This window comes from Vigna umbellata, chromosome 8, assembly GCF_029865625.1.
Source record: "Vigna umbellata cultivar VRB3 chromosome 8, Vumbellata_1.0, whole genome shotgun sequence".
NCBI lineage: Eukaryota > Viridiplantae > Streptophyta > Magnoliopsida > Fabales > Fabaceae > Vigna > Vigna umbellata.
Genome location: NC_142172.1, coordinates 29,435,680 through 29,507,768, shown reverse-complemented (window position 1 = coordinate 29,507,768; position 72,089 = coordinate 29,435,680). Strand labels below are relative to the sequence as shown.

General features: G+C 32.0%; 4 protein-coding genes and 1 pseudogene across 5 annotated transcripts; 3 read left to right on the top strand and 2 right to left on the bottom strand.

Annotated features, from left to right (window-relative positions):
* Positions 1–3,537: 3,537 nt before the first annotated feature.
* Positions 3,538–11,768, top strand: LOC148194414 (uncharacterized). The gene is made up of 9 exons (XM_088097221.1): positions 3,538–3,672; positions 8,946–9,011; positions 9,261–9,368; positions 9,948–10,078; positions 10,243–10,309; positions 10,392–10,456; positions 10,529–10,622; positions 10,795–10,865; positions 10,977–11,768. The coding sequence occupies exons 1-9, from the start codon at positions 3,538–3,540 to the stop codon at positions 11,296–11,298; spliced, it is 1,059 nt and encodes a 352-aa protein (XP_087953347.1). The 3' UTR covers positions 11,299–11,768.
* Positions 11,769–15,055: 3,287 nt separating this feature from the next.
* Positions 15,056–16,365, top strand: LOC148194413 (putative membrane-associated kinase regulator 4). Its single transcript, XM_088097563.1, has one exon. The coding sequence runs from the start codon at positions 15,127–15,129 to the stop codon at positions 16,168–16,170; it is 1,044 nt and encodes a 347-aa protein (XP_087953689.1). The 5' UTR covers positions 15,056–15,126; the 3' UTR covers positions 16,171–16,365.
* Positions 16,366–41,867: 25,502 nt separating this feature from the next.
* LOC148194412 (thaumatin-like protein 1b) lies at positions 41,868–42,948 on the bottom strand. Its single transcript, XM_088095614.1, has 2 exons — positions 42,858–42,948; positions 41,868–42,693 (listed from the first exon to the last, which is right to left on the bottom strand). Exons 1-2 carry the CDS (start codon positions 42,910–42,912, stop codon positions 42,017–42,019), a joined length of 732 nt encoding a protein of 243 aa, XP_087951740.1. The 5' UTR covers positions 42,913–42,948; the 3' UTR covers positions 41,868–42,016.
* Positions 42,949–52,003: 9,055 nt separating this feature from the next.
* LOC148194411 (putative pectate lyase 4) lies at positions 52,004–55,370 on the top strand. 2 transcript variants are annotated; one of them, XM_088095813.1, is made up of 5 exons: positions 52,004–52,439; positions 52,531–52,882; positions 53,163–53,373; positions 53,487–53,555; positions 54,927–55,109. In XM_088095813.1, the coding sequence occupies exons 1-5, from the start codon at positions 52,196–52,198 to the stop codon at positions 54,972–54,974; spliced, it is 924 nt and encodes a 307-aa protein (XP_087951939.1). In that variant the 5' UTR covers positions 52,004–52,195; the 3' UTR covers positions 54,975–55,109. The 2 variants fall into 2 exon arrangements, with proteins under 2 accessions (XP_087951939.1, XP_087951938.1); XM_088095812.1 differs by having other exon boundaries at positions 52,016–52,439; positions 54,938–55,370.
* A 5,648-nt stretch (positions 55,371–61,018) lies between these two features.
* Positions 61,019–63,535, bottom strand: LOC124839835 (exocyst complex component EXO70H1 pseudogene; annotated as a pseudogene).
* Between the last annotated feature and the right edge of the window lie 8,554 nt (positions 63,536–72,089).

Sequence of the window (72,089 nt, the reverse complement as noted above, 5' to 3'; positions counted from 1 at the left end):
GAAAAGGTCTTGCACAGTGATTTTTTGTTGTCTTTCTTTAGTTAATTTCTCTTACTCCAGGATTATAATATTGTTTCTCCAAGCTTCACTGAAAAGAACATATAAAACATTTAAATTGTTATTGTATTGTGCAAAAAATTTCATTCTATTCATTATACAAGGGCCTTTGAAATCCAACAGTGGTTGTGTTAGGTTTCTTGGTGTCAGGAAACGGTGTCAGGAAACCTAGATTCTCTATTAGATTAAGAAACGGACACAAAACCCACATGAAAACAAAGCAAGAACGTGTTTTATTAAATTGGAAACACCGAAAATGTTCAACAACATCCAAGGGAAGGAATTCCCTTTACACAGGAACAAACCTATTCAAAGAAAAACTCAAAACAAGTCCCCGATCTATACCCAACCCTCAAATTACCCTTGGAAAAAAAAACTGGATCCTTGTAACTCATTAATAGCTCCTCTATGACTAGTATGTGAAATTTGTTCGGAATAGTAGTCTTTTTAAAGACCCTATAATCAATATAGAATCTCCAACTGCCATCTCTCTTCTTTACTAAGATCACTGAACTAGAATAAGGACTATTACTTGGCCTGATTATTCCTGTCCCCAACATTTCTGCCACCTGTTTCTCAATTTCAGTCTTCAATAGATGAGGATACCTATAGGGCCTCACGTTTATTGGGTCCACGCCAACTTTGATAGGAATTCGGTGATTCAAATGTTTGTTCGGTGGAAGCCCTTTTTGTTCATTGAAAATTCCCTCAAAATCTCCCAAAATCTCTTCCAACTCTACATTTGTTTCAATGTTACATGCTCCTCACTATGTTTCCTTCCCTCCAATTCAACACTCCCTAGACTTCATACCAACGTCACCAATTCAATCTATGTCTCTTTCAATAAGGCCTCAGGTGTAACGACCATTTTTATCAGTGAGGGACCCCCTTTTATTCTCACCACCCTCTCCTATTGGTTGAAACTCTATTCAAATTTCTCCAATTAATCCTGACTTCTCCTAGTGAAGCCAACCAAGCTAATCCTAGAACGAGGGCCACCCCTCCTAGTTCAAACAGATAAAACCTTTCTCTTACCTTCAATCCCTCCAGCTGTAAGGATATATCTCTATAACACCTACTGGTGGTCTTTTGGTGCCCATCTCCCAAGCAAACCTTGTAAGGAAGAGTTTCGTCTATTGTCAAACCCGACTAAGCCACGAACTTGTTTGAAATAAAATTGTAGTTGGCACCACTATCAATCAAAATCAACACCTTCCTCTCGTTCAACCACCCATGTAACTTCATGGTGGTGGTTTGGGTCAATCCTCTTGTAGAAAATAATGATAATTCCATCCGAATTTGTTCCTTCTGCTCCTCTTCCTCATGTTCACATTCCTCCTCATCATCACCCATGATTAACACCTTGATATTCTTGTCTGGGCATTTATGACTTGGGTTGTATGGTCCTCTACAATGAAAACACCTTCTCTCTTCCCTTCTTACGATGTATTCTAGATATGGTAAATTCCTCACCCCCTTGGTTCTGTTCTCCCTCGAAGTAGTACTTCCAACCTTAGATCCCACCGATATACCACCCCTTTTCTCCCGGGTTTGCTCCTAGTTCCTTTCAATGTTTCCACTTTGGAAACAACCCCTCCTCTGCCTTGATAATGACCTGAATAGAAACCACTTTTGCTCGTCGTTCTCTCCCTAGACTTAGCATCCCTTGAAACTTCTTCCACATCCTTGACTATCTCCATTGCTCTCAAAAGATCCTTAGGATTATGTGGCCTAATCTGACTTCTAATATTAATATGTAACCCTGCAAAAAAATAACCCAACAATTGTTCTTCCGTCAATTCCGTTGTTTGGCCAAGTATCATCTCAAACTCCTGGATGTACTCCTCTACTTCTCCTTTTTGCCTAATAGCTGCCAATTTTTCAAAAACCGAACATATATCCTTCCCTCCAAACCTCCTAATCAGAGCTTCCGTCAATTCCTCCCGAGAAGGATTCTTGGTTTTCTTTCTCCAGAATCTGAACAAATGACTGGCTCCTCCTTCCATACTAATGAAAGCCAACCTGATTCTCTCTTGAGATGAGACCTCCTAAACTTCAAAGAACTTTTCAGCCCTTGATATCCATCCTACTGGGTGCCCTCCTTCAAACTTCGGAAGTTACACTCTTTTCATCCAACCCCTCTAATTCTCCTTCCTCTCTTCCTCCCATTCTTCTTCGGTATCCTCCTTTCTTGCTAGTCTGTCTCCGTTTACATACCCTCAATTTCCTTCTAACCCTCTTTCCATGTTCTTGATTTTTCGCAACACATCCTCATCATATCATTGAGCCTTTGGAAGTTGGTTCTGGATTCCTCCCTCATCTCTTCAATCGCTCGTCCCTGTTCATTCAAAATTCTCTCCACTGTACTCATTCTACCGTCCATGCCTTTCCATCTTCTTGATCCGGCAGGTCAGACCAAATTGTTAGGTTTCTTGGTGTCAAGAAACCTAGATTCTCCATCAGATTAAGAAATGGACACAAAACCCACACGAAAGCAAAGCAAGAATGTGTTTTCAACAACATTGAGAGGAAGGAATTCCCTTTACACAGGAACAAACTTGTTCAAAGACAAACTCAAAACATGTCCATCCCAGACACGCTCCCCCCTTAAAAGACAAACATCCTAAGGCGTTATAACCGCCTAACCACAACTAATAACCCCTCCTAACAACCTTAACCTCTTCTCTCATTACTCCTAACTTCTATGTTTTATTTATGCCCTTTTCTTCTAACGTAAACCTTCAGGTTGTTGATAATATTAAATTTTGACCCTAGGAAACCTTCACCTACAATGTTAGGGATCTCAATCTTGTAATCATGGTTCAATGTAGCCACTTGGCATTTATCTAACACCTAAACCTGCGAGGTACCTTGTCAAAGACTGAACAAACTCACATGAGTCACACCCTACTCCTTTTACAGAATGATGTGATTATTTCTTAGTTCTGATTGGGTGCATTGGCATTGTACCTCCCTTTCCTCCACTTATAATGAGTTTTATCATCAACTTTGTAGTATGGCCGTATCAGAAGACATTAATGTTTTCTCCATTATGTATTGTATTGTTCATCATTAATACTCAACAGCTTCTGCAAGTAAGCAGAGTCTTTATATTTCCAATGAAGTGATGCTTAGTTTCCTGCATTTCCGTGTGACACGTTTTTTCTGTTGATGATGTATGATTGTATCATTTGCAGGTTGACAAATTGAAAGTTTTATCAGAGTCTCTTGCAAATTCTACCAAAAAAGCTGAGAATCGCATCACAGAAAACAGGTCCTGAAACAGTTATTATGAAAAGAAGTTTCTTTCTTTTTATGTTTTGTACTTGCACATACACTTGCATCTTTGCCGAGTATCATGTAATGGTACTGGCATACTTTCATCTCTTTTTCATAGATATGCCTCTTCTAACTGTATAACACGCTGATACTCATGCATGCTTTCAGCTGTTTGGCTAGTTGATAATTAATACCAAACAGATGACAAATGTTAGCCTTAACGGATTTCTTTTCTCTTATATTTTATTTCATATTTTGTTCTCAACCAGATCTCAAAAAGAAGAAGCACTTCATTTTCGTGCAGCTAAATCTGACGAGGTTAGCCTAGTTGAAAAGGTACATTCTCGTCAATAGCAAGCAATAGTTTTATCTTCATGTAGATATAGTATCTGTTTGGGTAAGCTTTTTCATAAGCACTTTTAGATGAGGAAAATAGAGTAAAAAATGAAATACATTCTCCATAAACGGACATTAGTTTATGCATTCCTTAAAATCAACTCCCTAATGAGAGAACTTCAACAATTGGCTTATGGATAAACTAATTTTAGCTTAGGAGAAGTTTACTTAAACAAACCTTTTGACACTGTCAGAATAGGATTGAATCTCTATTTGATCCTCTGAAATATTCCTGTTAATAAAATCAAGTTTTGCTTGAACCATTACCCACTCTTATTTTGCACACTAAGGATACAACTGTAATTGACCAAATTATTGAATTTAATAAAGAAGAACATGTGGAAATATGTCTTGATATTAAGAATGGAAACCTTGTCCCATACTTAAGAGGAGTCCAAATAAGGAAAGAAGAAATACCACACACGAAAGGAGCTTCATGTTTATACTTGAAAATATCCTGAAAAGACCATAATCCAATCCATCATCTCCATATTATGCCAACCAAAACCCTGGAAGGTGGCTGTTAGGAATAAAAGAGGGAAGTAACCTAATACCGAACGGTAAGGAAGGGCGAAGTGAGGCCGGACGATTCATGAGAGGAGAAGCTGAACGGTATGGACACGGGGAAGTATAGACCGAATGATATCCAGAAGGGAGGAGGGAAGTAGAGGCGGAGTGGTACGATTAAACTAATACCGAACGGTTAATAAAAGGGAGGATGGGCTCGAAGGCCGAACGATATATATACACTAGTACCGAACGATTATTAGTAGAAGCAGATTGGGTTATCAGAAAGGATAGGGCGCGGGAAGGCGACACTATAAATAGTCTTCTTTTATTTTTGTTCATGAGGTTATTTCTTTTGGGTAAAGACTAGGCATATTTGCCAGTGGAGGGAGATAGGCTTCCTTGGGGGGAGATTACACTTGTAATTTTCATACTCTACAGAATTAATAAAATACTTATACATACATTTATCTTGTGTTAATCGAGTGTTGAGGTGAGAAGAGAGTATAGATTAGGTTATTTGCATAAAGTAACCTAACAGTGGCCTAGCAGAAATACAACAAGATCATCTAGGTAATAGTGCTACCAAATAATTCTTGAATTCAATTTATGTTGGAATTTCATTTAGAGGCTATATGTGAGTGTCATAATAAATTCTGATAGGTGATGGTGTCATGCCCTCCTTTTAAGGTTTTATCAACAAAAGAAAAATGAAATTGTTTTTTTGGGAGGGAAGGGAAAGGTGGAGGTAATAGTTCTCACATCTTTGATTTCTTCTCTATGTATATTAGTTTTAACGGTGAAATATATGTAGACAACATAAGCTCATCTAATTGATGAAAACAATTAGGACAACTGACTAACAACACCCAATACCTATTAACAAACAACTTCACATTGATAGTTGTCACTGTCAAATAGAAAACAATAAAAGACAGTTATGATGGCTAAACTCTGAGAGTTATTGTTTATGGTAGATTTTATGAGTAGTTATTTTGTTGTTTTGTATGTTTTAAAAGTGCAAAAGTAAGGAGGTTATTGTGGTGCTATTAGCAATTAGTGTGTCATTGTTTTAATTAGTAGTTTGTTAGGCTTAGAGATGAAAAGTTAAACTTGAGTCTATTTATTGTAATGTTGTTTGCATGGATAATGTACAAGACGTAAATCAAAATTATTCAAATAGAGACTTGTTGTATACAAATTGTTATAAGAGCTTGAGAGTGTTTGGAAAAGAGTGAGATGGTCAATCTAGCAAAAAATATGTTCTTGCCTAAGTTAACAAAAACTGTCAACTATGATAATTGGAGTCTACAAATAAAGGCTCTTCTTGGCTCCCAAGATAATTGAGAGGTGGTGGAAAATGGTCATGAATAACCAACCAACACCATGAATTGGTTATGCCCAGTTGAACGTGTGTATAAGGGAGATGACCGAGTGAAGGAGATATGACTTCAAACACTCAGAGTTGAGTTGGAAAGTATGAAAATGAAGGAGACAAAAGGAGTATTTGAGTACATCACTCGGGTTGAAACTATGGTGAACCAACTCAGTAGAAATGGAGATTTGCTACCCACTAGCCGAGTTGTGAAAAAGATCTTGAGGTCGCTAATTGACGAATTTTAGAACATGGTGTACGCGATTAAGGATTCAAAGGACCTATTAGAGCTTTCAGATGAAGAGCTTGTCGGGTCTCTTGAGGCAGATGAGCATCGAAAGAAGAAGAAAGCGGAGTCACTTGATCAAGTACTCCAAATGAAGGCGTCAATTTCAAATGTGAAAGTTCAGAATACATGACGAAATCGAGGAGGTAAAAGAAATGGCTTTGGAGGTAGGGGTCCTGGTCAAGATGAAGAGAAAGAGCAATCTGAGGACGAGGTCCATGGAGAGAAATTTGATCGAGAATCTCAAATGTTGAGTGATTTATGTGTGGAAAATATGGTCATTATTCAAAGGAGTGCTACTTGGACAAATGTTACCGTTGTTGGAAGGTAAGACATTTTGCTAAAAATTGTCGATCTAAGAATGGAAGAGAATAGACAACCAACTTTCTCACAAAAGATGTTTAATAGGAAGAGGCGTTTTGATGATGACACATAGCTTCGAGGTTGATCGCAAGCTGTTGGGAATCCAAGTGTGAGTCCAAGTCCCACATTGGATAGAAATGAGAAAGTAGAGAACTATATAAAAATGAAAGACCCATTAACCCATTGCCTTAAGGTTTTGGGTAGAGAGTGGTGTCAATCCCTTATATGGTTAGGTTTAGATGTCATTGGTGTTTGTATCTCCACGGTGAACCCCCTCTTCGATAGACCCAACAGTGGTATCATAGCCGATGGTTCGTCTTGGTGACCGGCTCAGACGAGTATAATAGTCCCTATACTGAAAGTCTTCCGGGAAAAGGGTATTCAGGTAAGCGAGTTCCGTTAAGATGAACGGCGGTTGGAAAGGGCTACTCGTGGTTGTGGTTGGTTGGGAATGCTTCCGCTGGAGGGGGAGTGTACCTATGTGGAAGGGACTCACCCTTGAGGGGGAGATTGTTGGGAATCCAAGTGTGAGTCCAAGTCCCACATTGGATAGAAATGAGAAAGTAGAGCATTATATAAAGATGAAAGACCCATTAACCAATTGCCTTAAGGTTTTGGGTAGAGAGTGATGTCAATCCTTTATATGGTTGGGTTCATATGTCATTGGTGTTTAGGGATGACAATTTTACCCACGGACACGGGTATCCGCAGGTAAAATCCGCGACGAATAGTAACTATCCGCGGATATTTACTATCCGCGGGTAACAGGTAGCGGGTATTTTAATACCCGCTTCTAGACGGGTCGAGTACGGGTAGTATACTATCCGCCCCGCGGGTACCCGTTACCCGCGAAAAATTAAAAAAAAAATAATTTATATATTTTTTAATTAAATTAATTAAAAATAAAATAAATTTATATTTTAATTTATATTTAATTTAATTTATATTATATTATATATATATATATATTTTGTAATTTTATTTAAATTTTATTTTAAATATGTATTAAATGTTTCCTTTTTATTTTTTGCGGGTATCCGCGGGTTTTAAAATACCTGCGGGTATTTTTTAAACGGGTACCCGACGGGTAGCGGGTCGGGTAGCGGGTACAATTTTATCCGGCGGGTTGGGTTGCGGGTAGGCACTACCCGTGCCCGACCCGACCCGTTGTCATCCCTATTGGTGTTTGTATCTCCTCGGTGAACCCCCTCTTCAATAGACCCAACACAAGCAACTGAGCAACTCGACAAGACATCCAAGTAGCATGGATAGTTCGGTTGGGCAATTGGACAACCAAGGTAAGTTGGTTGGGTGCCTGGACAACTCGGATTAGTTAGTTGGGTGTCTGGGTAGCAGGGGATACTCGGTGTGGTATCTTGACACGAGTGAAAGCAATCAGATGTGAGGAGACAAACTTGTTATTCTAATGTTAGAGATTGCAAAAGGTGATTAGCAACAAAGAATTGAAAATGAAGTTAGAGGCAATGCAATTCTACAGGTAAGCTTAGAGAGAAGAAAGTAGATTTTGCATAAGTGGCGCATGGAACTCTTATAAGTTTCAAGATCGCATGAACAATTGCAAGCCGAGAAGGATCTTAGAGCTGCATCGGAAGTGCAAGATGAGAAGAAGCGACTTGTAATGGATGAGGAGACTGATGAGAAATGGGCATGGAAATTGTCTGATCTCTCAAAAGGAGCTCGACCCATTGACACGAACCCGATTAGTAACAAGTCGACTACCAATAAATCAAAGAACAAGTCAGGTACCAAGAAATTAAAAAACAAGTCAGCCACCGAGATAGCGAAGAACCCACTTAATTTTGAAAGAAGCAAGCACATTGGTGTGTGTTTTCACTTCATCGGAGAACAAGTAAAGGAAGGAAAGGAGGAGTTAGTGAACATGACAAGTCGGGATGAAGGATAAGAAAAACATTTAAGTTTACGGGAAGTTTTGTTAGGTAAACTTAATTGTGAGAGTTACTATTATGGTAAATTTTATCAGTAGTTATTTTGTTGTTTTCTATGTTTTAAAAGTGCATAGGGCAGGAGGTTATTGCATTGCTATTAGCAATTTTGTAAGGCTTGGAGAAGAAAAGCCAAACTTGAGTCTATATATTGTAATGTTGTTTGCATGGATAATATACAAGACGCGAATGAGAATTATTCACATAGAGTTATGTTGTCTACAAATTATAGCAAACTAACATAATACAAAATAAAGGAACTATTCACTTACACTCCCTCCTGCAAACTCAAGCTGGGTGCGAAACAGTAAGATGCTTAATTTCATTTAGTATGGTTTCCAAAAATTGAAAATCAGTAGGGGATAAAAGCTTCGTGAGAAGATGATCCCACACTTACGAACACATGAAATATGGCTTGGACTCATAATCGCATTTATGCTTGAATACTCTCAACAATAGACCCATTGGTTTGATTCAAATTTTATATTAAATTAAAATCAAATTAAGTCATTTCAGATTAGATTTTCATGATTGATTTGAGTGACTATTTAACCAAAAACCGAACTAAACCGATTGCTTAATATCTCTATTAACGAATTACATAGTTGTTGTTTGCATTAGACTTGCCCAGCACAAATTTATTTTTTTTGAAATAAATTTAATTCAGAATGTTCGAACTACAAATTAAGAAAGTCATATTTCAATGTCAATTTTTCAGGAATTATCCTTGGAGATTGAAGAACTCGAGAGGGAGAAAGACGAGCTTGAAGAAAAACTGAAAAAGGTCTATTTTTTCTTACTCACTTTGAGGACTTGACTTATGGTGCTCAAGAACATTTAATTGCATTCAAGATTACTTCCTTTTTATTTTGTTTTTATGCATACACATGATAAGCATATCAAGTTTACCGTGTATGTGCATACATGATTGTATTAAATAAGCAATCAATTTCCTCAGTCTTTGGTATGATCTTCATGGATATTTAGATGCCATCCTTTGTTAGCCTTACATAAGCTTCAAACATTAGTGCAGGTCAACAACTTGTTGACATTTGCACGTATACGCTTCCACAACGCAAAAGAAGAAAGGGAGCAATTTGATGAAGCAAGCAATGAAATTCTTCTACTTCTAAAATCAAAGGTACAAGTTTATTTCATGCCTAGGTACAAGTATTATTGAGACTGAATTGGGTATTTAATCCATTTGTTTACGATCAATTTATTAGCAATTCAAAACCACCGCAAAAACATTATGTTTTTATAATTGTGTGTAATTAATTTTGCATGGTAAGTTTATTATATTTCTGTTGTAGATAATGAATTGATGCTCTTGCTAAACCCCTTTCTTCTACTAGGTTTATTTTTCTGCAAACTCAATGTTGTTGAATCTGTAGCTAATTTTCAGCTCATTGAGTTTAAGGGGTTCATTAGTGTATAGGAGATTTGTTAAGTTATGGAGACAACAGTCTCTTAGCTATGTCAATAGGCTTCTATGTGAGAAGCAACTTGTACTTGCTGTAAAGTAAGTTTCTCATAATTGAAAACAGTTTCTTTTATGTCAATAGGGTTCATCTCGAATTTTGTTATTAAAAGACAAGAGACCAAATTGAATATAAAGAAAAATGATGAATGATTAAAAGTAAAATTTAGCCTAAAATTATTAATATGATGTAATGCACCTTGTTATTTTTATTATTGTCATGAAGTTTTCTGATATTAGGAAGAGGAGATGCTGCGAGCAATTACTTCATATACAGTGGAAGCGAATGTTGTTGATAAATGGATCAAGTTTCTAGAGAGCACATGGGTCTTCCAAACTTCACTCACAAAGAGAAAGGATGAGCAGGTCAAGTATGTCCTGTAGTTTAATCCCATACGAAAATAAATATTATCAGATAAATGTGGACATATTACAAATTTCAAAGTTATTATGCAAATGGCTTTAGGCATGTTGTTCCTCTCATGTTTTCATTTACTAATATTCATATTGTCTTTTTTTCTTTATTGCACATAAGTGCTGAACTGGAGAGATATGGTTATCATTTTGTGAATTTGGTGGTTCATCTTCTGCATTATTATAAGGTAACAAATCATCCTAGATTGATCAATATCTTCACATATTGCATTTTTCTAATCTTCTGATCACCGGCTTGCTATATGTCAGGAAAAATTGTATTCGTCTGTTACTGAAATAAGAATACTTGTGGAGAGTTTAAGATTCAAACCAGGGTATGGTGTCCTGCCTCTCTGAATTGTCTATTGTTTAAAAACCATGCATCCAACTATTGACTTTTATATCAGGTTAGCAATGTCATCAATGGCAAACATTGAAGGTTTGAAATTAGCAAAGCCAAGGAAAAAGCTTGAAGAAGAATACTTGGATATTGAATCCAAGGTATTTTTCTTTCAATGTTGATTTATATCATTATGTGAAATGAAAATCTATCAGGCCTCACTTAGAAGATAACTCTATTTGGGAGATGACATGATAAGGCTAAATTCAGTCAAACTGTTGTGCCAGATTTTGTAGCCTTATACAAATGCTTATTTCTTATTCTACTTGTTAGTTTTTGGCCATTCTGAATGTAGTGGACACAATGAACAAGCAGTTTCACATTCAAAAGGAAGGCATTTTCAGGTATTTTGTGTCTTCCTCTCTTTCTTCCCTGGCCTCTTTTCTTTTTCTTTTTTTATATTAACATACATACACAAGCTTTTCTTCCCATTTACATTTACAATTTTGATATAGAAAAGACAGCGACAAGGTGAAACAACTGTTTGATGATATTGAGAAAATAAAAGAGGAGTTTGAATCTATTGAGAGGCCAAAACTGGAACTTGAGATTCCAACCGAAAGGTCAGAAACACCATCAAGTCAAATAATCTCCAGAACTCCTTCTCCTCCCTCGGCTAAAAAACACAGGCAAGATGGAACGAGACACTCTTTCTCACTGCCTGGAAGATCACAAATAGAAATAGAACTTGATAAATTAAGTGAAGATGACTCATCAGAAGAGATAAGTGACTGGGAGTTTGATGCTCTTGACAATGATCGTCGCTCCAGGAGATGAATGAAAAAATATCAACCACTGATGTTGTAAAAAGAATGTAATTGAAAAGGCAACATTGTGCTGTGTCTTGGGAAGGCTGTGATTTTGGCTTACCGCTACTCAGATAACAGTAGTTCACTCAACAGATGTAAATGAAACAGCTTTGGTACACCAATAGTTGTATTTGTATCATATTCATCGTTTATGAAATGTACATAGATATATTCAACCATGTAACTTTCTTAGATAAACCTTGTTTGTGTAACATTTTTGTCTGAGAAAATTCGTTTTTATAACACAACTGACAAGAGTGACGAGCTGTTTTGTACATAGTCCTGGTCGGTTTTGAGGATTGTGGGTCATGTACAATACAAATACGGCTACAATTACCTTCATTTACTTGGTCCACTGGTTCATATAACTCGTTAAATTGTAATAAAACCTAAGAACTTTTTTTGGTGGATATAACTCGTTAAATAGGATTAAAATTCAACACCATTAGTAAGCTTGAATAACCTCTCCTCGGTTAATCCAATCAGTGAGTTAATTTAAATGTTCGGTAATATAACCAAATGGAATAAAATATATATATTAAAGTTTCTGTAATTCACTAAACATTGAACTACTGTACTTGTAATAGGCATGTCTTTTGTATTGGTTTTCATGGTGTTTAAAATTGATTTGACGGGTTTACGTGACCCTATTTCTTTTACTGATATGATTCTGTTTTGAGATAAATGATTGTTGATTCAAAGTGTAGGGGACATTTGTTGTGGTAGAATGGTACTAAAATTTCTTTCCTTTCCTTTTCCTCCTTCCAGCGGACATAAGTGGTAGTAGTACTATTGTTTACTTACCCTTCAAACGAATAACTTGCATGCATTTCTGGGTCATCATGAAAGCCAATTATGAAAAGTAAAATGACCTTTTAATTGATTTAAAGTAAAAGGAAAAAGATAAGGTTGATACCATTTGGGCTCACCTGGAAGTGTGGAAGAAAGGAAGAAAGGAGGAAGGAGCCTTTATCTCTGCAATGACACTCTCCACTCAATCCGGCTACTGCCATTCTTGCTATGTGTGTGGCCCATTATTTCTCTCACAATTACCCAATGACCTTTAAAATAAAAGGATCGTTCTGGAAAAGTGATCATGTGAACGTAGTTTCATAAGAAGCACGTGATGTGGCACTGACATTTTTCTAGTCCTTTAGTGATGACTAAAGAAAAGAGTCTGAAACCAGCAGCCTTTTCTTTTTCCTTCCCTTAAATTTGCTATAAACTGCACTTGCTATATTTACCTTCCTCGTGTTATGCTTTTACAAATGCCTTAACTCTCTTTATTAATTGATAAATTCTTACATGGGGTGAAACAATCTTCATCAGAAATATTGAATAAAAAAAAGATATTGATTCCTATAAGAAAGAGGATACCAGTGTTTTGGCTACGATATCATAAATGGATTTTAAGTCAAATTCAATTTCATAAAACCAATTTATAAGATGAAATTTACACTCACTTATATATTATCTCTAGTTGATACGGAACTTTGAACAAAACTTTCCATTAGTACATCACTAACAAACTAACAATCATATGATCTCTAAGAGCTTTTAACTTTTTATTGTTTTTGTGGGCCTTGTTTTGTGGAACAACTCATCATATCAGACTAGTAAAAAAAAGGTCTTGAAAACAGAATGAAAGCAACATTCTTTCTTTGAGACTTTTACTTAAACTCAACTTGGCTTGGGGAATCTGTTTGAGACAGAGAACTCGACAAAGGGAGACAGAAACAACAACTGCCCTCGAGCAATGTTAGTGGCTTTTTACCCTCTCAATCTCGAAACCAGCGCTAGTCCTTTTGGCCTTGGAGAGAGGGTTATGATTATGAACTTATGCTTCACCATTTCGTTAGTCCAATGCTATAGCCTATAGGATCCTACTTGTCTCTTCCCAATGTATTCATTTTTGTATTTCTTTGAGGTCAAACCTCAAAGTTTGAATCCCCAAATCCGTAATATAACACATGCCAAGAGCCAAAGGTGAAAAGATTAAAATATCTTACATCTTGACCTGGTCAAATGAGCACATCACTCACCATGAATGTGAATTATTGCCCATAAGCCAATTGAGAAAGAAAGATGGATGGGGCCTTCCATGGGATGAATAATGTAGAATTGGTCAGTTATAGATTAGCCACAAAAAGGTAAATGAGAAAAACAAATTCCCTTCACAATTTTTTTTTTCCTTATCGATTGTGCAAATTGCAGAAAACTTAACTTCTAGAATAAAGAAAAAATGATGTCTTGGGGAGTCCATTGGCTAATGAACGAAGAAATTGACAAACCATGTTCCACTTACCTTTCAAGTCAAACATTTAACTTAACCATTACAAAGTTCAATCATTTTTTTACTAGTAGTGTCCTACTTAACAGTTTTGCATTAATGCATTTCTCATACACGTATTGTGCCGGCCAAGTACCCTTAATCATGTATGAGAAGATAAGGATATGTATGCTAGACAGGGATGTAGATACTAGATTCATTTCATTGAGACCTCCCTATGTACCTGCTTCCTCATCAGATTCAATCTAGTATATAAATCATGCCATTCATACTTTCTTTGTCATGGAACCAGTTGGAAGGTTTAGTGTGTTACATTGAAACTTTCAATAAAAACAAGGTCAGTGTCAACATCTTCCTTTGAGTAGCAGATTCTCGTTTTGTACTTTGACGTATCAAACTCAAATGGAACAGGACAATTGAAGAATGAATGTGTTCATCTAACACATGGCATGGACCAATTATGTTAACCACTAATTACGGATGATTCATAGAGTCTGAATTTGGATGCTCCTGTGCACCTTAAGTAGAACTTTCCTTAGCTATATCCACTCTAAAAGTGCTCAATAAACCAAATCTATCATGGGAAAGGTAAGAATTAGATCATCGATTTGAACTTGTGCACAAAGAAGAAATGCCAGAAAAGGGAAAAGAAAAAGAATAACGAAAGCAACCAGGGTACTTTCAAGGATCATCATTGCTCTCTTTTATTACTACTTTGACAGATATTGATGCAGATTGCTGCATCTCTTTCTACTGTGCATTCGTAGTGCCTTGGGGTATATACACAATGGAAGAAAAAAGAGAAAAAAAAACGAGAGAACAGTTTATGCATTTATCAAAGACATCTCTAATAAAAAATGGTTAGGCATAGAAAATTATTTGGTTTCGTAGAATTAACTTAAAAGCCATATTTAGACTATTTTTTGGGATGATTTTGTAAACAAATTTACACTGGAAAAACACAATTATTAAACTTGAAGAAAAAACAATATAAAAATGAAATCCTTCACCCATGACTACACTCACTGACTAACAATATCTCAGCTTAACATAGGACCACAAATTTTGAATCCCCTTTGAACATTTTCGAATATTTTGGATCATTCACAGTTATGCATGTTCTGAGAGCCAATATTTTTTTATACACTTGGATTCAAAAAAAGGGAGGAATAATAAATTAGTAAGGAAAGATAAAATAATACCTTCTTTCATGCTTGAAAAGTAGCATGCATACATAAGTTAAAAGCACAGAGCTTTTGTATTAACGTAGATGTATTTATTTCAAACTGTAGAAGAGTAAAGTGAAGACAAAGGTGATAAGATTAAAATCTTATAAATATAATAAATAAATGAATAAAATATCTTTTGTATTTTGGCAACATCACCACTTTTTATAGCATACCCTGCTCTCTTTCCTTGCGGAAGCTCAATTTCCCATAGGCATCTATCTCCATACTCTGACAGACACCAATAGAGAAAACCATCGTCACAAGAGAGTCACATGAAATGGCAACAAAACAAGTTACTTTGGTTCATGTAGACGATGACTACATTGAAATGGAACTGTGTTCCTCCCCCAACTTCTTCTCATACTCCCTTAGTTCTCCAACATCCAATAGAGAGTTTGAATTCCAGATGAGTGAGAAAGAGTCATCAACTTCTCCAGCAGATGACCTCTTCTACAAAGGAAAACTCCTTCCTCTTCACCTTCCCCCTCGTTTGCAAATGGTTCAAAAGCTCGTAGAAAACTCCAATGCCAACTTTGAGTATGTGAAAACAGATTCCGCGTTGGAACGCAGAACTTTTCCCATAACCACTGAATCTAACATCTCACCTACAGAATCACGCCGAGTTAGCAGCGATGTGATCCCAACTGAATACCCACTTGGGTTGTTTTCTGACATGAACAACCTAATCGGTGATCTTCCCAAGAAGTCTTGGCCCAAGAAACTGAAACAGATGAAGCAGTTCTTGCTTGGCCAGAGACTGAAGGCCTCACGAGCTTATCTGAAAACTTTGTTCAGCAAATCTGGTTGCTCAGACAAGTTTTGTGCCAGTGCTGCAAGCAACATGGGAGCAGAGAAAACACCATTCAAGTGCAAAGAGTGTCAGAACAAGTACAGGAAGGTTGCTAGGAGAAGCCCATTTGAGAGTTTGTATGATAACAATCAGCACCAGGTAACTTGTGCTGTGATGAAGACCCTTAAAAGAGAGATGCTTGAAGTTGAAGATGATTTCTGTGACCACAGGAGGTCTTTCTCTGGGGTTTCTCATCGACATTGTGCCACCAAGGCTTCATCTTTGTCCACATCTTCATCCGGGTCCTCTTCTTCATCTTCATCTTTTTCTCTCAGCTCAGCTGGGTACTATGATTTGCAACTTTTCAAGAGGAGCATCAGTGCAAATTATGAGTTGGAAAGTTCAGTGGAGGGAGCAATTGCTCATTGCAAACAGTCTCAGCAACAGTGTAGTTCAAAGAATGGTTCAGATGATAGCAGGATTTGTTCTCAATTCGCTACAAAATTGCAGTTGGTGGGAGTTAAAGAATAGCTATAGTTACACCACAAGAGTGTTAACGTAAGTGAGTGTTGAGAAAACCTTGTAAGAGAAGAAATAGGCATTCTCGTTTGAAATGCTGCTGCATTTTGGTGGAGTTTACTGTTTGAATGAATAGACTGGGTTTTCCAGCATTAACTTGTTCAAAAATAAAATAAAATTCTACAATTCTCTCTCTGATTCTTGTACTTGTTGCATATATTTACCCAGATGTAGTAGAACTGAACACCTTAGCAGCTTCACTATTTTATTATTATTATTATTATTATTAGTTATCTCAGAGGAGTAATTCTTTTGGCCAAAGGCTACTTTCAATTTTTCGAAAGAACTATGCTTATGACCAACGAGCAAGAGAATTCACCATGACAAACTTTCTACAATAGGCATTTACGAGAGTCTTGTCAATTTTACAAAAGGAAATACTGATGAAACAGAATTTACTGGATCTCATTTTGGGTTCTCTTTAGGATAAAGTTTTTTTATAATGTTAAAAGTGATAAATTATACTACATCACTCAAGAACCTCTATAGACGTTGTTTAAGAATTTTACAGAGCTAAAATGAGATATTTTTTTAAAACCTAAAGCAATTAATACTAAAAAATATTTACAGAGCTCAAAAGAGATATTTTTTTCTTTTAAGTCTAAAATAAAGATTTTAGCCACTTAGATCTTGAAGCTACGTACTTCTTATCCATGAATCATCTACCTATCCTTGTCTTTGTTGTGACATGGATTTGGATGGTAGAAAAAGAGAGAAGAAAAATTATATATATAAATTGTAATAAGCAATATAATAAAAAGAGAAAGTAAGGGATTTGAAGAAAATAAGGTATAAATGAGATGGAGTTGGAATTATATATATATATATATATATATATATATATATATATATATATATATATATATATATATATATATATAGATTAAATACATTTTTGTCTTTGAAATTAGTTTCTCATTAAAATTTTAGATGTGTGAATTAATGTAATATTTTTTAGTCAAAATTAAATTAACATTAAGGGTAAAATGTGTTTAATAATATAAATGTTATCACAAAAGATGTTGAAAACATTAAATAAATCTATCAAAATTTGACTGAAAAATTAAATCTATACATTTTTAAGTTGAAAGACTAAATTAAATCAAAATGTTGAAACAAACTTATTCCAATTTTTACTAAAAATTAAAAATTAAAAATTAAAAACTTAAAAATATATTTATCTCTAAAATAAAAGTTGTCCAAACTTTTGGAGAACCTGGGTTCTATGGTCATATTTTTGTGTATTTGGGATTTCAACATGCAAAACGAAAACCTTGACTCATAAAACCCAATTATGTGCTGTTAATTGACCATATATTTTTTTGTTTTATAATGTAAAAAAGTAAGCCCTCTTGTTTTGAAACTGATCCCTTTTCCCAAAATAGATTCCCAATGACCGGTTAAGATTATGTGCCATTATTCTTTCAGTGTTCAACTGATAACAAACATATAGACCGTAGTAGTACTGTATAATTAAAAGTGATGAATGACATATTTTATTCTCCCACCCTTCCTTTCCATGATATTTTGTAGTCTTCTCTATGAAGATGAAAAAGTAAAAGGATGCGATGTCAATGAAAACCGACCTGGTTACTAACCAAAAAAATGTGGAAATCATGGCACCTTAATTTTCTCTATAAAGAAGAAAAAGCATAGGAAGTCAGTAAAATAATATAAAAATGAGATGTCAGTGAAAACTGACCTTGTAACTAACCAAAAAAGCAAAGATTACAATCAGAAACAGCCATTTGATGGGGAGATAAGCTTAAACACAAATGGAATATGCTTTATATTTAAAATGTGGAAATCATGCCTGAAAGTTGTTGTTTGGCCACTATATACTTTATCGAGAACAGTCATGATTAGTATTAGTGAATTCCCAGCAAAGCAGCACGGTTGACCGAAGATCAAAGCACAACTAGCTAGTGCAATTATGTATCCTTGTTGCAATTACCAAAGTACAGCAGTAACAGAAAATGATTATGATCACAGAATACATATATATGGCCAGTGTCAATTTTAAAAGGACCAAGAACAACAATATTAATAATAACAGTTATTCTGATGTTCATTCTGTAATGTAATGGTCCCACCCTAAGCCAGAGTGCGTGGTGCATATATGTATTCTTAAACCTCATCATCGTATGTACATATGGATAATCTGGCTACATGAAAATCTGTATTCTATAAGTGATATAAAAAACAAAACCTAGTGTACAGCTTTACAGACAGACATTAATCTTCGCTAGGCGTGCACTTCTTCCTTTCACTTGATTTTGACTAAACATTAAAATACGCGTACATAGTCCAGAGGTCGAATCACATGCCCGAAATTTTGAAGTTTCAAGTATACGTGGACGCTGTAGCGCACCAATTATACAAACACATAGAACAAGCACAAAGAACAACCACTTCTTTTCCCCACCACCAATTTGTCCTAATCAAACAATAAAGTAGCTCGTACTTTTCTCTCTTCTGTCCATATCTCTAACTTCTTCTCCTTTACCTCATCTAATTAATCCCTACTACTTTAAAACCTTATGTTAATTTACAACTTCTGAAGACGAAGTTCAATGAAAAGATATAAACACGAATGAGTCCAATTATTTAAAGGATTGATATCTGTTTAATATGGACTTAACGAATTACATTGATCAGAAGATGCATGATGAAATATTGAAATGCAGGCATGAAGATTTGATGAGAAGGGGAAGTTACTCCTACATGTGCATGAGGGATGGTTTGATCGTTTTTCGAAAGGCATTGTCAGTTATTTATGACAATCCAGCGAATGAAGACGGGGTGTTAGGGGCACATGCAAAGACACATTGATATGGAATGTTGCAGAAGAGTGAACATATCTAGACTACCCTATGAATAAGACTCGACCCTTAGGAATAGAGGTGATGGATGTTAATGTTGTAGGGGCCTGTGGTAGGAGCATGCTGATTTCCACCCTCTTCTTGGACTATTCTACACCCCTTTCTTAGTCCTTCTAAGTAATCTTAAGATATTTCGAGCCCTGTACAATTTTTCTCAAGGTAAAATGCATCTTAACTCTGTAAACATGCTCTCTCAAATTAGTTTTAGATCTTCCACTCTATCAAAACCATCCTACTTTCTTAGTCCTTGTTTTTCCTTAATTGGTGGAGTTTATGTTCAGTTAATAAAAAATAAAATCAGTCATGAAAAATCCATTCATTTTAAAGGAATATGAAACCAAAATTAAAATGGCTAGTTCTAGGTTGTTAACAAACTATTTTAAATAAAATTAATTAATTAACAATTAATTTTAGAAACCACAATAATTAATCGATATCAATTACCTAAGTTATATACTATTTTATAAATTAAAAATTTATTAATATCTAAAATAATCCCTGTTATGAATAAAATATTATAATTTATTTGTGAATTAAATTCTAAATTGATCTTTAACATGAATTATCAAAATTTTATCTACTAAAATAATGGTTTTTAAATTAGTGTCCAAATTCATCTCTAATTTAAAATTAGAAAATAATTTAAAATCAATAACATTAAATAACTAAAACTTTTATAATTAATATTAGAGACCAATTACTTTTGTAAAATTTTGAAATTATATTGAATCTTAGACCTGTTAGTCTATTATTCTATGGAAAAATTTATATGAACCCCATTAAAGCTTTCCACACTTAACTAACACCTAATAAAAGCTAATATATTTTTACTTTTGTATTTAGCAGTTTTCAAATTATTTTATATTTTAAAATAAAAATACAGTTTTACTAGCTAGTATTGTGTAGGTGTAGAGGAGAGTGTCCATCTACCATCACCCTTATTCTATTAAAAGGGTAAGTCTAGTCGTTTGTTTAAAAACATAGAAGAAAACAAGAACTTAAATATATGTTTTCACGCTTAACTTTGAGAGGAGTGTGAGTATGTCTAGCTTTCCTTTTTAGAGTAAATTACACTCGTATTCTAGAATTCTTTTCAAATTATTCAATTCTTCTAAAAAAACATTTTATTTATACTTTCTAATAAGAAATAATTATAATAGTTAAAATAGAAATATAATTGTAACTTAAGAAAATCTTAGAATGTCACAATATATATTCACTTTTTATTATATTATTACTATATGCTAAACATTCATTAGTTTATTTGATAGAAAATCTAGTTATTTTTAATAGAGTTCTTTTTTTAATTATGATGTAAGTCCTCACGGATTTGCTTTTGGTACCACTCCAAAAGACCTCTTACTAATGAATGTATCTTATGTGTATATAAACTCATGTGTATTTCATATTTTATCCAACGTGAAACTTTATTTGTATCCAACAATATACACTGTCCAGATTATAAAAAGTTCTCATTAAAAAATGTACATAATATTTTTTACAACAAAAAAACTCATATTATATTTTTTTAGAAACTTTTTTTTTATTTTTAGTCATCTAGAATGATATAGTATACTAAATATTATAGTAAAGCAATTTTTTGGAATATAAAATATGATTATACCAATAATCATATACAAACCCTAAACTCTATGATCATAGCAATAATCGTATATCAAACCCTAAGCTCTACATCACTTATTAAGAGGATACAAATCACTCCATCAAAGCGACTCATGTAAGACCAAACCTTATGTATGTATAAACCAAATGAGTATACGTGTATGTAAGCAATTCATCTAAGATTCCTCATGCATGAAGGATCACCCAAAAGCATATATGTCATGCATCATATGATGCATCTCCACATGAACCATTACGTATTCATAATAAGATCTCATATTTTGTACATCATATCATAAATGAAACATGTATAATAAAATGAATCATACATTGAAGCACCAACCACATATATAACGGCATCATGATTTATTGTCACATGAGCAAGCTCTTGTTACTTTAGCCACCTCATCAACATACACAAGGCATCATCCATTTCTCGTGAAGGACAACATGGTTGCTTGAGTGAAACGTAACTGTAGAGCAACATCCCTCCCAAGGTTCTCTTCGCTCCAACACTTAGTCATTTGAAAATGCTGGCCATAATGCTCAAGCAATAAATGCTTCGTATATATCTAACAAGTTCTAGAAGAAACTTCTATTCTTATATTGAGCACCTAAGACATAAGACATGTATAATGCACTAGCACACATTAAAGACATGTTTACACCATACTTTGGGTACAATATCTCAAAAAATTATAATAATTAAATCATGATATATTAATTATTTAATTTAAATGAGCTTTTTATTTAAAAGATTTTGATAATAGATATAATAATGTATTATTTGATTTAAAAGATTTATTTTTTAAGAAATAAGATTTGATGAATAATTATTCAATTAAGAAAATATTGGATATTTTTATATATTATAGATATTATAAAATATCTATAGATATACTATAATTAGATATTATGAATATTATTAAATATTGTTAGAAAGTATTAAATATTATTAGAAAGTATTAAATATTGTTAGAAAGTATTAAATATCTTTAAATATTATGAGATATTTTTATATATAGTTATATATGTTAAATATTAATAAATGAGAATAAAATATTGTATTTCTCTTAAAGATGTTAGACTTATAAATATATGGGGAAAGTGTTTACGAAAAGAATCTTATTAGAAACGCAAACAAGCCAAGGAAGAAGGAAGAATGTTTTGAAAGTTGAGTTTTGTAGGGGAAGAACGAATAAGTGAAGAGTAAGAGGTAGATAACATGTTTGTTCTCTTTCTTTCCTTTTTGCTTGTTGACTTTGTTTTTCTTTTTTTTTTATATATAAACGTGGATATGACGATATTGGATTTTCAGTGGTTGTTGTATGTCATGTGTTCATGTTTGTCAATGTATATGTGACTATGTGAGGAATGGTTTCGAAAACCTTTTTGCATTACAACTTCTAATGGTTTGTAAAGGAGAAATGTAAATTGTAATAAGTTTAGACACTGATTTTAAAGAGATGAGTAAATGAAAAATGTTTTATATAAAAATAAGTCAAATATTTTATATTAGTTTTCTCCACCTAAGCTACGTCGAGTTCTCCCTTAAGAACTCTTAAGGGGTTCCATTAATCTTTTACAAGATTACAACAAGTTTAACCTCTTCAGGTTTACGAAGAGTACTATTACCACTCCTGGTTCACCTAGTCAATCCTGACTAGTCCAAGTATTATAAACCACTCTTTGTTCACTTAGTCAACACAACTAGTCCAAATTTAACCACTTTGGTCTCAAACCTAGACAACACGTTTAGATAAGTGTTTTAATTCTCTTCATAATTTACAACATAAACAATGTTTAAGAGAAAAGGTACAGATGATAACTCTTAAAGAGAGGAGATAAACAATATGAAGGTTTGTATTTTTCTAGGATTTTTGTCTCAAAAGATATTCAACTTCAGACCATATATGAGCGCAACAACATTGAGTTCACTATTCTATTCTTTCTATAATATCCTTTTTATATTGCTATTCTTCTTCTCTTCTTTCAAGCTTTCTTATATATATATATATATATATATATATATATATATATATATATAACTTTTCTTGAAAGATGACCAACAAAGAAGTTGACTTTGAGAAAACATGTAGCCTTTTAGTAGGAAGTTAAACTTTAGTCTACTTTGTAGGGGTTAGATTTTTTTCTTATAGCCTTAGGAAAAACTGAGCTTATACGATGTGACAAAACATAAGGCTTCATGGGAAATATTCCTAGAATATTCTCACAAGTGCAAAATTGGCCTTTAACGTCACTCCGTAGACGTCGAACCACAAAATAACCAACGTAAATTATTGACCGGTGGCATTTTCGTAAATAAGTTGGACATATAGACGTCGGTTAGGGGGGAATATTAATTTTTAAATCGAATGGATGTCATATTAGTGAGGGCCCCGACGTCTAGTCGAGAATAGACGTCGGTGCCCTCTGTGCCCAACGTCTTGGTTCTTGTTAAATCAGAAATCGAACCCGCGGTTACGCACACTTCATCGTCTTCCTTCTCGCCTTTTCTCTTTGTGGCATTGCATTTCCTGGTGCGTTTTATCTCTTTGGAACCGTTTAAACTTACTTTTACTCTGATTAAATTAGTCTTTGATGGATTATCTTCCATTTGAACCGATTAAAATGAGTTTTCGTTGTGTTTTGGTGCAGTTTTTCTCGTGTCTTTGGGTAGCGTAGTATCACCTTCTCCCTTTGCTAGTTTCCTCGTAAGGAAAGCTTAGATATTTTGGATGTCTTATAACATTTCAACCCAAAACCGAACCTGGGTCCTTGCCTAGTTCTCATGTCACCGTATTTGTTTTCATTGGCGGTTGGAATGGAACTAAGCAAGGACCCAGATTCGGTTTTCAGTTGAAATGCCATAAGAGATCCAAAAGACGCAACCTTTTCTTATGATGAAACCAGCAAAGGAAGAAGGTGCTACTACGCTACCCAAAGACACGAGCTGCAGTAGACGTCGGTTAATGCCATGTCCGACGTCTATAAAGACGTCATACCTGTAGATTTCGACGTCCCATTAACGTCACCCATAAAAGACGTCAGATCGGGATTTGACGTTAAAAGCCCAAAATAACAGACGTTTAAAGTCTTTTCTGCACTAGTGTCTTCTTCTCTCACAACGTCTTTTTCTTGGGTGTAGAGATTTTGATCATATCTTTTAGCTTTAGTGATCTACACAAATATCAAAAAGCAAAGTATATAAGTATCGAAGTACTTTATCGTACATGTATTAAATGTTTTGAACGTTGATTAACGTTAAACTGTATTGCGTGTTCAAGACATTTTGTCATTTGTCGTTTGGTAAAACATTTAACATGTATAATCATGATATTATATGAACATACAATGCTTTATCAAAGGTACCAGTCCAAAAGGCCTCTTACCAATGGAGCCCAATCACCAGACATGAACCATGGGCTCTGATACCACTGTTGGGAAGGTTCAGTATACATATATATCTCCACACTGATATGATATTGTCCGTTTTGGGTCAAACCCTCACAGATTTATTTTTAGTACCACTCCAAAAAACCTTTTACCAACGGAGGTATCTTATGTGTATATAAATTCATGTCCATATCTTATTTTATCAGAAGTGGAACTTTGTTTGTACCAAAACAGTTTATGACTTTTATATCTTATAAGGTGCATGGGTAGTTTTGACTCCTTAACCCTGTCGTCCAATCGTTTTCAAAAAAAAATTCTTGGAGAGTAAAGTATTTGATTATTAAAGAATATCCCGTTATTCCATATTATTTGTTTACATAATAATTTTATATAGAGATTAAATATCAGAAGTGATAGATATATTTATATATGTGTGTGTTTTTTTGTGTTTAAAACTGAAGTGTCAATATTTTCGTCCAAGAAAAGAACAAAACGATAGGAGTCTATAGAATCTAGTGTAAGATATTTTGCATGAATCGCAACATAACCAACAAACCAATAAAAGTGTGTCATATCCAACCCATCACCAACAAAGAAACAAATAATAAAAAGTATATCTGACATGATATGACATTAAACTTTTTATAAAGTGCACAGTGAATTTCATTAAAAGGTATCAGTATCCCTGATAATGTACCACCCTATCATTTACTAGGTTATTCATACGTGTGTCCAAACTGATAAATACATTATAACTATGTATATCAAACAAAACAAAAACAACATCTTCAATATCTCACTTCCATTATTCTTTGATATCCTCATAAATTTTTAAATTGTGATAATGAGAGGTATTCGCGGTACGATTTGATTTAATTTTTTTAATGCATTTGAATCAAATTTAAGATTTATCTATAATTCAATTTAAAAATAAAAATATATATTTGAACCAAGCATAAAATTTGTATAACCAAATAACTTTTTATCATTTGGTTTGAATAAATTTGGAGCTTTTAATTCTTAATTTGTTTTTTTAAGATGTATAATAATTTGTCTTTTAGATGCATAGAAAAATATTAGTACGATACAAATACTCAAATAATTCAGATAATAACGCTTTACTTATTAATAGCAATATCATGCTATATAATAATTAATTGAGAAATCAAGTTGAGAGATTCAAACACTTTAATGATAAACATGGAGTAACACGTGTTTCTTTAGGACTCTTTTATTTATTTTGTTCACACTTAAATTAGAAATATATTGTGAATTTAAAATGATTTAAAAGGTATTTAGTTTGTGTCATAAAATAAAATTAAAATATTTATTTATTTCATCAAATAAATTTTCTACTCAATAAAATTTATTTTAAATAATAAAAAATATTTAAAAATAATAAATAATTAAAATTTATTTAAAATACATATGAAATAAAAGAAATTCTATTTCTAAAACAATCCTTACAATCATCGGTGTTGTATATTCATGACCTTTTGTAACTCTACTCACATATAACATAAGTCATACAATCATGATAAGAGAAAACCACAATCACGAATATGTAAATGTGAGCTAACTTAAAAGAAAACATAATAATTCAACTTAGAAGTATTTAGTAATAACATATCATAGCACGTCTCATTCAATCTTTTGTTAATTCATATAATATTACATAATCAAATAACAATTATTGTTGTATCATTTAGTAATAATGAATCCACGTGTAGACTCGACCCAAGAGATTCAATCATTAACCTAACTCTTACACGTAGTTTACCATCCAAAACCAGTTCACCTCTAGAGCTAAAACCATTTTTCTTCCTATTCCCCAAGAGTCTCCAAACAAAGCCTACTTCCCCAACTCCTCCTTGAGCCTTACGAGCGAAGTACACAGGTTCAACTTCCCACCACTCTTCTAGAGAGCTTCTCGATGAAGTTCACCTTCAGTAAAACTACGCCAATCCCACCATGCCCCACTACTCTCCTAGAGACCATAGCTAGAGTCCTCAACGTCTACTCCCAAAGCCCCATCACATCACATATGGAGTCATCACGTTCACAATAATACATAATATATTTCATATTATCAAACAACCACACAACTTAAACTCACATCATTATTACATGCAATATACAGTTAAGGCAATGCCCAATGCCCCTAACTTAGCACACAATTGTATTAACAACATTATCATACAAATATAAATAGAACAATAATGTAGGACATATAATTAATAAAAGTCATCCAATAATATTATATGTGTCCGCCGAAACTTTATTTATCATAAACCATTTACTCTCACACGACAATAATTTAACCATGCCATAATTAAAATATACAACTCCAATTACTTTTAAAATAAACCATTGAAAACTTGAAAAGATAAAAAACTATTCTAACTTATCTACTTAAAACATCAATGCATAAAAATAACTCTCACATGTCCAAACCAATTTCAACTTTATTCAAATAAATCACCTCATGATCGTTTCCTCGAGTCCTGTTAAGAACTAACCCCGCAAGGTTAGCTCTGATACCAACTAAAATTATTGGAAAATACTAAAGGGAGGGTGGGGAGGTGAATAGTATTGTGGAAAACTTTTTGCAAATAGACATTTAACAACCTTGAGAATGGTTAGATGGTTTACACATGTTGTAAGACACTTGATTTATAAAGAACTTTTTAAATCACATGTTCAGAGATAAAGAGTTTTTCAAGCATTTTAACAAAACTACTTGAGTATTTTAAGAAAGACAATTCTTAAGGAAAATGGCGTATGATGACAAGAGCGTTTATCAATGGTAAACTTTACAAGCATCCATAGTGTTTATAAGTAATAAACACACAATTGTTTTATACTGGTTCACTCAATTGAGTTACGTTCAGTTCTCCTTAGAGGGTTTCACTATAATCTCAAAAATATTACAACTGAGTATTAGCACCACTCATGGTTACATCTAATCACTCTTGGTAACACCTGTTACGCTGACTAGAACTGAGTATTAATACCACTCTTGGTTACACCCAGTCAATCTTGGTAACACCTATTACGCTGACTAGAACTAAGTATTAGCACCACTCCTTATTACACCTAGTCAATCCTGGTAAATTGAAGAGTAAGTGGTAACGTTACGTACCATTGATGAGAGTCTTGAGTTTGAGGAACTGGGAGCATATGACCTTACGAGTGACGGGGTTCTTCTCAAGCACCAGTTTGAGTGTAGGTTTGGGTTTATTAATAAAAAATAAGAAACTACTTTCTATACCAGTTATAATTGTAACTAGTATATAAAGTTTTATGTTTTATTAAAAAAATATCATCGTATCCACTTCTTATACCGATTATAATTAGAACCGATATAAAAGAATTTCTAATTTATTACAAAAATGTCACTATGTTCACTTCCTATACCAATTATAGCGAGAACTACTATAGAAAGTTTTATATTTATTACAAAAAATGTTATCAGGTTTACTTTTTATACTGGTTATAATTAGAATGGATAAAAAAAATTATCTTATTTATATTTATGTCATCACACTATTTTCTATACCTGTTATAATTATAACCTATATTTGTTATAAAAAAATATTGTTTATATTGTTAGTTGGATAAACTTTGGTTGAACAAGTCAAGTAAAGTGATATAGATGTGACATTATAAAACAGTTTAATTAACTTATAAAATTGAAATCCCTTGTAATTAAATCCTTACCATTTATAACTTTTTATCATTATAATCCATAAATGTTATAATTTATTTTAATTGTATTTTCTAATGGAACTAAGATATTAGTGGGAGGAAATTAACAAGATCGACATGAGATTTTGTTCGAGGGTACAGTTTTATAAATTTGATTGGTGATGTGGTGACTTTAAACACGAATACAATTTTTCGAGGTATTTATTTATTTTTATTGTGTTGAAGATTAACGTAGATATAATTTATGGTATTAGAAAGTTATTATAAGGTTTCCAATGATCAAGCAATTTTCGTTGTTGTAATACATAATGTAGTTATGAACCTTAGGTAATAGTAGGCGAATAAGAAGAATAAGAAAGATTTGAGTGGATGGTTTACGGAACAATTTGTTCGATCAGGATATATATTTTTGGGAAGACAAAATGGTTAAGAGCGACATATGAGAGAAATGGTATTGATATTGTACACCAATTCTTTTTGGAAAGAAGTCAGTTTAGGGGAGGTTGGTATAGGGACCAGTATAGGAGTTGAAATTAATCTGAAAAAAAAAAATAATGGTTTGAGTAGAAAAATATCCAGGTACCAAATTTATTGTGACTTGGCGGCTATCAAGTTGTTCTACATGTTGTCACGCTGTTTTATTACGTGTAACCATGATGTTTAGGACTTTGCCGAGTTTATTTTATGTTATCATATTACCTACTTGTTTGTTATGATGTTTGAATGTGTTTTTGGGCTGTTGTTATGTTATTTAGGTATGTTGTCATGTTTAATTTTTATTGTTGTCAAACTGTTTGATTATGTTACTGAGATACTTTGTTGATTGTTGGTTGATGTGTTTTGGTTCGGTATCTTAATCATAATTGGGAGACGAGTTTGATTGCTTTGTCTTATTTCCTTAACTTGTAAAACATTTTTTTTGTTCTTTTCGTTTGAGGCTTTGGTAAGTTGGGGAAGAAGGAGGTTCAAGTGCTTTTTCTTTTTGCCTGAGACTTTGGTAAGTCGGAGAAAAGGAATAGTCGTTTTGCTCATAAGCTTTTGTCATGAGTTGAGTATAATGCTCTATTGGTGAGTCTTTGGTATGAAAGTAGAGTTTTTACTCGTAAGGCTTTTTGGGAAGCAGAAGAAACGAGTTTTGGCTGTGATGCTTTGGTAAGCAAGCAGGATGACTTAGTCCGGGTTGTTTTCATAAGCAAGGCTGTTTTACTGAGCAGGTTGTGTGACAATAGGTTACAAGAGAGGAATATATTCTTTGGTATCACTTGGAGGTGATGTGGTTTCGTGTGATGTTGTTTAGTATCACTTGGTGGTGATGCTTGTTTTGTTTCAAGAATGTGATGTGGTTTCATGGATTTGAATGAATGATTTGAGTTGTGTGGGTGAGTACGGTTGTTGCTTATTATCTTGTATTATTTTTCTGTTAGCTCACCGTTATTTGTTGTGTTTGTGTGATGATTTTATAACTCGTGTCTTTATCCGGAAGTAGATGATGTTACAGATGATATTGGGGTTGTTTAAAGCAAGGAGATGTTTGAGGAAATCTTATGGAAAATTTTTGAAATATATTTGAGACAAAAATATAGTTTAATTATAAGATGTAATTGAATTATTTGTTATTTCCGCATTATTTAATTATTTTCACTATAATGAAATAAAGTTTTAATTTTCACTATTTTGTCCGAAGTCACTTTTTTTTAAATTAATTAATTACACGTTACATCCTAAAAGAGATCTTACACACCGCACAAATTTTGTTGTGTCACTGTCATAACCACATATCCTCCTCTTTCTCTTTATCATTCTTTTCTTTCTCTTCCTTTTCCTCTTCTTCTTCCTCTTTTCCTTCTTCTTTTCTTCTTTTAACTCAACAAAATTACCAATAAAATTTACTGACAAAACAAACTAATGAAAATTTTTGTTAGTAAAAAATTTTTAATTTACCAATGAATCTTTTCAACAAAGTTTATCGACAAAAATATATGTAAATGAAACCGAAAATAAATTTGAGTTTACCTATAGATTTATTTCCAACCCCAAGTTTTTTTTTTGACAAAAATGCAAACCATCTCTACCACAAATTCATAAAAAGAAAATCCAAACTTTTGATTTTATACTTCAATAGAAAACACATTTTCAATAACATATTAATACCAAGACAAAAAGACATGTTATCTTCCCTTACCACTGTCATTAACATGTAAAATTCTAACTTTAGAATGATAATTTAAAAAAATAAAAAACTTTCAAGACTTTCATCTCCAAGAACTTTTTGATTGTTAAACAACAAAAACAAAACTCAAAAGAAATGATAATCTAGTTAACTTGCCTTACCACAGAATACTTAATGTTTCAACTAATAACCTTCACTTTAAACTTTAACATTCTTCCCACACATTCTTCTTCAATAAATTACTCACGTTTTTCTTTAATTCTTCTTCAATAAATTACTCAACGTTTTTCTTTAACTCTATTATTGCAGTATTTGATTTGAGTGCCTCACCACTAACCTATATCCCATATTTATAGTGAAACCCTTTGTCCAAAAATGAGTTATCTTTTAATAGATTCAAAAAAAATAGTTTGAGATATACTCCTATATTGATGGATATAATTCAACTTATACACTTCTTATAACCATTTTATATCTCCAAGAAAATATGTTTAATATCTTCTAATTATTATATATTTTGCTTTTAAAAGTAAAATTTAAATATAATGATCAACCAATAAAATAACCATAAAAATTATTCTCACAAAATAAAAAAAAATTCATCAATAATTACTGACAATCAAAATATTTTAGTAAATATTTATCGATAACTATTTACAATCAAAATCTTTTAGTAAATATTTATCGATAATTACTGACAATCAAAATTTTTTAGTAAATATTTATCGATAACTACTAATTACATAAAAGTCATTACTAATTATTAATAGATTCTAGTTATCGATAAAATTCGTCAACAAATAACAATTACACAGACAAATTCATCGTTAATGTCAATTAAAATTATGGATACATTACATTTGTTAATGTCAATTGTTAATATAATTTTAAAATAATAATGAATGTTTTTTTAACACATTTTAGTCTCATTAAGTCATGCAAAAACTTAGTTTTTCCTATAATGTAATAAGAGCTCAACTAAGGTATCAATATAAAATATGTAACATTTATGAGTGAATGAGGTTGTGCAAACTGTTTGATGGAAAAATTTAGATGAAACTTAAAACGACTTAAAAAAATTCTAAAACGCAAGTAATGATTAACAATTGGTGAACCTAAATATAAGTACAAAGCTAAACTATAATGGTGCAAAACCCATGGTTTAACATGCTAAATTGAATGCAAGTGGCTACAAATGAGATGTGACTATATTTACAATGTATGAATGAGTGATAAGGAATGTTCTTTGAGTTGTAGAAGTAACTAAAACCAACGTAAAAATCCAAAATGCGAAAGTGTTCGTAGAAATGCCTGAATAAAAACACAAGAATGTAAAAGTGTTCAATAAAGTACTCCAATGAACTACAGACTATGATTATGCAATGCAAAGGTTACAAACAAACATTAAAGGTTAAAAATAACCTAGATATGCATTTGGAGCTCAGTTATAACAACGGGAACAAGAATTCACAAATGAGAACCAAAGAAAATGCATAAAAATATACTTGACAGTACAGGTGAAATTTGAACATATATAAAATTTGGCGCGAAAACTAATTAAAACATTAAATACTGAATTGAATAAAAAGAACAGTTGAACATAAAATCCTAAATTGTCTAACCTAAGATTAACGAACATAACGAGAAAAACTGAATTAACTACCTTAATTATGTTTTATGAAATTTTCTATTAGAATCACAATTTAAATCCTAGAATAAAATGTAAAACATTGAAATAAAGTATGCGCATGAATTAAAAATGTTTAAAATTTGAATTCGAAGCTTAAAAACAGAAAACATAGCTAGCTAAGTCAAACTAAGAAATTAAGTTAAGATCAGTTAATTCTTGTCCTGGCTCCAAGGCTCACTGTGTAGACACTTGGATAACGTGATTACTGTGCATTATCTGATTTTAGCAAGATGTCACACTAAAATCAATATTAATTTGCAAGAACAAGGCTCAATTACTGAAAACCTAAGATCATGAGCTTGGCTTAGTCGAGAGAATTAGAAACAAAGCATGTGAACAATGGAAACTTGTAAAACAGAAACAAGAACTGAATATGGAAGAAGTAATATTGAGAATTGTGGATAAGAACATTGAAATCATAAAATGAAATGCAGAAAAAAAAAATGGTTCTAAAAGCTTAAGTAAAGCAGATTTCACAAACTTGGGTTAATTTAATTGATTCTTGCTATTTTTAATCAAGAGACACTTGATAGAAGGTAGATAGTTGTGTATCTTTTGAAATTCAGCATGGTTCCACACTTAATTCAGTACTAAAGTGTAATAGCACGTTTCATTCAATCAAACCAAACCAGCAAAACTTGATTTAGATGAGAAAAGTGGAAAACAAGTAAAATGATCGGTGGAATTGAATTTAAACATGAACAAGAATGGAAGTAGAAGTAAACAAATCAAATGTGAATTACTAAATGGAAGATTTACAAGTGTGAATTGAAGAATCCAATGCAACCAAGCTTACTTTGTATACCGTTGGTCTATCGAGGAGGTTCACTGGGAAGACACAATACCAATGAAATCTGAGTTCAACCACATAAGGGATTGACATTACTCTGTACCCAAAACCTTAAGGCATGGAATAATGGGTCTTTGATCTCTATACAGTGTTCTACTTCCTCATTTCTATCTAATGTGGAATTTAGACTCACACTTGAATTCCGAATACATATATGGTCACAAAGAGCTTTCGAGAGAGAACTTTACTCCAAAGAGAAAATGTAAAAACAGAAAAATGAAAGTGTGTAAGTAGTATTTTGGTGTCTCTCCTCGTGCAAGACTCCAACAGCCTCTTTATGCTATGAAAATAATGACCTATATGATTGGCTATTATAGGTAATGAAAGTTATCTACATTAACTTATACCTATACAAACAATATTAAATAAGAAAAGTAGTCTAAATTACACCTGGGTAACAAGTAAGCGAGTTGTTCCTACCAATTGCCACTGGTCGATGCAGGTCAACCATGGTTTTCAAAAGTGTCTCTTGGAGTTCCAAACTGGTTAGTGTAGGTGGCAATCCAGCCGGCTTATGTTACAATTCAACAGTGCAGCTCCAGCATGTCATTCTCACTTGGTGGCAGCAACTCATCTAGCTTTGGTGAACTCTACAATTGCTTGGTCAACTCTGCATAATTCTCTATAAACGCTTGGTCAAATCTAAATATTAAACTAAACCTAGCTAAAGCATATTACAAAACTTATCTAATACAACTAGTAACTACGTATACTAAAAATATGTAATTCAAATTTAAATTAAAAGTTAAAGCAAATTAGAACACTACTTGACTATGCTAAGGAAATCTACCAATTTAAGAAACTACACTAAATATGGTCTAAAAAGAGCTAATTAACACAAATTTGTAAAATAAAAAAAAATAACACTCTAAACTAAATCTACTATAAAATAGGAATTAAACACTAAAACAATCCTAAATAATAAATGGAAATGGTCTAAAAATATTTCACAAAATTGAGACTTATCAATGTTATACCAACTAATTTTACTAAAAGAATTTATTACCCTTTCAGAAATTAAAATTTTAAAATCTATAGATAAAATTCATCAGTATATTTTGTCTTGTTATATATATATATATATATATATATATATATATATATATATTACAAAGGATTCTATGAGCAAATAATTATTTAATGTCTTTGAGAAAATTTATAGTGAAAGTAAGCTAAGAAAATAACACAATAATGATTTTTTTTTTCATTTATGTGCAAAAATATGAGACTACTTTAATATATTTGTTTGACAAACTACTACATTATCTAGGCAAAGAAGAGTTAGCCACACGGAAAACAATAGAGTGATTGATAAGTGTCCAATATCAATTAATTTTGGAATGAATTTATCACTTATCTTGTTTTGATTATGTTAAATATATGTGAAAATCACCCCAATTTAACTTGTTTTTGCGAACTTTGATGATTACACAAATTCAAAGGAGAAAAATAGAAGAAATAAAGGAAATTCAAACAATTATATATGAGCAAAACTGACTTAGGCACAGTTAAGTGTCAGTCCTTAAGCTTGAGCCACATGAGAAAACCTAACTTGGAGGGAAACCCTCAAGCACTTAATGTGAGGCTAAGCCATGAAGACTCTTTCTCAAAGAAGTTATCTCAAGGGTTACAACACCAAAAGCACGAGGCCTAAGCCACAAAGGAAACCAATCTTGGAAGGAAACATCTACAACTAAAGCCACACTTTCATCTCTAACGCCACACATTGAAAAGTTTATAAAAATAGAGTTGTTCCTTGATTTTAAGAGACTTCTCGACAGAACTTAGAGAAGACTTTTTAGAGAGTTTCTCAAACACTTTCCTCTATACTTTTAAAAAATATTATTAGAGGCTTAGAAAATGATGACTCTTCCTTATATTGAATCCTTTCCTTCCATTATGATGAGTTAAATCTCTTAAAGCAAATATGTAATCCTTTGAAACTCTTTTGTATTGGTATTATTTTATTTAATAAAATATGCTTTTAATTACATGTTTTTGAATTATTTTATGCTTGTTGTTGGATGAATTGATCCATCGTTTGATTTCACTAGCTTGGGATTGAGTGGGAACTAGTTCCAAGTTGTAAGCCAACTAATTCTCCTTCAGTTTCTAGATGCTGGGAATATATCTAAGGCTCTAGCCAGTTATAGGGTCTTGATCTTAATGCAAGTGATCCATTTAAACAGTTATTGAGGAATCATATTGAAGTCTTGTGATCTTAGGCTTTATGTGTAACATCCCTTTTAGGATGCCACGTGTAGTTTATAAAACATTCATTAACTTAAGAAAATTTAAACTATGATACCATTACTTAATAGTGAACAAATAATAGTTATTTACATTCTTTTTGAATAATGTAATTTGACTCTTACTTTTGGAATTATGCAATTTTATTTGTTTTCGCAAGTTTAAATAGAGGTTTTGAAGAAAAAAAGTATGTTTTTGCACTGTAAGAAAGTTTTGAAATATTCGTTTATGATAATAACTCGTGCATCGTGAATTTAGGGCAGTACAATAATCGATTCTTCCAGGAAACTTTGCCTTTTCTAAACCTTGTTGGAATAATCGATTATCACTATTGATAATCGATCATCTCATTGTATTTTTGAAATATGAGTTATGATGAAAGATGAAGTGAGGAGGTTAGTGTGATAGACTACAAGCTGAGATGTTTTGTGAGGAGAGGGAGATGGTCATCATGTTTGAGTTTTGGATGACTCTTGGTTGATAGTGAAGCATGCTAGGGTGAGTGATATAGGAAGAGAGGAATGATGTTGCACTTGGACTCCGGCTCGTTTGATGAGTATAGTGCTCGATATAGGATGCATTGACATTTTTACTCCTAAGTTCTCAAGGAAAAAGGAAATAGGTCTTTTAGCCGCGAGGACGGGATGACTCGAACCATCCTTTTTGGTATAATAGGTGTATGAGGTGGGGTACAGGAGATACATCAATGTCCTTCATGATGACGATGATGTTGAGGTTCATGTTGATGAGGATGACAATGATGATGATGATGATATTGATGATGATAACGTTGAAGATGATCATGGTGTTGGTGATGATGGTGTTAATAATGATAATATAATTGTTTGATCATGTTTATTATGTTGTGTTTATTTTCCATTCTTATATCATGTTGTTATTAGTTGTTTTAACGGTAGTTTACCCCATATTGTTTGTGTTTGTGTTTATGTGATGATCGTATGACCTTTGGTTATACGGGAGCATTGGGTGTTGCAGATGTTGTAGATGCATGACAGAAACATGAGAGAATGGGAAAGTCTTAGGCTTATTTAAAGTTCTTTATGCTATAAACTTTAAACAGTGTAATTGGGTTAATTTATTTAGTTGTTAATTTTAGAACTATGTAATTGGATAATGTTTCTGAATCAGTTATGACTGGCTTTGATTATATTTGTACTATTTAAATAATGAAGATTTTTTTATGAATACCATTTTCCGAATTATAAGAATTTGAGAATATTTTGATTTAAATTACGATTCATTCATGAAACCCTGAATTGGTGTTTTACACTCTCTAGTATAATTAATTGTCTATCAAAAGACCGATAGAGAACATTTTCTATAAGTAAGGTTGTGTTTTTTAATCATTCATAGAGAGCGCGTTGGAAGACAAGTGTTTTCTATAGATGGATTGATAAAAAGCACATTTTGTAAAAATGACTATTTTTTGAAGGTTTGCAAGTGTTATCTATAAAATGTCATTAGTATTGTTTTATGAACACTTTCTATTAATAAACATCGTTCCAATAAAAAATGTCTAAGCCTTGCTTTATTAGTATAAGAAAGCGATATCAATTAAAGATTTTGGTGTATGATGGCATTTTAATAAAACTGCCGCTAAGTAACACTAAAAAATATTTTTCCTTGTAGTGGGATATGAGAAATATACTGATGGCAGCTTGGTAATATGTCTTGGATCAACGCAGTTTTATTTGGATAATTCGTATTGTGTTTTTTCTTCCCTTTTCTGCATAACTTTTCAAGACACATGCATGCTCCCCTGTCTTGATATATAAAGTGGTGAACACCTTATTTTTTGTCACCGTATTTTATAATATTATTTAGCTTCTTAATTTGGTAAAAAACCATAAATTTTTTCCGAGAATATAAAATATAGTTAAAGAAAAAAACATAATATATATATATATATATATATATATATATATATATATATATAATCAAATTACTAGACGACAAGTATAGCACAAATTACAGTTTCAAATTGCTTCAAGTGCATTAGACACTAAACCCCAATTTGCATATTTTGTTCACTTAAATGATAAAAGTATACAACTTTATATAACATTCCTCTCTTAAGAATACATAATTGACTTCTTTAGTCAAATTTAGTTTTGTAGAATATTTTTAATTTATTTTTAAATATTTATAATTAAGGATTCAACTAAATTTTTTTCTTCCTGCCACAAAAGCCAAATCACGAAATCTAGATAGCTTAGTTGTAAGTTGTAAAAATGTTTATATAAATTTTAAGAGAAAACAATTTTAAAAGCGGAATTATTTTGTGGGGTTCTAAATTAGAGTTTAAGGATAATACAAATTTTAGGAGTTGTTACTCGTAGTGAGATGTTTTAGTAGTTGTGATATGCTATAATTGAGTTTCTGGTTATCCATGTGATCTGAACGTCGGTGTCTGAAAATATCACACTTGAAAAGTCTTCTTTTATACAATAATATCATTTTCAAAGTAATATATATAGATAAGATCCGCATTGGTGAGTAGAACCAGGAACAGCGACAAACATTGTCTGCGGGAATTTGGATGTTTTGGACCGAAATTTTCTAACATTTTCACACCTCTCCCACTAACTTTGGGGTTGCATTGCATGTCTTTGCTAATAATAAGCACCCTAAACCAAATTCAATAGCCACAAAAATACACTTCTTCTCACCCAACTTGTCTGCAACTTGTCGGAACCTAAAGTGCACATTTCATTTTATGAAAGGAGATGTGCATGAATACTTGTTTTCATAAATTCAATTATGTTTTCTAACAAGCTCTCTTGTTTCATGTCAAAATATTTAATAAATGACCTCAAGAAAACATGCGTGAAAGAGATCGATTTTTCAAATGCCTTATTTTTTTCTTTTTTATTTCATTTGTTTTTATTAATCTAATGACTTTTAAGATAAATAAAATACATTTAAAGGTATAAAATTTCAATTACAATTTTTGTTTATAAAATTTACAATTTAGTTATTTACATGTAATTAGAGAACTGCTTCAATATGTTTTGAATGAAAAACTAGAAAACATTAGAAGATGAGTTGAATAGTATTGTGAAAAACTTTTTGTCAAAAGATGTTTAACAATTTTAATAATGATTAGACGGTCTACACAGATTGTTAGACACTTGATTTGTAAAACATTGTTTAACTCACGTTTAAAGATAAAGAGTTTTTTAAGCATTTTAACAAAGCTATTGCAGGGTTTTAAGAAAAAAAGTCTTTGAAGAAAATTGGTGTTTAGTGACAATCATGCTTGTCAATAATTAATTTAGCAAGAACTATGGTGTTTGTAAAAAATATGTTTTTGTGAAGATAATGCAATAAACACACAATTGTTTTATACTGGTTTACTCAACTGAGCTACGTCCAATTCTCCTTTAAGATCTCTTAGAGGATTCCACTATTATCTCATCAAGATTACAGCTGAGTATTAACACCACCCCTGGTTACACCTAGTCAATCACGGTAACACCTGTTACATTAACTACTTGAGTTTCACTCACTCCTAGTTTTCACCAGACAATCTTGGTATCTTCCTGATACGCTGCCTAGCTTGAGTTTCACACACTCTTGGCTTCCACTAGACAAATTTGGTATCTACGCTGCCTAACTTGAGTCAGTCACTCCTGGTTTTCACTAGACAATCCTAGTAACTCTTATTACGTTGCCTAGTAGGCATTTAACTCGTCTGACTTAATCACCAATTGTTTAAATTCTCTTCAGAATATACAATCAGTCAGATTGTTTACAAGTCTTAGACGATAATTTTCATTGAGAGGATGTGTTTACAATACAACTCAATCTAATAGAATTTGTAGAATTTTCTTACTTCTTACAAATGTAAGATTATGAATTTTTGAGGCTTTTAAATATATTATCAACGTTTATGATCTTGCACAAGTAGTAGCTTTTCTCTTATTTTTCACGTGGTTCGTGTGCTTATCCTTCTTGTTCTTCTTTTCAAGGATTCTTCTTTTTATAGGTTTCATGAGAAAAGATCTGTTAGACAATGCTTGTCTTTTGAACTTCAGATCTTTCATAGGTAGCGGCCATAGGTTAAAGTCAATGTGTCAGAGCATGCATGTTTTTACAGTACATTATCCAAAGTAAGTTGTACGCGATCTCCTCAACGTACACAACTTTTGATAATGAGAACATTTCATAAATATCTCTTTTGTCTCTAGCGTCCACATCTAACTTGTTCATGATGGAGTAGGTAAATACTTTTAATAGGCATATGGACAAGGTAGAGTAGAAAGAGATGTTAGCATATATGTTCTTTTTCTCATAACTTTTGTTGTTTTAAACGTTGAGCATTTAAAGCATTACATTGCACGTTCAAAACAACTTTGTAAATCGTTTAAGTGCTCTTGCCAGTGTATCAATGAGATACTAATATTGTCTACGGGTACTAGGAGTAGTGAATAATATTGCATAACCAGGAGTGGGTTAAACTCAATTATATGGGAGTATAGGGGTACGAAGAGTGGTGAATAATACTGCACAGCCAAAAGTGGGTTAAACTCATGTAATCTTTGAAAAAGATAAATGGAATCTCTCAAAAGTTCTTGGGAGAGACGAGACGTAGCTCAGTTGGAGCAAATCAATATAAAAATCTTGTGTCTATTGTTTTATTATATTAAATGTCTTTTTTCTTTCTTTATTAAAAGACAATGTTTGAACAAGTTGTTTAAACCATCTATGTTCCTATATTCACTAGAAGCTGATTATGTGAACTGAAACATGTGTGTTAGCACACTTTTATTCAAACGTGAGGCACTTAAAGTTTTTTTTTTTTAAACTCACACTTCCTTCTATCACTACAGTTTAAAGTTATATACGATGCTTCTTATGAAATCCTCTTAAACATCTCCTATGAAATCTAACATCTAAACAATATCTTTAACTTCTTATTCACATTTATTTATCAAACGCTATATTGTAAAAAAAAATTTGAAAATACTATTCAACCCCCCCCCCCCCCCTCTCTCCCCTTTCTAATGTTTTCCTGTGACTTCATCATACTATCTAATATGTGTGACACGTAAAAGAGAGGAAAGTTGTGGGACCTATAAGGGAAATAGTTTCTTAACTGTGTGTATAGGACTATTCAAACCATGTAGGGTTATGAGTCTGTGTGACCTTTGTTTGTGTGACAATAGACCATTGAATAGAGTCTGTGTGACATTAGTATGTGTGACATTAGACCACTGAGAGAAAAGTATCGAGAGAGGGTTATTGGGTATGATGTTTGGTTGATTAAGTAATTAGTTGATTTATTTGATTGAATTAATTATTTATATATTTTCCAAGGTAACTTATCCATAATATTTATTTGTGTGTATGACAATAATCTTATAATATTTATATTATACGGGAGCAGTTGTTAGTACAAGTGTTTTAAGTGATTTGTAGACAAAACAGAAATGGGATAAGCTTCAATATGAATTTATTTAAGAAAAGGCTAGTTTGTTATTTCTTTTAAAAAGAAGTGTATTACGTTGAGTATTTTAGAAAAGATTATTGAATCTCTGGATTTGTTAAGTTACGCTTGTTTTGGATTTATGAAAGTGTTATTTTAAATTGAGATTTTATCTAGTAAAATCAAAGATTTTATTTTGACACATTTTAGTGACTACCAGATTTGGACTATTCAAAGTATACTATTAGGTGGAGCAATTGAGAAACCAATCACGTTGAAGCCAGGTGAAGAATGGATTGTCTGCTTGGACCTCTCTATGGTTCCTTCCACTTGATGACATGAAATTGGTATGAAGATGCTAATAATGTGGCAATCTTAATAGTTTAAATGTTTTGTTATCAAAGTTCAAGTTTTATTTTGTTTGACAAAAAGTATCTAAGACATGCATGTGTTAAAGTTGTCTGATAAGCTAACTAAAACATACCATCCAGCTAACCAACATTTGTATGAATGCCTTGTTATGTGTTTTTTATTGTATAAGGTGTGCTTTATTAACATTGCTCTTCTTACCTAAAATCCAATAGCTAGCATTAGAAGTCATTAGTTGATTGCAATGGACCGTGGCACTTTGCACCAAACAGATTGGTCATACCTTCCTATAATAAAACCACAATTTTCATTAGGCCTACAAATTAACTTTCTTAAAAATAACGCCTAGAATGATTTGGAGTGCAGTGGCTTGCTGTTTTAATGTGTGATATGTACATGCTTATTATAGGTTAGTATGTAATGATTATATATTGCTTTATAAAACTATGTCATTGTTTATGATAGGCATTGGACTACGAGCGGTTTAAACTGCACTTTTGTTTATTTTGATGTATTTCGAAATAATGTATTGATAATTTTTTATTCATATACGGAAGTAAAGAGCCTTCTTTTTATGACCTTTTGTCTTTTTCATATTTTTCCTAATATTTTATATTTTTTTTAAATATTGAAACTAATAAAAAGCATTAGGTTTGAAAAAATAGCATCTATTGAAAAATAAAATAAATTATTTAAACAAAAATTCAAACCAATAGACAATGTTGGCTTGGAAAAGTGGTCTATTGAAATATAAACAAATTATTTCATTAAAAAAATTGAAAAAAACTGAACGAACAGATAAAACTTGTTTGAAAGAATGTTGTTTATTGAAAAATTAAATAAATTATTTTAAAAAGAAAAATTGAACCAACAAAAAACGCTTGTTTTAATATACAATATGTTTTGAAACAAGGGATGTCTATTGTTGATTATTAGATAGGGTTTTTCTGTAAAAGTTAACATTTTGTTTGAAAAAACATTGTCTATTAATGATATGGTAAAGTAGTTTTTCAAATAAGCGTTATTTATGTGACCATTAAATAGGGTTTTTTGATAATATTATTCCATTTAAAATTAAAATTAGTGTCTATTTAAGTATCGTTTGTTTCGAGAAAAGCCATAATTCAATTTTAACATATTTAAATATAAAAGATTCTAGAATGAAAAAATTAACACGATGAAACAATAGTCAATCATTCTAAAAATAAGTTAACAAAATTATCATATATTATCGTATTAGTTAACAGTCCAAAGGCACCAAATATAAAAGTTAAACTTTATTGGATCATATATATAAGATCAATACAATCACCAAAAGACGTGATTTGTTATTCATGATGAGATATGTATTTGTGCGTACACTTATTTTTACAGCCAACGAAGTCTGAGTCTCGTATATAGTGTGAGCAGTTCAAGGGCAAAACGTAATGACATAGTCAGGTCTGTTGGAGCAAGTGAAAGTGCTGTTCTTGTCATCGTAAGCATATGAATAAGCCTCAGGGCACTGTTCCTCGAAGAACCGAGAGTAGTCCGTTGGTGGACATGTCTCGGCCGTGTTGTATGCTCCTGTGCAACAATACTTATCATCTCCGAAAGCCAAACAAGCACTCTTGCAACCGATCACGCTGCCATCAGACCCTTTCATTTGAAGCGCTGCAGGGCACGCAGCGTTGATGTTGCTCCGGCAAGTCGAGCTTTTGCATTCGCCACTGCCACCTTGTGGGATTACGGACATCGGGATGTTGAACCCGTCCACGTTGCTCACGTCGTAGAAATCTTGTCCTCCGTTCTCTGCAACCGTTATTTCTACCAGAGTTGCGGGTGGAGTTCCACCTGCGCCGTTGCAGGTGACTTGACCGGAGCCGCAATCTGCTGTGGCGCAACTGAACCTTCCGTTGTTGTTAGAGCATCCTGTTCGGGCCCAGAACCGACCTGACCATGGAGATGGAAGGTCTAAAGAGTTTGATGCTCCTGAGGCCAACTCGAAACCGGTCGATGATAACTGAGTCTTTTGGTCTCCGGTTAGGGTTGCTGGCCATACCGTGTATTGGCACTTGTTTGTGAAAGTAACCTTTGCTCCTTGAGACACTGCATATATACCGAACTCAGTTTATGAGCTTGTTTTGTCGACAGGTTTAACAATATTTGCAATGTTTACACTGTATTCTTATATGCATAAACGAGTGTAACAACTAATATGAAACATCATAAAGCAAACAGATAAAGAAATTGAAAATATTAGATATATATACCACAGAAGAGGAATGCAAAGCAAAGGACGAGAGCAGCAACACTTGAGGTCGTCATTGTTGGATACTATAGTGGTTTTTCGTGTTCAATGGTGAGTTTTTCATGTTGGGAAGCTTGCTATAAATAGGCTGCGAGGCTTGAATCTTCAACAATTGCATTTGCTACGTGGAGCAATTCTATGGCATAATGACATTACTGTGAGTGAGTCAAGTTGAAGGCTGCTGTCATCGACGACCAGCAAAATGTTTTATCACCCATATACATTACGTGTAGAAATGTATAAATCGTTAATCTTCTAATCTACCGTGATCCACGGCGTGAATTTTTTCGTTGTTCTTCCACTCAGAAAATTCCTTCGTCTTCATCTCCTATAGTCTATATTACTTGTAGATCATTAATTATGCCGACGAAAGTTCAAATGCAAATTACTAAGGAGTCCGACTCTTCCATGATTCCAGTTTACATCCATACTCTTCACTTTTAATCAACACCATTACGTACGTAATAGTTTTCGTTATGACCAATTCAATTCAACTCATACACTAAATAAATATAGCTTCCAAATATTAAAAATACTCAAATTAAGACGCTATTACGTACCTCTTCCACTTCTTTATTATCTTTCACCTCTAATTCCGGCAACCACCGTCATCCGACTACCACGGTCAACAATATGAATGCAAGTGATGTAAATTTATGTTGCACTTAAATACCGATATTAAAACATTAAATTTATGTCAAACAATGTATGTTTTTAGAAATTCATTTGGTTTTGGCTTCAAACCAAAACTTGAAATACAAAAAGTTTCCAATATAAAATAAATTTCAACTAAAATTTCAGTAAAAAAGTTTAAATCTAATAATGAGCTAAACACACGAAAGTAACCTAAAACTGCATTTACTTCAAGATATGTCACGTTTAGAGTACCCATAATCCCACCCGAATAGGAAAAAATGGATGCATTAGCGTGAGGTTTGTTAAGTAAATGTCACGTTAATAGGAAAAAATGGATGCATTAGCGTCAGGTTTGTTAAATAAATGTCACGTTAAATAAAAGCAAGCAACACACTGATATTCACTGTTTCATTATGTGTTGTTGTAATTAATTGATTGTCGCAAACTATTTAAATACCCGCAGGTGATAACAGAGTTTTACAAAATAGAAACTGAAAACTAAAACGAAAACAGACCAAGCTCCACAATCTGGCTGGACACAAAAACTGACACAGTAACCAATCAAAATAAAAACAAACAGACACATACGGCAACAAAACTAGAAACCAGAAATGTAGCAAGAAATGAAATAAAGACTCAAACGAAATTACATATAAACCCCAAATTTAAATTTGTCCAACAAAACTTTTCCATATTATGTCCAAAACATGGCTAAACATTTTGTTTACATATATACCAATTGAAGGTTTTTGACAATTGGTGTTCAAGTAGACGAGTTCCACTAACCATTAAGGTTTTGATTATGACAAAGCAATCACGGTTCCAGTCGAGTAAATTTCTGATTAGAGATGAAGCAGTGTTAAACGACTAAGAGAGAACGTTTAACAATATAACGAGGTTGAGTAACTGTCCGAAGATCAAATTATATGATCTGTGTTGTGACTTTCGTATGCTTAGTGTTTAATATTCATATACTATATATGTTAAGTATTAATGATCCAATAGAAATCTATTTTTTTTCAGTAAGTGCGATGGGTTCAATTGTAACACAACAAAGTCGCATTTATAGATATTTTGGTTTGAATAAAGCGGTAAATGATTATTTATTCGAAATTGCAATAAAATAGTGATAAGAGTTAACATATTTGAAAACCAAGATTTGTTTAATGTTTAAAATAGTTGATGATGATAAGAATGTTGGAATTAAACTTGACTAATCTTCTTCTAGTGACTTATTATCTACCCGTTTATAAGTATATGTTTATTATTTTAATTAATGATTCTGAAAGTACTCTTTATTATAATCTTAAATCCATTCTTAGAAATTAGAACCTAATATTATCAAATTTAGCGTGATTCTTTCACCCTGATTGAATCACTTTTTACGTTAAGATTAAGATTTTATATTCATCTAAAGAAGATAGATTTATTTCTACTATCTATAACATTAGGAAATTGGATTGGATTTAAACTTAAACAAATTTCACCCAATTTAAGTTCTGAGAAATTTCATTTAAAAAGCTATTTAGTAGTATTTTAATGCAAATAATAATTATTGTTCCTTTTAGAAAAATTGCTTATATAGGTCTATTGTTCTACAATTTCTAGATTTTAACCTTTCTCCAATTTTGATTATGGCATAATAGCCCCTGGTGAAGGGAGTTGACTTGGTCAATTTAGGTTTTAACCCTTATTTCTTGATTGGCCACAACGCATAGTTGAACCATGGTGAACCAAGGGGCAAACGAGGCTGAACGAGGTGCTGACCTAGAGTTGAATCAAAGGTGTTGGGTCTTAAGCTTATTGGAGCTAGGTTCGAAACGTGGCTGGCGCTGAGCATGCAGTGGCACTTGAAGTCGCTGATACAGAGGCGTGGATGAGACCTAGGTTCAAGTTTTTCTTCTTCCTTCTTATGGTTCCCTGTTTCAATTAAAAGGGTATATAGATAGAGTTAGGGAAGCTGATGGGAGACTGACAAATTTTCCCGATTTCTTTCTTCTTGTAAGTCTTCTTTATTCTTAGAATAGAGTGAGAATAGGGTGTGATTGATTCAGTAGGAGATTCAACCAAGTAGTGTAGGAAAATTCCCACTGAGCGCAAAATAGCCACCGGTGGAGAGAGGTTCTACAGTGCGAGTGAACATTGCAAACGAGAGTTCTTGCGAGTACAAAGTGATTGCAAGACACGCTTTGAGTAATTTCTCTCTTGTACTTATCCTTTCTTAAATCTAATATGAATCAATTTCGCAGTGTTCTCAATCAATTCCTTTTTCTGCAAATTTACAGTTCTTGTTTGAGATTCTTTCAATATTTCTGGTTTTCTGTGTAGTGATAGGGTAGTTTAATTTCAGTTTCTCTTGAATCTGTAATAGATTTTACTAATTAGGTACAAGTTTATTTTGTTCTTTATTCATGCTTAATAGTACTTTGATCTGTTGTGAATCTTTTGCCAATTATCCTTAATTCAGATTTAAGTTCTTGGATTGTTTTGAAAATTAAGTGGAAACCTACAGAATTCTTGGTTTTGTTTGAAAACCATAAGGACCCCAAAGTGGGCCTTATTTCCCACGAGGTCTTCTTGAGTCAGGATTCTATTTAACATACCAATTAGAACAAGAAGTTTTAACTCTAGATCAAATTCATTTTTTTTTTTTGTTTAGTGTAATTTATATTCTTGGTTTTCCAGTTTGAAATAGCTCTTGCTTTTGCACTGTCCCATGTCTTGTTTTTGTGATTCAAATTGTGTAGCAGGGATAACTTTGATAGTATTGATATTAGGTCTGTCTGCAGCCATTTCAATTTCTAGTTTTGTGCATTTCTTGATACCCAAATCGTAGATATGAAGTCCTGCGCATTTTCTGGTTTAGGTAGGTATCTTTAATTCATTTCATTATGCACATAATCTGATATAATCATTTTTTTAAGAGCTGAATTTACATATCACTCATAACTTGCATTTGCAGAGTAGGTAACACTGTACATGCATTTGCGTTAGAATCATAATTGTAGTTTCTGATTCAGCTTGGCTTAGTTTGAATTGTCCTCGTTTTCATGCATGTATTCAGCACCCATTTAGAGTTTATGCATTCTTTATGTTTTTTGCATTAAATAGAAGTCGGTAGGTTCATTTTACAGTCAAAATACCATAATTGCGTCATAGTTGACAGTTAAATCTGCAGCAACTCTGGTTTCACTTTTTGATTCATAATGGTCTCACGATATTGCATTCAAAGCTACTATTAAGTTGCATTTCATGAACCCATGAATAGCATCGAAAAGTAGTATTCGACTTTCAAAAATTCCAGCATCATTTGCGCTTGTTCAATCTGGATTATTTCATTCTACACATCATGGCTGCAACACATAGAATTTGAATTTGTATTCTTGAGTTAAGCTGTCACGTAGATCTTAGGATAAAGAAATCATTTTAGATTTGTGCTTGTTTGCATTTTTTATTGTCTTTGCTTAAGTCTTAAGCGTTGTCCATATCATCTCATCATTCCTAACCTGTACAGAACATTTACATCTTTTTAGCCAAATAGTGTCATGTTGTTGCTGTCTTGGTTAGGTTCTGTAGTGAATTAGTAGCAACCAAATTCTGAAAATAAAGTGTTGCTTCATATTAGGTAGTTAACCGTCATTCCTAAGTGCATTTAGCCATTACATCTCATGCATTTATATCATATTAAGTAGTTCATTCTCTTTTTATTATTTTTGTTTAATTCCCCCATTGCATTTGCATTCTCATTTTTAGCAAGGATAAACTACACAAACTACATTTAACACACACCATTTCCATGGATTGATCCATACATTAAAGGGAGAAACTTGGAATTTTTGTTGACCTTAAATGCTACTGAAAAAGGCTTTAAACACCATCAATTGCATATATAGTAGCCACATTGATAGCCTTAAGTTTGTTTATTGCACTATGCCCATAGTAAAGATGGTTAGATCTATTAAATGAAAATAAGAAGTAAATAAATCGCCTATATATGGCTTTTCGTGAAAGATGACCGTTAGACAGAGAAGTTGACTTTAGGAGAGCAGGTAGCCTTAAGGTGAGAAGTCAGACTCAAGTCTACTTTGCAGAGGTATAGAGCTTTATCATAACTTTTATCTAAACAGAGCTTTATCATAACTTTTATCTAAACAGAGCTTATATGATGTGATAGAGTAGAAGGCTTCAAGGGAAACATTCCCAGAATATTCTTCATCTCTAACAATGTATTTTTATTAGGTGTAGTGATTCTGATCATATCTTTCTGCTTTAGTGATTTTTATACAAGCATCAAAGCACTTTATCGTCCATGCATCGTACATAAGCATCAAAGCATTTTATCGTACATGCATTAAATATTTTAAACGTTGAAAGCGTTAGGCCGTATTACGTGTTTAAAACATTTTATCACTTGTCATTTCATTAATAAATGCATTGTTTGGTAAAGCATACAACATATATATACATTCATCAAATGGTGTAAAACATTAGATTCTTTATCAAAAGTTATTTATAAGTGTAGCGTTTATCGAATTATATATTAGATGGTATATCTCATAAGACACTTTGCTTGAATTAACATTGTGTTGAATAAGACAATCTTTTAAGCTTTAATGTTATCGTGAGATAGACCTTTCTTGTTCATAAAATGCTAGCTTGTTTACTCATATCGTCTATTAGATTATTCATATAAGAAGCACTTTATTTCCTTAGATGTTATTTCTTTAAAAAAAAACAATTTTTCGTGTGTGACGATATTTCATTTAATACTTTTGTTAAATTTCAAAATTTGAATTTGCTTAGTCTGTCTAATTTCTAGACTATCTTGTCTTAATATAAACATTCATCAAGAAAAGTTTTATTGGCCCCGTATGAGAAAGGAAGTTCAAAGGTATTGTCATAAGGGCTACAATTTCCAAGGAAGAATACAATAATGCATATAGGCTAGAGTTGCCAAGTGAATATGATGCAAATGCAACATTTTATATGTATGATCTAACCTATATTGTAGGTGACATGGATGAAGATGAAGATGAAGACCTTCTAGATTTAAGAACAAATTTTCTTCAAGAGGAAGGGAATTATGGCAAACCCCTAGCCAAGGGACCAATTATAAGAAGCATGTCAAAGCATATTCAAGAAGAATTGTTTGTTAAGACAAGATCATCATTGAACTCTCTTTACACTCTCATATGTTTTGAAGTTTAACAAACAACATTAAACGAAATGAGCATATAACAATGTTATAGTTAGAACAACAATATAGCTAAGCAATTTGTGAAAATACTCTAAAAAACCTAAACATGTTAAGGATAGACTTAATAGAAACACCTAGGTATGAACAGACGCAACACTAAATGGTTTCTCTAATTAATGAGTCAATGAAAGTCTTGTTGAATGCAATGAATGTTATACATCACTAGGCGATGATCAAACAAACTCTCAATATGCATGATATATAAAAGTGTCAAACAATGTTTTTGGAAAGCATGCTAAAAGTCTTAAATGATATTTCAAAAACTTGTGTTGAAAGACACCTTGCTAAACACATTATTTGAATATAACAAAGAAAAACTTAAAGAAGCATTTACATAGGCTAAACAATCTATTTCATCCATGAGTGAAGTCTTCATCCATTGTTTGGTATCTTAGTAAAGAGCTTAAACGATCAAATCCTACCTGAACGGTAGAAAACATAAAAAACAATTTTTTGTTCTGAATAGGCATTAAATGTCATTCAATACTCAACGTTTTAAACTAACAAAAGTGATATGAGAAATGACATATATGTTGCATGCATATATACTTTACTTTGTGTAGATTGCCTATTACACGTATTCACAAACTTTATCCGATACGAATCAGAAGTGGACAATAGAAACAAAAAAGACATTTACAAAATGTTCTCTTCATCAGATGTCGTGCCAAAAAATTTGTGTTGCCTACTATTGTCAAAGTATTGTAAAAACAAGTCTATTTTGACAAGTTGACTTTTACAAATGACTGCTACATACGACAAGACTAAGAAGACTCAAAGATCAAAGCAAAGCTCTATCTAACGGATATATCTTTTAGAAGCCTTTAAATAGAAGATCATTCAAAAAGAGAATCAAGACGATAACATATAAAAAGAAAAGGCTCAACATACAACGTTGAGAGAAAAATCAAAAGCACACAAATTCAAAAGAGAATATCTGAGAGAGAGAAACTCAAGAAAAGAAATACTATCAAGCTTCATTGATATATAAGCTTATTGTTGAAAGAAAAGAGAAAAGAAAAATATTCAGTGTGTCTGTTAGATTGAATTGTATTGAACACATATCCTCTCTGCTGCGAGAGTTATTGTCTAAGGACTTATAATCAATTTTTAATTGTAAATTCTAAAGAGAATTAAAACACTTTACGTTTAACTTTGAGGAGTTAAACGATAGCTAGACGAGTGTGTCTAGTGGAAACCAGGAGTGGGTGAAACTGGCGTTTAACTTGGTGGAATAAACGGTAGCTAGACGGGGTTGTCTAGTGGAAAACATGAGTGCGTTAAACCCCACTAGACAACATATCGGGAAGATATTTGAATTGTCTAGGGATACCAGGAGTGGTGAAGCTCCATAACCAGAAGTGGGTGAAACTCGGTTCTAGTCAGAGTAACAGTGGTTACTTCGAGTGGCTAAGGATACCAGGAGTGGTGATAATACTTAGTTGTAATCTTGTTAAAGATTATAATAGAATCCTCTAAGGTGTTAGAGTAGACTGGACGTAGCTCGGTGGAGCGAACCATTATAAAAATAGCTTGTGTTTATTGCTTTATTCTTTCTAAACACTTTTCTTACAAATCCTACAGTTGCACATTACTTTAAATGCTACAAAAACTCTTGTCGTCAAACATATTTTATTAAGAGCTAGTTTTATCAAAATGTTGCAACAAACATATTTAAACGATTGAAAAACATTTGCGAAAAAAGAACTTATAGTTTGAACTTAATTTTAAAAGTCAAGCGTTTAACAACTTACGTCAACTTTCCAATGCTCAACAATACTATTAAATTATGTCCTTCGAAAAAAATTTTCCCATAACATTATTGAACCTCCTCCCCCCTTCTAGTATTTTCCCAGGTACATCATTGTTGTCATATGTGGAAGGTGATCTCAAACTTTTATTCTTTTGGGCCACATTAGAGTGCAATTAGTAGTGTAGGTTTGTTTTGGGTTTTGCATAATGGGTCAAGTAGTCTAGAATTTTCATTTGGAGCTTGTATCATGGACCATGTAGTATAGGGTTTTCGACTAATGTGAGATTACCTAAAAGGAGTGCGTATTGTAGTTGACCTTAAAGTCAACTTGTGCATAAGAGCCTTGTTCTCCAAGGATGAGGGCCTCTTGGTCTTTCACCCTTAGGTAAGGTGTCCTTCTCCTAATGTAGATTATTAGTGGTCATGTGTTATTCTCCTAATGAAAGGGATTAATAGCCCTGTGTCCATCCCCTAATGAAGAGGATTTTAACTTGGTCTCCAGACTAATTAGAGTTTTTGCCTCTTAATTTTGGAAACACATTTAGGGTTACTTAACTTATAAAAGAGAGGTGTCTTCTTCATGTAAAAATCACCTTTGAATTGAGTATTATTATGTTGTTAAATTTATGTCATACTACTCTCTTAGATCACCAAAGGTTAGAGTACAACTTCTAAGTTTTCTCGAGTTATCTTTTGAGAGCAGTTAAACATTATTTTCTCACGACCTCAAACACACCGAAATTGAGTCGTCCCACACCATTTCCTCATTGCTTTCGTGCACCACTTGTCACTTTAGACTCATCTTCATGCTTGGAGTCATCTAGCTTCAGGAGAAGTGAATTTCCAAAGTGAAACCTTTTTAGACTAGGCAAATGTTGGAAAGTCCATCTCTCTTGTATTTAATTTTGTAGGTCCATCACAGACTATTTTGTGTTTATTGGGTGGTGAGGCACAAAAACTCGAAGTCTAATTGGCCTTCATCGGTTGTTGTTCTTCTGCCAATGTAGTTTACCATGGTCGTAAAGCCAAGGCTCAAATTCAGAATTTCCTTGGTTTTTGCACTGGTCATTTAATTTCAAAACAACTGCACACATTGAGCTCAGTAAGACAAGACAACCAAAAGAGTCAACATTCTGGTTCACATTTTTAAGTCAGAAACTTGTCCAATTACTGTCAAGGAGACGAGGACTTACATTTTGGCTAAGCATCAGTCGCATAACCATGCAATGTTTAACATTTGTCAATAGTATAGCCCTTGTATCAAAATATATCTATCCAATTATTTATTTTAAAAATAAGTACAAGTATAAAAATAAAGGAAGTTTAGACATTTTATTCCTCGAATGTATTCTCTTCTTTTACTTGTATTATTCTCTCTCATTTGTCCCTTTCCTTATAAAGAAGCTGTAACAATCTTTGTGCTTGAAGTAACAATAATAACTGCATAATTTTTTGTAAAAAGTAACAGCAATGTTCTGGTTGTTGCCGTTCCCTTGTTACTTGTAACAAATGTGGGTAGCGGGTTAGACCAAAGAAGAAAGAAAAGAATGGTTACAAACCCCAAAAGTAGTAAAGTTTTCAGTTTTGAGTGTGTCTTTCAATTACCTAACAGAACTGAACTGAAGATAGTAACTTCAAGCGTTTTAGACCAAAAATGGGTAACGCCCATGGACACCGCCATCGCAAACACCCCAACTCCGTTCCTCCGCCCCATATATACGATCACCCTCCACCATTCCCAACCCCACCACCACCCATAGCTAATTCCAACATGCTCTCTCTTCCTTATACCCACGTAGACACCACCCTCCGCGCCCTCGCCGCCCAAGCCGAGGGCTTCGGCCGCTTCGCTGTTGGCGGCCTCCACGGTCCCCTTCACCGCGTCACATCGCTCGCAGGTTCACCTATTCATCACCTTTTTCCCCCAATCCCCTCTTAGTCATTCATTCGTCGGTTAGGTTTAAATTTAGTATTGCTATACCGCTGCAGATGACGGACCGGGGTCGCTGCGTGAGGCGTGTCGCGGAAAAGAACCATTGTGGATTGTGTTTGAGGTGTCCGGCACCATTCATCTCTCCTCGTACCTGAACGTGTCGTCTCACAAGACCATCGATGGTCGTGGTCAGAGGATTAAACTTACCGGACATGGGTTGCGCCTGAAGGAATGCGAACACGTCATAATCTGCAATTTGGAGTTCGAAGGAGGCAAAGGGCATGATGTTGACGCCATTCAGATCAAACCTAAATCCAAACACATATGGATTGATCGTTGCACGCTCGCTGATTATGATGACGGACTTATAGACATCACACGTGAAAGCACAGACATTACTATCTCGAGGTACCATAAAAAGTCATGTTTTCTTATGTATATGTTCTGCTTTGGTTTTGCTGAGGACACTAGCAAAAAATCGAACAGCTGGAAACTTTTAGTCCATTCCGAGTTGAATATAGAATTATTAATTTTGAATTATGAAGGGGTGTGCTGATGTTAGTCTTCCCAATGAAAAATTTTCATTTTTAATTTCTCAGTAACTTACGAACACTAGTTAGTTTGCATTTTCATTACAAGAGGTGGTATTGTTTCACTTATTGAAGAAGTACTACGCCATTCTGTGCAGGTGTCACTTCTCTCAGCATGATAAAACTATGCTTATTGGGGCTGATCCATCGCATGTTAACGATAGGTGCATGAGGGTCACTATACACAATTGTTTTTTCAATGGGACGCGACAGAGGCACCCTCGTGTTAGGTTTGCGAAAGTGCATCTCTATAATAATTATATCAGAAACTGGGGCATATATGCTGTGTGTGCTAGTGTGGAAGCCCAGGTGATTTCTTTTGTGTATTTATTTTTGTTGGTTTTGTCGAAATGGAATTGGTCCGATTTGATATGTGAATGATACACGAAATTGATGTCATTTGTGCTGTAAGTTCATGCCAGATATTCTCGCAGCATAATATCTATGAAGCCAGACAGAAGAAGGTGGCCTTTAAGTACCTTACTGAGAAGGTTTGTCTGGTTCTTTTTTTAGTGTCAAGTCATTTTTTCTTGACTTCAATTGGAAACCGCATATTTTCAGTGTAATGTTCAATCGATCTTCTGAAAATGGTTATGAAGTGTGAAAAACTAGTTCATGGAATTGATCACTTGATTTTAAGTTGGTTTGCATCCGATAATTTTAAAGATTATTTTGACTTGCTTCATGTGCTAGTATTTTTTTCTGACACAAGTCGTTGGTACACGATGTTAGAACAAGGAAAGTTTTAAGATTCAAAGTATAATTTACACTGGTGAACTGTGGAGCGTTTTCATTGAACTGAGAAAGCGAACTTGACTATTTAAAATAGCCTTACAACCAATAGGAATATAAAATAACAGCGTACATGTCCCAGTATCATGGTGTATTGGTCTAAACTGAAAAACATAAATCGTTACAGTTATTATCACTTCCCTAAAACAGAACAACTTAAACTGAAAAACATTGATGATACCTATTAACTCTCGCAGCTTCAAGAACACTTACAGTGTCATGACAAGGGTTCAAAACAAGGTGTTCCATTGACAAGGATCGCTGTTAATATACTTATGAATGAGAAATGTTTTGTTCTAGAGAAAAAACACCAAATGGAAGAAACTCAGACTCTAGAAGAAAATGGTTGGAGTTTAAGAGTGTGATTTGAAGTCTTTCATTACATAGAAATGGACAAGTTGAAGAATAAGTGAGAAAGACCGACAAAATCTATGTTAACTTTATAGTCCATTGTTGAAGATCTCTCGTTGATTCATCTCTCTGATTATCCAACACAATAATTGTAGCTTGCACTAAGTTGCATCATTTTTTTTCTTTTCTATATTGTTTCTGACATAATTTGTATGTTATAATTGCTACATATCCACCATTCTTCATTACCTGCTTTAAGTTTTTGCCTATAAAAATATTACAAATAGCAAATGCATTGTTATTAAGAACCCCTGCTTCGTCAGACTCAATCTATTTCAGGAAATGTATGTCAAATTCCTTCTGGAGCTGCTGTGGTAGTTATTTCAACATAATCTCCCCGTCGAATTCTCATACTAATTTTCGGAACTCCTTAGTCATATATGCCATTACATTTTGCATTTTACTTGGTCCCTCCATACATAGCATTGTTCATATCAAATCAAACTAGCCATTACAATAGCAGTTTTGTTCTGGGATGATTTCTGCTAAGCTCTGACATGTTTCCAAATACCAACTTCACAAGCAGAAAGTTTAACAGTTTTTTTGTCATATTTGAAATAAAAGAATACGCAGTCTGCAACTTTTTATGCTATATGGCATTTGATTATTTAAGATATCTGAAAAATATTTGTGCTGGTTCTTGAACACTTATTTGATAGCATCACTGCAGGCAGCAGACAAGGAAGTGGGAACAAGTGGCTACATAAGGTCTGAGGGAGACTTGTTCTTAAATGGTGCTGAACCAGGGTTAATGACTGAGAATGGAGGATGCAACATGTTTCACCCCAGTGAACACTATCCCTCATGGACAGTGGAAGCTCCCACAGAGGATCTTAAACATATTCTTCATCACTGCACTGGATGGCAATCTGTTGCTAGACCAGCAGATCAAGCACTATGAGCACAATAGTCATTTTCATATGTAAATAAAGTATAGGCTAAGTATGGATTATTAAATGAGTACTACACCTGTGTTAAATTACTATCACAGTTTATTAGAGTGTAAATTACACTTAATCATCCCTCTATCTTTTACTACAAGGAAATGCACTCTAAACTTACTACACTTTATCTCAATTCTACTTTTCACCATTAACATAGTACTCCTTTCATTTTAAGTTGATTATTTAAGTTGTTTTTATAATGGACTGCCATTATGCAATGATTGAAATTTTAATTTTTATAATAATGGTTTGTTTAAATGTGAAATAGTAATTAAAAAAAAAAGTGTAATAACAATTTAGTAAAAGGTTTATATTCATAAAATAGTCTTGGATGTCATATAAAATGAAAGGGAGAGAATAGATCCTTAAGCAATATGTGCTCTCTATGTTAGAATAGGTCAAATTTATAACCTTACAAAGTTAAGAAACAGGTCAAATTTATAACTTTACAAAGAAACATTCCCTGTAATTGAATAACTCTTCTCTTACACTTACTTAAGGAAATGAGATAAGCAATTTCCTATATGTATAACATTGTTCTCAGTGCGTATATGACTAATGATCAACAAAATAACTTGCAAAAAGTTCTATTTTAATTTTGATTACATATATCATCCAATCAATCTCGTTAAATTGGTGAGAGAATAAATCAATAAAAGTCATTGTCAAATAACTTATTTCGGAAATGATACTGTAACGAGTTTCGTATGATTAATTATCCTCACTTAATTTCTGGAAATTCCTCTGTATTTCTCTATATATAAACCATTATTTTAATATAGTCAATTAAAGAAAATTTGTTTGACGTTCATTTCATAAGTTCTTCTATGGTCCTTAAGTTCAGCCTCCCATGCGTGACCTCCATCAATTAACTATGGCTAAAATAAAAGTTAGAATAATCAAATAGAAATTCAAGCAATCAACGTTAATCGAAGAAAACTAGAGGATAAACAACATTGAATGTTCATCACACGCGTATTAAAATATTATTTAAAAATAAAAAGGCAAATAATTTACGAGCAGACTATACTTTTCCTACAATTTTATAATAAATTTGTAGTGTAATGATTCAAGTCCTCAAAGTAAGTCTTAAAGAAGTTATTTTATATTCAATTCATAATAATTGCAATATTATGTTGATAAAAATTAAAAATAAGATTCCATAGTTGATAAATTCAACAGTGTTATAAATAAGTATTATCTTGGAATTTTGTTAAAATTTGGTTAAAGAACCCTATGAATTTATTTGTATTAACTTAAATTTTTGTAATTAGGCTCATGAGTTTTATTAGAGTCTATGATTTGGCTCATATTTGCTTCCGTTTTTAAACTTGTGTAAGGCATAGTTGTACTCAAAATTTCAAGGGTCTAGTTTTCGGTTTTTTCCCTTTTTTTTCACTCTACTTTTGTTTTTTAATCTTTTGATATTCTTCTTTCTGTTACACTTCTACTTTACAACGAAGAACAAAACCTATAAATGAGAAAATCATGGAATCAAGATCAAGTATTGTTTTTCGTTCAGAATTTGTTCTTCTCTTACTACTATAAAATTATGAATAAACAACGCTTAATAAACAATATTTTTTTAAATAAGCGTTATAACTCAATATACAAATCAATAGAGAATGTTTATTTAAAATAGCATTATCTATTGGAATAGTAATAGACAACACTCCATTAGAAAAACACTATTTATATTGATTTATATTATTTTTTTAATTAATAATTTGAAATAAATCAATAGAAAACACTTGTTTAAAAAAGTGTTATCTATTATGATATCATTAGACAATGCTTTTGTAAAAAAACATTTTCTATGATTTATGTTTATTCTTATTTTATCACATCCACAAATTATAATAGTTTTCACATTATTGTCAAATTAAACTTTTTACTTTCCTACTCCCATTTCATTTTTAGTTTTCCTTCTCCCCTCTCCTTTTTAACGTTTTCAGCTTTCATCTCCAAATTAGAAGGTTCCACAGAGTTTCATTCTCATGTTCATATTTTTGAATCGTTGACACACTAGTTGCCTTCTATTACTGTAAGTCCATAAAACATCAAACACTTCTTTTTTTCTTTTCGCCCCTTTTTATCTTTTCGCCTGTGTTTTTACTATTCAAAATTCTTTCAATTTCCTCTCTTTGCTTCACTGTGATGTTCTCTCGTCATCTTCACTAATAATAGCATATTCTTCACTGAAACAATGAGCAAACATTATATTATTGGGAATATTCAACAACAAGGCTTCGGGTTGTGTTTGATTTGGCAGGTTCTCAAGGTAGGGTTTGCCTCAAGAGGATGTGTCTCATGGTATGTGATTCAAATTAAGGTTTTGGGAACCTCTTAAAATTTATTAATGAAGAACTAGATGTAGCTAAAGATTGAGTGAATCAGTATAAAAACTTTAACTTATTGCTTTCTTACTTTAAATACTACTCTTAAGTTTCCAATGTCATCATATGAAAGAATTTACTTATCTCACATACATAGTGTCTAAACATAGTTCACTTATGCAAACTATTATTACAAACCATTAGATGTTGTCTTTGCGAAAATATTTTGAAAACATTATTCACCTCCTCTAGTATTTTCTTGTGTACTTCAAGGTGACTCATTGTGAATGAGATGTTATTGTAACACAAGAGAGGGGTGATTATGATGGTGATGTTGAAGGTGAGACTGACATAGACCAAGACGTGTGTGACTATGAACCTACACAAGGAGGAAGTTAATGTTTGTGGTGGGATATAACTATCGATATAACTGTTGAGTGTGATATAGAAGATGAGTTTGGAGATGGAGATTGATTTGGTAATGTGGATGTTGAAGTGGAAAGTATTTCATAAGAATTTAGTGGACCATCATGGATTGAGTTGTCAAACAACAATTTTGATGATAATATAAGTTATGGTAATGAGAGATGTTTGTCGAATGATGACTGACAACCTGAAGAATCACTTAGTGCAGTAGATAGTAATGATGAACATAATGAGGAAGAGGGTTATGGGAAGTTCATAACATTTTGTATGCCAAAAAGTATAGTTGGTTTTAAATGGGAAGTAGGGACGTATTTTGCTCAAAAGCAAGACATTTTAGATGTCATCAAAACCTATTAATTGGAAAATGGAATAAATATAAAATTTGTTAAAAACGATGAGAATAATAAGGTCAAAATGTGTGGGTGTAAAAGGATAATGCCTGTGGATGACATATTGTGTTTGTATGAAAATAGTTCATATGTGGCAGTTGAAGACTATTGTAGATAGCCATACATATACTAAAGATTAAAATCTTCACTTACTTAATGTGAAATAGTTGAACAAGAAATTGGAGAAAACCGTGAGAGAAAATCCAAAAATAAAGGGAGTGAAAATTCGAGAAAAAATTAATAGAAAATAGAACATTAACCTATCTAAGTATACAACTTATGGATGAAAGTCATTACTTTATATTAGCTTAATGGGTCATTCAAAGTCTATTATATATATATGATTATATTCATTAGTTATTAGTTCGAAATTCAGGATGGACAATAAACCTAAAAGATGAGGAGAATGATGGTGAACTAATTTTCAAAGAGCTTTATACATATCTCATGAAAAAATAGTTTTATCTAATAAGGTCAATAATTTGTATGGATGGAGCTTTTTTAAAAATAAAAATACGGTAGAGAGTTGTTAGGAGAGAGAGACTGTATAAATTATTTAAAATAATTTTTAATTGAAAAAAAAAATGGGAGAAAATCGAAAAGGGTAGATTAAATATACTATAGAAAATGTTGTTGGGTGAGATTAATGGTAGAAAATGCTGTACGACAGCATCTTTTGTTGTCAACTTGTCCAGAGTTATATAAAACCCCATAGTTGACATGCTGAACGTTAGATGACATTACTTTCTTTCAGATGGATTAACAATAAGTTCCCAAAATTGCTAACTTCGAAAGCAACAGTTCAACGAAGTCGTAGTTCAAACAACTTGTTATCAAAATAAAGTTAAATAAAGTTAACCTTTTTTCGTATACCATTGAAATATCCGTTTGAAAATCAAACCTATACACGATTATGCTGACTATCTTAGCAAAAATATAATAAAAAGACATTCTAAATTATTTTCTAATTGGTTTTGTTTCATCTGATAAATACTAAATGTATATTTAACGACATGAAATATGTTTACTTTCCATTTAATATAATGAATAAATTATTATTTGCTATGAGTTTAAAAAATATTAATATGACATACAAAGGTAATCATAGAAAGAATTTTAATTAATTCGGTTTGTTTATAGAGATATTTATTTTTATGTTTAAAATTTAATTTAGATATTTAGATATTTAGATATTTACATTTGTTCCAACTTTATATGAGACTTCATTATATTTAATTTTTCAAAATTATTTATGATTACAGTTTTGTTTATACATCTTGATTCCAAACAAACATATGTCTAAATAAGAATAGAGTATGTATATATAAGATTATCTAGTTTTGTTATAATAAAAAACCCTCTTTGAGGATCTTTACTAAATTTAGATTGTCTAAATTGGTTTTACACCTATGAGGATCTCAAAAAAATACTATGTATATATAATTTTGATAAGTTTAATAATAATAATAATGATAACATTTTATTTAATATATCATTTTTAAATTAATAGTTGATGATAGAAATTAACACAACAAATTATTATATTTATACATCAATTTATTTTATTTTTTTCATTTAATATTATTAAAATATTATTAAATATAATTATATAAGCTTTATTATTATTATTATGAAAAAATTACTATTACTTATATTTCAAATAATTAATAAAAATATTTTATAAATATAAATATTATAACAATAACAACGATTGTTATATTATGGATAAACAAAGTAGATGCTTTTTTCATCTTATGATCATCATAAAGGAAATCTTTGCATTAAGTAAGCATGAATATACAAGTAATATTACATGTTTTAAATTGAATATGGGAGGGGTGTGTATTTACTTACACACATATCATTTTCCTATTCTCATTATTCGAATCTTTCTTTTTTTATATACAATTTTTTTTCTCTAAATTGATTTATTCATTCCATATTTCTCAAATTCAGTCAAATATCCGAATTATTTTGTTTTATAATTATAACTTTAATTACATTTTTTTATGATTTTATTCAAACGATAGATTGTATTTTAAAAAACATATACCTCCATTTTATCTTACTAAATTGTGAAAATTATTAATTTATTAGGTAAATTATTAATCTCTTTTTTTTCATATGAAAAATCTTTTTTCTACATAAATTTTCATTTTCCCAGAACAAGGCTAATGAAAAAGAACAAGAAAAATAAAGTTGCTAGTTGAAGAAGATTTAATAATGACCCAGTTGTGTGTGTAGAGTGCAGCAACCCACACTACAAATGAAAAAAAAAAATAGATAAAAATTACACCGATTATAATGAACAAGTATAAAAAGTGTTTTATTTTATTATCATTTTGTCATTTTAGTATCACTTTTTCTTGTCTTCTAGTTTATTTGAGAGTTTTCTGAATATTTTAGCTCCATAGGATAAATCAAACACTTACATTAAAAATTGTTTATCCAACAAACATGTATTATTAATTCATAAATCTTTTTAATAGAATCCCAAACTAAGGCTGATCTATATTTAGATGTGTAAGCACAAATTATTACTACAAGATTTTAGCCTTTGTGAAACACTTTTCCTATTTGCATTAAAAAACATGAACCGTTATTCTTTTATCCATTATATTACATTATATATTACAAGATGCTCGATAGCTGTATAACGAAGATCAAAATTCACCATTATTAGTGGCACATAAGTGTTTGTAATATATTAAAATGTAATACTTAACTTATATAGTTTTAAACAAAACAAAAAGAATAATTCACAATATCAACATATTACACTCAGGAATTTAGTGTAAATGTCTCATGTAACTAAACTGGAGTGATTATAATGTAACTTAAAATTCCATACCCATCATTGGAACCTTTTTCTCTTTCTTCCGGAAAAAATCAGCGTCTCCCCATTGTATGTTGTAACCCTATTACGTGAACAATGATCGGATAAGAGGATCCGAATATAATCATTGCACCATTGTAATAATGAGACACTTTTTCATTTGCATTTCTTACAGAATTTTTTTCTTACAAAAAATGAACTGTTTTCTTCAGTGGAGCTTGATCTTCCCGCGGGAAAAAGGTTCAGCATGTAATTCTCAACATCTTCAGGGGTAAATATGACATAGTCTCTCATTTCCCTCACCGATCCCACTGAATTACGGAGCGTTTCATACATCTCGCGGTACATAGGGCTTATTTTTCTTGCGAGTGACGCCTTCGTCTCTTCACGAAATTCCTGCTCCGGAATGTTAAACGCGTTCTCTTTCCGGTAAGCTTTCTCGAATTCTAAATTGAAATTCCCGAACATAGCCCTCGCTTCCGCCGGCGACATTTCCGCCGCTGTATTTTCCGGCAAAGACGAAAGCACTTTCCCCCATGCTACTCTCTCGTAGTTTGCCATCAACTTCTTCACCTTTGCCTCGTGATTCAAAACCCAGTCGTCGCCGACAACGTAAATCAAGTTCGAGGTTCGGACCTTGGCTACCACGTGCCGGAGATTGTTTGTGAGAAACAGGTAAGATAACGAAACCTCCTTGCAATGCCTCGACTTGCCGTCGATCTTGCAAAGAAGGACTAGAATCAGCCTCGCCATCTGCACCGAGAATTCCGTCGCCGTTGTCGTGGAGTTGTCAGATTGTGGACTGTACAAGTAAGATTCCGGTAACGGCGACCTCGATGACGGCGGCACGTCGAAGAAAATTTCAGATAGCACGTTGCTGTAATCAGCGAGTGTAGACAAGTGATTCATTACTTGCACGGTCAGGGGATGGACGCCGGCGAATTTTGAAATAGCTTTGGAAGAGTCTTTCTGAATTGCGGTCTCAATTTCAAAGAAACTCGTTCGTACGGACTCAGAGAGTCGGAGAAGCAGAGCGTAGGCTTGAGATTTAGACGCGGTTGTTGAATCGTACGAGAATATCGATTCAATCTCCGGCCACAGTGAAGCGATCGTGGCGTACATATCAATTATTCGGAAGATCTTCTCAGGCGGGGATTTTTTCGTTCTCACAACGAGATCGGGGAATCCGAACAGTAGAGCGGCTCCGCTTCTCGAAATTTCGGCAAAGCAAGCTTCCGCGATGGATTGTGACGCACCGAAGACTTGATCGCAGAGGATCCTTTCTCCAGAGAAGAGCGTCCTCACGGCGATCTTAACCGCCTCTAACCAACCCTTGATTTTCAACTCGAGCACTTCCCAGTCCATCTTATTCACCTTCGAAGCGCTCAATTCCTCCACACTTAAGCGATACACGCCTTCGTCGACGATCGACTTTCTCATAGTCGTGTAAACGGTGACGCATTCCTTGCCATAACCGTTGGAAACCATGCAGTCGGCAATGGATTTGAGAACCGCCACGGTTTCAGAGGAAACGCGTTCGACTTCGGAGATACAATCTCCTGTGTCGCGAACGTCGTCTTCCGCCGTGCCTTCATCGTAGCTATCGGAACAGAAAGAGGTTCTAGAGGTGGTGGAGGATCTGGCGGAAACGGATTCGGGGTCGAGTTGGGCCCGGCTCATGGATAATATCTGGTAAAACTCTTTCTGGAGCCTCTTCATGGCCATTTGCATAAGTTTTTGTGCGAAGACGAGTTTCCGTGAAGACGGGTTCTGTGCAAGCAAAGCGTGCATGGTTTTATGAAGCTGGTTAACGCAGTGGATGTAGTGCATGGCCTCAGCTTTGTCGTTGTAGAAGAGAGAGGTTACTCTTCCGTACGCGGAGGTTTCAGGGTCCCATTTTAGTATCAGAGCTTCTGCTTCCTCTATGGTAGTGGAAACCATGTTTTCTTTGGTGCTGGTCGAAGGTGTTGTGGATAGAGATGAACTTGGTGCCGAAGTGTGACGGGAGAAGGTGAACGACTGCGTTTTTGGCTCCCGGCAAATTGTTCTCATTTTCGAAACACAAGAAGGTGTTTTCTCAGTGTAGTTATGCAACTTGTTCGAAAGTGTGTTTGTTTTCTTGATGAGAGGGAGTTTGCAGTGTGAATGTGTGTGCGCTTGCAAGGGCAGGTGAAGGGTATATATAGAGTTGATTGCCAAGAAACGACGCCAATGGTGTTTCGATGATGAATGTCAGATTTGACTTTTCCATTCGCTGATTTTCTTCACATGGGCATTGGTTTGTCATGATGGACTTGGTTTCGTGTTTGGGTGCGAAATTTGTTTACACGTGTTTGTGGCCTCGAGTTTTTGACCTCAGGAAATTTTGTTTTTAATTTTTTAAGAGAAATATTGTAGGCAAGTCTTCTAACACGTACACGATGACAAGATCTTGTGTGAAATAAAGTTTTGACAAAGCATACTCAGTCCAAATGTACTTTCATTGACCAAATACCATGATTTGTGAGCCATAACAAAAGCCAAAAAAAGTGGGAATTCAGACTAACATGAAATTGGAGTTTTCCACCCAAGTTATCCGTGTCATGGAAGGGACTAGAAACCAAAAGGGAAAATGAAAAGTTAAGTATTTATTTAGATACAGAGAAACAGAAACTAAAAGTTGCTACAAAATGTTAATTATATAATTATTTTGCATATATTTAAAATAGAATAAATAAAATAAATTTTTAAAAATAATTTGATACAAATATAAATTTTTAAAACATAATTTAGAATTAAAATAAAACATTATATTTCAAAATAGTAATATATATTTTTATTTTACTTTTAATTGTTAATATTTTTATAATATAAATTATTTCACTTTATTTTATTTATTATTATAATATTTTTAATTTGATTATTTACTACATTAGAATAATAGTATAAACTGTTTATGAAGGTATATTCAATTGTCTTTTTAATGTAATCCATTATATAAATAAAAAGTAATAAAATATTTATGATTTAATATACTAGGCAGAAATAAAAGTTCTGTCCCCTTTTTTATATATTTTACGACTTTATTTTTCTTACTATCTTTATCTTTTTATTGTCTTCTTTGTTCCGTGATTAGAAACAAACAGACTAAATTAATATGCTTTTTAAGTATTTATCAAAATGTGCACCTATTATTTTTATATGATCATATATTTTATGAACTTTCTCGTTAAATTAATATTTTTACTGGCTAATAAATACAGATATTTTGAATGCTTTAATTTACTTTAAAATTAGTGAATGATGAATGTTTTGTTAACCAGGATTAACAGCAGAAACACCATAAGCGGGATCTGGTGTGAAAGATGTTTTTTTTTTTTAAATGTATACCTTTTACAGTTCAAAAGTATGCTCTTTGACCTGATAATATCCTTGAGCCCAAAGAAAACTTGAAATGGTGACTCCCCTACTAGAAATAGAGTTTTCCCTCTGAGTTATCTCTAATATTTAATTTAATTTTATATTTTTTTCTTGAGTGCTTATTTTCTTAAATAAAAATGAAACATTTTTAAATTTGTTTTATATTTTTTATAATTTCTTTCATTAGATTGTTACTTTTATTGGTTATATAATAAAATCATTTTTAATTTTCTTAATTGTTTATATTAATAATAAATTTTATGAAGTTAATTTTTTTTATGATTTCCAAAACTAAAATATTTAAAGAAACATGCTTTATTTTTATTTGATATACTTACACATTTTTAATTGATATTTTTTTATTGTGTACTCTTAAGCATTCGATGTGAAAGTATTGAATAAACTCCTTCAAAATAAGACTTTGATTTACTTTAAAAACAACTATTATTATTATTATTATTATTATTATTATTATTATTATTATTATTTATTAAATATTTTAATATAATAAATATGTTTGAAAGAGATGGAGATAGCCATATTAATAAATAATAAGACAAACAAACAGAATAAGCAAGATCCCGTTTGAGATAAAAAGTTTTATAATGCTCACATATCACAATTCAAATGTGCTTTCATTGACCAAATATCATTATTAAGCCCCAAGAAAATCGTAAAACCTTCGTGTCACTTTCAACTTTCAATTAAAGTTTAAGTCTCCGAATTTTTCAATTACATATTTTTAAATTATAATCGAGACCTTCACTTTCTAAAACTTTACTAATTATTTTATAGTGACTTTAAAATTTTTTAAAAATAAAATACCAATTCTTAACTATTTTAGACTTCTTTAACATTTTTTTTAAACCTAATTTTGCAGATAGAATGAATCAATTAATTAGTCGTATGAAGATGGCGATTCAATGAACTTTTGTTTTCCATAGTTGATTTTACTTGTTTTTTTCAACAAATTAATTCATTATTTTTCGTCGTTGATTTACCTATGAATCATGTTATTACACCTTACAAAACATTCTTATTCGTGTTATAAAAGTATATAACAACTTTAAAATATTAAAAAAATATCAACGTTAATGAAATATACTGTAGAAGGGTATTAAATTTGTTATTTGTTTGATTATTTGAGTATTTGAATTTTTACGAATAGGGTTTGTTAGCAGATAATTTATTTTGGTTAGAAAGAAACTAAAAGCAACTACATTATGATGAGAATAGGTACGTCAATCAGCTGCAAAAACTAAAGTCAAATACATTGAATTTTAAAAAATGTTGAAAATGAGTTTATAATTTTTATAAACGCCGCAGGTTCTATGGTGCCATACATAATCGCTTATATAAATCGAATACGATATCAATTACTAGTTATTATAAATATTTATTATTCTTTCGTTTTAATTTTAATTTTATCTCTTCATATATTATCTTTATATTTTTTCTCTTTATTCTTCCTCTAATATAAATTACTCGTTTCCCATAAACATAAAAAGTAAACTTTAAACCTAATTCAATTTTACAAAATCAATTTATAATATAAAATTTACATTTATTTACGTATTCTAAACTTTTCTTACTCAACATATATAATCTTTTAAATATAATGAAATATCACTTGTAAATATCAAACATCTAATTATATTATGTTATTTTTATTCATTTTATTTTTCTAATAAATATTATCACTGATATTTTTCTCTCTCTCACACAAATATACATATTATTTCTATAATTTATTCTACGTATAGTTCCCTGACTTAAACGTGATGAAGAAGCACAAATACACGTAAGTGCATGCATATTACGAAAAAATTGTTGACAATGTGTCATACATTCGTAACACTTGAATAACCTGAATAATCTATCTCGTAATTTCTTTAGTTTCTTCTTTCTCATATTTCTTATTTTCTCTTGATCTCTTTCTTTAAGCATGTTCACACATATAGTTGAATGATGTGTATATTTTTAGAATGTTTAAATTAACTTTTGTAACTTATATATTATAAATTAGTTTTATTTTTAATTATGTGAAATATTTAATATATTTTTTTTCACATTAATATATACTTAATATATATATATATATATATATATATATATATATACATTTTTGTGTGTGTATAAAATCATATATTTACTGGTAAATTGATGATAAATGACATTATAAAATCATTAAATTTAGTTAAAATATTTTTTAGTATCCTTTTAAAAAAGAAATTTAAAAATAATTTTTTGTATTAAACTAATTTGTAAAGTAAAAAATATTTATATTTTATATATAATAAATTAATATAATTTGTTGATTTGGATTTCTAAGAGACATTACTTTTTCTATGTTGCAGTGGGAAATTGATACTATTCAGCCATGTGAACTGATTGTGATTGATAAAATACTGGTCTGATTGGTTTTATTAGAAGAGTTCTGTAATGTTATGTTTTGTCGTCACATCTAACAGAGAGAGTCTTCTCGATCGCCGCCGTTAATCCTTTGCGCAAATTCTAACTACAGGTGTTTTGAGAATATTCTTAAATTTAATATGCCTTATATAACAAATTTCAATTCATGCAAACACGTTTACATTCTTAACTTATATGACAATATATAATTATGCATTATTATTGCTACTAAAATATGAAAAATCACATTCGAAATTAAATAAAATATATTCTAAGAAAGAGACATGAGATTTTTTGTTAAACTATTCACTATATTCGTTCTTGTGTAAATTTTACTGAGTCTGCTTTATAATCAACTAGCTTTATAATTAGATTGTCCTTCATATTATTTTAAATTATATATTATTTTAATTTGATAATGATAAAATTGTCTTGTATTATAAAAGACAAATATACTTGAATTTATTCATTAATATTCACATCTTATCAGTCTTAAATAATAAGAATTATTTGGGGTAAATCAAAATTCTACCTTTTATTACACAACCCCACAACCTTGGTTTAGGGTGGGATCAAAATCATGCATATCACTGTAACCCCAGTCTTTGTGTGATAAAACTTCTTCAAACGCAATAATATTGCTTATTCATGATAGGTTAAAATCATATATAACACTTCACAACCCATTAGTCATGGAAATAATAAGACTTTTTCAAAGAAGGTCGAAATCATACATGTCACTATAATTATATGTATAATAAATAATTTTGTCAACTTCTGTTAATCCTAACAAAATAGCTAAGAAATTCTTTAGTGATTTGTCAACCCTGCTGAATAAATAAGAAATAAGAAATACCTATATTTAAACAAATTAAAAACTAGAGGAATGGATGAACATAAATAGAAAAGGTGAATCAAAATTTGATAACTATATAACCAAATGTTTTCTATATTTTTTTATTGGAATATTAATTATCTATAATAAAAGTAAAAGTATGGTTAATGTGTGAAAAATAGGAAAGACACAAGAAGATGAGATTGAATTATATTTTAACATCATTTTAAAAAAAAATTCATAAATATCGAATGACGAAGGTGTGGTTTGGTAGAACAAGCTTTCTGAACTTCTTTTTTATGCTTTATTTGTTTCCAATAACAACGTAAAACTCCAAAAAGACTTTTATCAATTTGTTTTTATGCAAGTAATTTCTTTTAGAACTATATGGCGATCATATTTGCTCAAAAAAACCTATTTGGGATATGTACTGAATTATTTATCAATAGATTATGCCGTTCATTATTATGTACTTTATTAATATTGGGATTTTTTCTAGTTTAATTTATATTAATAATTATTTTTTTAGAACTATATGGCGATCATGTTTGCTCAACAAAGCCTATTTGGGCTTGTACTGAATTATATTTATCAATATATGGAGTTCATTATTAATTATGTACTTGGGATTTTATTTAGTTTAATTTATATTAATAATTATTTTACTAAATTACAGATTATGTGTTCTATTAATAAATTTTGATCATAACAGGTAAGCTTGTTTTAAGAAAAATGCTATCTTGACACCCTTAAATAAATAAAAAATTATATCTTAATTTTAATAATATATAATATATAATTGAACTTTAAATTAAAAAAATAAATGAAAAAGCTATTAAAATATTATCACACTACCTGTCAAATGGCTGTTTTTTTATTGGAAGAGTGTCAAAAGTGTCACCTTTCTCATAGACACTTTCGTTTTTGCACGCAACAATGTCTCTTTAAAATGATTTTTAAAATGATATTCATGGTAATGTTCTTTCATAAGGTCTCATACATTTTGCCCATAAAAAAAAATACTCATACATATATAAGATTCGACCATGTGAAATTATTCCTACAAATACTAGCCAGAGTTTTTAGTTGTTACTGTAGTTATAGTGATCGTTAAGTGTTTTGCATTAAGTAGATTTTGAGTTTTAGTTTAAAATAGATAACTATGTTCTTTGAGCATAACTACCTCCTATACTTGTTGTGGAAAAACAAAATAAATAGAAGAATTTTTCATTATTGATAAAAAAATTTACTTATCATGAGAAAAAGAATACTTATGCGCTATTAATTATCTATAAATAATCATTTATGGATTAATTTGACTCTGAATAATGGCTAGTTGACGTCTTATTATTCTTAAAAAAGACATAGAAAAAATACTTTTAATTTTCAGATAGTTATTATTTGATGGGTTTGACAGAAACCAGAGTTTTAAATTTGTCTCCACGGTAAAAAGAACGAAGCATTAAGTTAAAAGACATTTTACGTGCTACATTTTTTATTAATTTCCTTGTCGATATTTTATATATTATTTTATTTCCATAACTATATCAAAACAATATGAATAAGTCCTTTGCCACGAGGAATATTTATTGTATATAAACAAAAAGGTTAAAAAGTAAGATAAATTAATTTCATAGAAATATATGTTTTTTTTTAATTTCGTCCTATATTGTTAATGTTATAAAATTTATTTATTTATAGAAAAGTAAAAATAATTATTTCTGTCAAATTTATAATGCCGCTCATCGTCTGTCTCCCCTATTATTTTTTATGAATATATCAATATTTTGACTGACAAAGCATCGTTCATTAGTTATGCTATTATTGTTATCATTAATTTAATAGAAGGAACTATATTAATTATTTCAGAAAAGTGACGCTAAATTAGAACTGTTTAAAATAATAGGATGGAATTAAAAAAAGTATTAAATAAAAAATAGTTTACATAAAAAAAAGATAAAGTTATGTTGATAAGAGTATAATTGAAAACGTGTAAGGTTTGAAGAGTATAGAAAAGTGTTAGCAGATTCATTTAATACAGACGCCAAATAGTTAACTTAACAGTTTGGAAGTGATGGCAGAATATAAAGGTCAATTCAATTGCACAAGTATTACCCTCTTAATTGTAACATCGTTGACGATAATTGGTGGCTAATTTCACCTTCCATGCATGCACTTATCCACGCCAATAATCTTTTTTATCTATGATCCCGCATTCATAAAACGCGATCAATCAATTAATCTCTTGTTTTAAAATTAATCAAACTTCTTGGTCTCATAATTCTAAGGCTTTGACTTTCAACTAAAATCGTCAATCCTCCTTCATGGAAGTAGCTTCGTGTAGAATAATAAACTTTGTTTGAACAAGCAAATAAAAAGAAGTAAAAGAACATTAAGAGCAATGGCTCTTACTTAGACTCCGCCAATAATATAAATGTTTTCACTCTTGTTAAATAATGTAGCTAATTTCGTTTTTAAATTGCTTAATTTTATGACTTAAAATTTTCATTTACTAACAAAAGAAAGTTTTACTAGTTTTAAATATATTTTATTGATCTATTTTATGAGAACTTAAAAAATAATATTTTAGAATTGACATTGTTTTTAAAATGGTGAGATTCAATTATTTTAATATTAAAACATTTAAGTATAAACAAAAAATTTATAAATGAGTTTTATTACTTTAAAATATATCATCTCTCTGAAAATCACTTTTATAGAATTTCTCCATCTTCTCTCTAAGTTTACTCACCCTCCATTTATCTGTTTGAAGATCTAAGATGTTGGGTGATCATTGCGAAGAGTTATTAAAGTTCAATTGATCAATTTCTCAATTTGAGTACATTGGTTTTCTGCTCTTTTCTTTGTCCAATATGTTTTTCTCCTTACATGTAGGCTTTCTTGACTTGCATGCATCTTTAGAATCATTTATATGAGTCTCTCCTACTCAATAATCCTAATGGTATGTTCTAACCGTTTTTGTGATGTTTATACATGTAAATAAAACATTTTGTGGGGTTGAAGTGATAAAATAGCAGAGTATGAAATTGACCTAAACATGTTATATTAACATCACAGTAACACATTCAGATCAAAAACAGCGGAAGAAAAAATGAAAGAATAATGTGCGTACCTCCTGCCATTGCAATTTTGTAAATCTAAACACAAGACAGCTTTGTTTTCTAAACCTTGACTCACTCAAACTCGATGGTGTGTTTTTCTGAATAGAGGAGTAGGCTTAGTGATCAAAACTGAGAGTAACCCATTCCCTTATATAAAGTCTGGCCATCACAGGTTTCAAAATAAATGGGCTTTACGTTTAAAAATTAATAACTGCTCTATAACCTCTATGCAGTTAAAAGCATAAAAATAATGGCTTAATGGACCACTTTATGTTCCTTAAAAATAGGAACTGAAAATGCTATAATATTTATTTTATATTTAAAATAATGCTAACATTCTCCCACTTGGTCCATTTATCCAATTATTAACCACAACAAGTGACAGAATATATACGAGTCATGGCGATAGGTCCTCTGATAGTGAGTGTTATCTTCCATGTACCACAATATATATTTCTCTCAACATTAGCTCTCAACTTAATGCATAAACCATATGTTTATGCTAGATCAAAACTAAATGATATCTTCTCAAAATAAATGTGCACAAAAACATATGAGAAAAACATCAAACTGAATAAGAGTTTTATCAAAATGAAAGTACTTACAATGATTGTCACGTCATGGAACCAAGTCCCATTCGCGTTACATGATCCTTAAAATTCTTTGGTGGCATGCCTTTAGTTAAAGGATCAGCAATCATCAACTCAGTGCTAACGTGCTCAATAACCACTTTCTTTTCTTTAACACGTTCTCTTATGGCCAGATATTTAATGTCGATGTGCTTACTTCGACTTCCACTTTTATTATTCTTAGCCATGAAAACAGCAACAGAGTTATCACAGTACAACTTCAGTGGCCTAGCAATTGAGTCCACAACTCTAAGCCCAGATATAAAACTCTTCAACCATACACCATGTGAAGAAGCCTCAAAACAAGAAACGAATTCAGCTTCCATAGTAGAAGTAGCAGTCAAGGTCTGCTTTTTGCTACTCCAAGATACTGCTCCATCAGCTAACATAAAAATGTAACCAGACGTTGATTTTCGTGAATCAACGCAGCCAGCATAGTCTGAATCGGAGTAGCCAATCACTTCTAAATTAGCAGTTCGTCTATACATGAGCAT

Coding starts and splice junctions, on each gene's coding strand:
- LOC148194414 (XM_088097221.1), top strand. CDS start 3,538: ATGACAAATGTTAGCCTTAACGGATTTCTTTTCTCTTATATTTTATTT. Junction 10,079..10,242: donor AGAAAGGATGAGCAGGTCAA/GTATGTCCTGTA, acceptor ATTGCACATAAG/TGCTGAACTGGAGAGATATG. Junction 10,623..10,794: donor ACTTGGATATTGAATCCAAG/GTATTTTTCTTT, acceptor TCTACTTGTTAG/TTTTTGGCCATTCTGAATGT.
- LOC148194413 (XM_088097563.1), top strand. CDS start 15,127: ATGGCAACAAAACAAGTTACTTTGGTTCATGTAGACGATGACTACATT.
- LOC148194412 (XM_088095614.1), bottom strand. CDS start 42,912: ATGACGACCTCAAGTGTTGCTGCTCTCGTCCTTTGCTTTGCATTCCTC. Junction 42,694..42,857: donor CTTTGCATTCCTCTTCTGTG/GTATATATATCT, acceptor GTATATATGCAG/TGTCTCAAGGAGCAAAGGTT.
- LOC148194411 (XM_088095812.1), top strand. CDS start 52,196: ATGGGTAACGCCCATGGACACCGCCATCGCAAACACCCCAACTCCGTT. Junction 52,883..53,162: donor ACAGACATTACTATCTCGAG/GTACCATAAAAA, acceptor CATTCTGTGCAG/GTGTCACTTCTCTCAGCATG. Junction 53,556..54,937: donor TTAAGTACCTTACTGAGAAG/GTTTGTCTGGTT, acceptor GCATCACTGCAG/GCAGCAGACAAGGAAGTGGG.